The sequence below is a fragment of the Empidonax traillii genome, unplaced genomic scaffold, assembly GCF_003031625.1.
Source record: "Empidonax traillii isolate 1590-97213 ecotype Southwest subspecies unplaced genomic scaffold, ASM303162v1 scaffold13:size3042203, whole genome shotgun sequence".
NCBI classification, from domain to species: Eukaryota; Metazoa; Chordata; class Aves; order Passeriformes; family Tyrannidae; genus Empidonax; species Empidonax traillii.
The window spans coordinates 2,108,090-2,180,178 of NW_020955206.1; the positions used below are offsets into that span (position 1 = coordinate 2,108,090).

General features: G+C 42.2%; 2 protein-coding genes across 3 annotated transcripts; both read left to right on the forward strand.

The window, feature by feature from the left end:
• Positions 1-8,456: 8,456 nt before the first annotated feature.
• On the forward strand, positions 8,457-25,247 carry KCNG4 (potassium voltage-gated channel modifier subfamily G member 4). 2 transcript variants are annotated; one of them, XM_027890852.1, is made up of 3 exons: positions 8,457-8,895; positions 9,765-10,564; positions 23,776-25,247. In XM_027890852.1, the coding sequence occupies exons 2-3, from the start codon at positions 9,815-9,817 to the stop codon at positions 24,559-24,561; spliced, it is 1,536 nt and encodes a 511-aa protein (XP_027746653.1). In that variant the 5' UTR covers positions 8,457-8,895; positions 9,765-9,814; the 3' UTR covers positions 24,562-25,247. The 2 variants fall into 2 exon arrangements, with proteins under 2 accessions (XP_027746653.1, XP_027746662.1); XM_027890861.1 differs by lacking the exon at positions 8,457-8,895 and adding an exon at positions 9,267-9,339.
• A 26,765-nt stretch (positions 25,248-52,012) lies between these two features.
• HSBP1 (heat shock factor binding protein 1) lies at positions 52,013-55,229 on the forward strand. The gene is made up of 4 exons (XM_027890874.1): positions 52,013-52,113; positions 52,803-52,869; positions 52,989-53,108; positions 54,297-55,229. Exons 1-3 carry the CDS (start codon positions 52,069-52,071, stop codon positions 53,105-53,107), a joined length of 231 nt encoding a protein of 76 aa, XP_027746675.1. The 5' UTR covers positions 52,013-52,068; the 3' UTR covers position 53,108; positions 54,297-55,229.
• The last annotated feature ends 16,860 nt before the right edge of the window (positions 55,230-72,089 follow it).

Consider the following 72,089-nt stretch of genomic DNA (forward strand, 5'->3'; position numbering starts at 1 on the left):
AATTGGTCTCCTTCGTTCAGTGAGATGGAGCCATGCCAAGTGCTGCCATTTACTGGAGTCCTTCTACATCACTGTTAAAAAGGAAAGTTCTACACAGTGACATCTTGGAGGCAGAATTTGTTCTGGCCACAGACTGTGAACAAAATGTATGCACTAATGTAAAGTTACCAGGCACTTGGGTTTTCTGCAGCCCATGTCTAAACCAAGGAACTGTTGCTGTGGTTTAAAGCACTTCAGCTAAATAGGATGATAATTTCTGCTTACCTCAAGCAAAGAGGTGCATGGAGACACGTTTATTGTGGATTTTTTTTTTTTTCCATGAGAAATGGTTAAAATGAACTACAGAAATTCTGACTTCGGTACATGAAGAAATATTACAGCCACAATGAGCCTTCCAATTCACTTTCCTCCTTTGCTTTGCTGCCATGCATTTATATGTAATGCAGCTGCCTGGATATTTCCCAAGCAAGCAATAAGATACCAGGTGGTAATTAAGTTATTTCATTCAAGCACCAGGTGTATTTGGAGCCATGGTAATATCTCAGCATCTCCTGTACCCTTCGTGTCCTGTTGTTTACCAGAGGAGCGATGAAAAAGAGCACAGGAATGAGGTGTAGATGGATATGAATTATTAAGAGGGACTAGGAAGAAAGAGCTGCAGAAACAGGAGTATCTGTCATTTAAGCTCCAGGTAAGAGGTTTTAAAGCACAGTTGAGAGCAGTGAATGTGAAAATGCTCTGAGTGGTGTTTGTGCCGCTTAATAGAGAGTAGGGGGTGGTACTTTTAGAGTTTGCAGCATGACCCATTGCATCTTCTCTTTAAAAATCTCTACAAGCATCTTTTGATGAGTTTGGTGGATGGCCTATACAAATGGAGTAATTTTACATTTTGCTTTCTGCTACTCCATCATGTTATGAAACCAAACAGCATTTCTGCTTTCCACGCTCTTGCTTTTCATTTCACTTATCTCTCTTCCTACTTTATGGCTGGTTTGTTTCAGATTAGTTCCCCATAGTGGACACATAGTCATTTCCTCAGGTTCAGCCTGATTTTATGGATGCCTACCGTTTCCTCTAATCCCTTTAGTTCCTCTGTCTATCCTGCCAGACATTTCCCTTGATTTTATCTTTAATTAATGCATCGTTGTAGAGTTTACAACAAAAGCTGGGTTTTAAATGTGACTCACAGAGCCATTCCTTGCCCAACTCCCCCCCCCCCAGTCACAATTTTGCTGACTCGGGATGCTGACAAAATTTAGATTATACTGAACGGAACACTTGCTGATTATTTTTCCCCTCTGGCCTTTCAGCAGTCACAGCTGAGAAGTCCTCCTGACTTTGTAGGACAGGAGGATGTAGGGAACACAGATGGAGAGCAGAGTGACCAGCTCACAGAAGGTAATGGCCCAGAATGTCAGCTCTGGGCAGGGAAGCTCATGAGGAGCACTTGTCCCTCCCTAATCCTTGTGCCATTGCATGCCAAGCCAGCTCTCTAGAGAACCTGGCTGATGAAGCAGCCAGAGATCAGGGAAAAGTGGAAAACACTTCCCTACTGACAGCAGGACAGGAACTTGAACAACCCTTTTGCAGGACTGAAGCTTTTCACTGCTGAAGCCTCACAGCCCTGAACCTGTGAGGGGACCTGTCCCTGGGGGTCAGTGGGACTTTCCAAATAAACAGGTTGTAGGGAGGAAAGAGCAAACCAAGAGCTTGCTTTTGAGAGCAGCTCTGCAGCTCTTTATTCGCTTTTGAAACATGAACCTGCAAAGAGCAGGTGCTGCCAGAGGGATTGAAAGATGGATCTGGTGAAGAGGTCGAGGGAAGGGCTTGGCTTCTCTCCTGATGATGGGTTTTTAAAGAATGTTCAGTATCAGCCTAATAAAGTCACCCCCAAAGCAGATGGTGGAACTCCCAGAACACACACAAGGAGGAAAAGTTCTCTGCTTCCCTCTCAAAGGGAAAAGTAGAACAGTTCCTCAGAGGTCAGTGGGTCTGGATCTCTCACAGGTTTGCAGAGGCTGCACCCCAAGGACATTCCTTACTAACATAATAAAATCATAATATCTTTGTATTTTAGTCTGAACAAGACCAGTGTTTCATGGATTAGAACAGATACAGATCTCAAGGAGAAACCAGCTAAGTTATTAAGAAGAGCTCAAGGGTACTTTTTAAGAAGTGGGTGGTACTACAGCACAACAATGTCTTTTATACATATTGCTTTCAACACAAGGTCACAAGGCTTGGAAAGAAATCTAATTGGAATGATTTTTTTTTCCCTTTTATATTTAATGCATCATAAATGGAGAACTGGATTTGTAGGGGTAATTTGTTTGAACAGTATGGTATTAAGAAAAACAAGATGAAGAAATCAATCTCACCCATAACAAACAAAACTAAATTCTTAGACCTTCCTTCACTAGTTTTAAATGATTTGAGAAATAAATCATAACAGGAGAAGGGGAAAAAAAAATCAACAACATTCAGCATTCAAACCCACCTCACCTGCTTAGCAATTCATGTTTTAATCTGGGAGTTCGTCACAGCAGCTAATGGAATTTTAACACTGTTTCTCTTTCTATTTGAAAACTGAAAGCACTGCTGTATTTTATTCTTGAGCTACACAACTTTAAAGAATCAGTCTTTCTAGTGACTCACCCACCTGCTAAAAAACTGTCTTTTCCAGCACAGTTAGTTGAGTATCAACTTTTTGTCCTTCTCCCTGAACGGGAACTTGTTGTCCTACCTCAGTATTACAAGCACAGTTCCTACAAGACCACTGCAGTTACATTTATTTGATTAATGACTGGGAAACAGAAGCAGAGATACTATGGTATGTCTGGGCAGACAATAAAAGAATTTTTGTCTGTGTGTACAGGTAGACACCCACAACCCTGTGAGCTGGAAAAACAACAATACTTATAACAAACACATCCTCAGCATGCAACATCTGCTGTTACCGACATAGAAATGCAAGAAAATGGTAAAAAACCCACTAATCTTGGCACTCAGTGCAGTCAAATGTCCCTCTAGAGGGTCACCTTCCATAGTAGAAGTTATTATCTGTATGGCTTATCCTGTACTATATATTGGATACTTGTGGTATTTCGATGATCCTGAGGTGGATCACTGAAATGACTCTTTTAATATCAGTCATGAAAGTGGTGTGACTCATAAATGCTTTGGAATTAAAATAAAAAGCACTTGGCAAAAAAAGCATTATTATAGTTTCCAATTTTTATCTCACCAAAGGATTTACATCGTCAAGACGTTTTCAGCTCTAATAGAAACATCAAAATGCACAGTCCAAACGTGCCTGCAGAGTATGAGAGAGAATAGAGGTTTGTGCTCTTAAAGAGAACTTCATTTATCAGCAAGAGCCTCCTACTGATTATCACCAGGGCCTCTCTTTCAAACCCTTCGGTTGCTAAATTCTCAGTGAGGTCAAAGATGCCAACCCAACTTCTTTGCTGATGTGCTCACAATTAAACTGATGTTCCCTCTGGTTTAGGTTCCAGGAACTGAAGGTTGTCTCTAGTTCCCACAAGAAGTGCTGTCACCTCCTAATGCTCAGGGATGGCAGAAAAACTCCTTCCTCAAATGCTCAGCTTGTGTGTGGGGCTCAGGGTGAGACTGATCCCCAGAACTGGAATCAGGAGAGATTTGTTCTCCAGATCTGCTCATGAAAGGCTGGAGGTTGCCTTCCTCTGGAGCAGGACTCTCACATTTCCCAGGCACATCTCTCCTAATCCATCTCTTGCCACGTGGAGAGGCAACAGCTCAGCTCCAGGTCATGGAATTCAGCTGTTTCCATGCCACACATTTTAATGCCCTAAAACCTTTTAAACCTCAGGGATTCAGCCCTTATGCAAAATTCATTGGGATAGACGTAGGAATGATTATCCATTTGAGATTCCTTTCCTTCAGTACTGTCCATTAACAAGTATCATTTTCTAGAAAGTCCAAAGGAAATGAGCACAGAGAACATATCCAAAGGTGATTCAGGGTTCAGTCTTCTTGCATAGAGGGGAGTGAAAGGGCACAGAAATGGTGTGTTAAATATCATGGACCTAATTTTACATTTACATAGCAAAGAAATCCTCTGAATGGTTCATTTGCTTTAGTGGTAATTCACCTAACAAAGAAATGGCCCCTTTTGGTTTCCATCAAACTTGACAGAGAAAAAAAACCCAAAAAACTTTTATAAAGACAAGGATGAAAATAAGGAATAAAACACTGCCAGTGATATGTGACTAAGTCTTCCAAGATAATTTGTGGCACACCAGGACCATGGATCACTACCGGGGTTTCCAAGGGCAGGGATGAACTAGAAATATATTATAAAAGTGCTTAACAAATCAAGGGTACCCATGGCCTGATTTAACACTTATTCCTGGGGATTGCAGCATTATTCTACTGGAATCAATAATGCTGCAACTCGGTAAGACTTGAATAATGAAGAGGTGAATCGAGTTCTTTACTGTCAATTTAATTATTCATACAAACCAGGCATTTGGCAAGAAAGGGTATTTCTATTGCTCCATAAAGATAAATTATGAGGAAATAAACAGGAACATGAAACAAACCTTGCTGGACTGAATAAAATGTTGGAATAAATCCTTAAAGTTTACCTTGCAATGTGTAATGTCATAATTAAATGAAGAAAACAAGGCTAAGCTATTCTTTATGCCCAATGAGTAATAGAGGGATCTGAAAAGATGCTGAATTTTCACGTAACAAGGCTATCTAAATCCAATTAATTCCAGAAATGCCAACTACCTGTGAACACAATGGAAGCATTTAAATGAATTTTTGAGTGTTAAAATGCTCTTTTCAATCCCATGTAATTTCTTCTTTTTTTTCTTTATTTTTTTTTAAATAAATGAAATTTTTTTTATTTATCGTAAGCTCTCACATGGCACAAACATAAAGAACCTGGGAAAAGCCAGGCCTATACACTGGCTGAGGCTTAGAGAAGAATTAGACAGATAACAGGCAGACAACGGGCTGTGCACTCAATTGATAAAAGAAACAACATCCAATAATTTGGTGATGAAAATGCACAGACTGACAATTCAGCACTGGGCTATTTTCTAAACAAATGAATGAAGACAGTGCAGGGGTTTAAAATTAATTTCTTTTCCTTAAATTTTTTTTGGTCCCCTTTTTCGGTTGCATTCATGTTTCCTTAAACAATGATTTTGATTTACGCTTTTGTTTTCTCTCTGACTTTAAAAGCCTGAAGTGCATCTTGTGTTATAGATCCCAGGCAAAGCAATTATCTCTGTATTATGCTTAAGTGTTACAAAAAAACCCAGTTGGGAAGGAAGGAAGGAAGGCTGCCAACAGGGTCTTTTTTTAAATTACATGAAGCACTTTTGAGTGGGCAGCCTCCTTCTCTGTGAGGTTGCCCATTGTATACAGACATTATTAGTCTGGAATATATAAATAAATATATATATACACACAGATATATAATCAGCTAAGTCATCCTCTTTCTGTTGTTCTAACAAAGAAATATTGTCAAGTGAGTAGTACATGATCAACCCATCTGAGTAGAGCCCAGGGTTCCTCAGCATAAGAACATCTCCACAGCGTCACACCAGTACCCACCACATCATCTCTCAAAAATCTTGGGAAAAACAGACCAGGAAAAGAACATGCACTGTGCTAAAATATCTCCCTGCTTCCCAGAAATACGTTTCTGTGCCAGACATTGGATGTCCCTGGTGGACCTTCCTGGCTTAAATTTCTCAGTCCTTTTCTGAGTACTTTACACTTTGGACCATCACAACATCCTGTGCCCATAAATTCCACAGTTTTATTCAGTGCTGTGTGAAAAAAAAAGAAACAAAACAAAATATCTCTGTATTCTGTATTTATCTACTGCCTGATACAGGATTCTGGCATAATTGCAGAGAACAAAACAGAGGAGAAGAAATCACAGGTGAGCAAGTGACAGTGAACACCCCTGCCTTTCCCATCTCCTACAGCATTAACTATTATCAATAACCAAATACCAGTCCTGCAAATGATTTAATTACTGAACCATGTAAGAAAAATCTGCTCACTTCAATAGATGCCTGCACCAGATTCTCCTGTGTGTGTGTCACAGGGAGAGGATTTGAACTGCACCATCACACCCACAAGGTTTCAAGCCAGCTGGGGAAGCATCACCTCCTTCTGCTCAGCTTTCCTCTCAGCAGCACCTCATCCTTGTACAATGGGAATCAGAGGAAGGTCTAAACCAAATTCCAGTAGAATGGCAAAACAACCAAAGGAGGGAAACAACAAGGAGGAGACAGGATTGTCATTCGTGTGAACAAAGAGATGAAGCATATGGAAACTGCGTTTAAGGCAGAAAAGGTATGTAAGGAGTTGATATGACCAGATGGCTAAGGAGCAAGGAGAGAGCAATTCCAGAAACTGTGAGGGAAATGGAGAACAGAGAAACAGATTAAAGATCATGAACCTCATCTTGAAATGAACAAAGGGAATTTAACAGGGAAACTACAGCAGTAGCTAAGAAAAAAAAAAGCGAAAAACACATCAGCAGAGGTTAGAACTGAGAGAGGAATATGCCTTTCCCACCTGAGGGGAGATATCAATTCTGTGGTGTCAGCATTTATAGTTTTAGATACTCCACTGCTGAGGGGGATCTCCCACAGACATGGCAGCAGGTCCAGGGGAGCAGAAGCAGAGAGTGGCCAGAGTGGAAGGACAGTTTTGGGGTGAGTTACACGTTTAAGGTCCTCAGAGCCGGGCTAAGGGCCTGGCTTTCTCAGACACTAAATTAAGGATTTCGATTTCTCTTTTGTGTGCTTTCATCTCCTGTTAATACAATCCAGATAAAAACATTCCTGTCTCATTTATGAAGACAGAAGGCTCTTAAGGACTGTCTGACAGATATTTGTATGATTCCAGCCAGCAGTCAGGTCCTGATCCAGCTACAGACACAGCTGCAGACCCCAGTAAAGCAACTATTAGAGTACTCAGTATTGAAGTCTTAAAAACTAAAATCCACATATTTCTTGATAAATAGGTATAGCACTCAAATCACTCAACTGCATATAATAATTTCTCTTTTTATTTTATTTATTCACCTTCCTGTGAGCTGGTTTCAGAAATATAACCTTTAACAACACCATACAAGGGCTTCACAAGGTAAGAAGGAAATGTTAATTGCTTTTATCCTTTCGTGAAACAATCCATCCAAAGTTAATTAGAATAGGTTTGCTTCTTCTTTGCAAAAACAATCCTTAAGAAAGACTGATAGGCAGAGCAGACTGCCAAAGGTGGTAGGATTTAAGTGATTTTGAGCAACGTTCCCAGAACTCAGTTGCCTTCAGGCATCTATCTGGTCTTTCTCTTGGATGGCATAATTAGGACTTGAGTGAAAACCCCAGTGGTGAAGCCTGATAAGAAGTTAATCTTCTGGGCACCACGTGGACCAAGAGAGATGTGCCAAAAAGTCCAATTAGTAAAGGCTTCCAATCCCAGGCTGTGCCATAGTCTCGCTCAGCACTGCAGCACCCACTGCCGAGGTGAGGCAGCTCAGTGGTGCAAAAACCCCACACGGGTAAGGGGCACCTGCACCTTGTCCCCACCCTGCTGAAAACCAGCTCAGTGATCCCAGCTCATCACACTTCTCCACACAACCTTCACGTTCACTGTAGGGCATGTAAACCCCAGGGATTCACACACCTCTCTAGTAATAGGATTCACCTCAGTGCTTTCAGCCACACTGGGCATGGACACGAGCTAAGGCATCTCTCACTGCATTTGGGAGCACCACAGAGGGTACTTGTCAATCGAACCTCATCCCAGGTTTACTTAACCCTCTGATTGAGGCCAAGCAAGCAGGATATGGGTGAAATTTGTGTCATTCCAGGCAGCTCAGGACCTGCTGGCAGTACAGAGCCCAAAAGTATTACAGCAAGCTCAGCCTCCCTACAGCCATGCAGGAGAAAAGTGAGAAAAGGATAATGTTTGATTTCCCATCATCTCTAAAGAGGAAAGGAGAAAGTACTTGGCAGTTGGAAAAGCACCACAGATCTGGAAAAGGGAGCACTCAGTACCTGTGCTTTACAAGCCAGAGACCCTTTCTTTTATAGGAGGAAAGCACTTCCTTAACAGCCAAAGGAATGCTGAGGCACAGCATCCATGCACCCAACAAACTTCCCTTTCCATCTAGGGATACTGAAGAGCAAAGCCCAGTTTCATGAGGGATGCAGGTCATGGAAACTGCCTCTGAGGATTTTAACTGGTATCTCCGGCCCAAGCAACTGTAGCATGACTATGACAGAAGGAGTTAATGGACACTGAAATTGTTTTATTAAGTAGATTTGCCAGAATTTACTGATTATTAAACCTCATTAGTCGGGGACTTGTACTCCATGTTCTTACCCAGTTTCTGTCTGCTGCCTGCTGGATAGACGGAGGGATGCTGGAGAGATTATTCCTAAGCCCTTCCCCCTTCCCTCTCCCCTCCTCTTCCAGGGCCACACTGACAGTCCTGGGGGAAACAGAGGAGAGACAGGGAGAGGGCAGGATCCACCAGCTCTCACTCAGCACATTTCACCAGGAAGCCCCAGGAGCCCAGGAGAGGAGCTGCCCCTCAGGACACCGTCTCCCTCGCAGAGAATCTATCAGCACAACATATGTTACGTGAACACACACGGCTGTTCTCCCCTTCCAGGAAAGAAGGAAAGCAAGAGGAAGATCAAAGAGACTGCCATCTCCAGAGCGCTGTGGTGATTTTTCGCGTGTAAACAATACCGTGAAACGTCCTCAGGTGTTTGTGCTGGACTGTTCCTCGGGGAGCAGCCGGGCAGTGGGCGGGATGTGCTCTTCACCTGCGGGGCAGGCGGGCACCCGGCAGCAGCACCCGGAGCGCTGGTAAGGAACTTCTCGGAACTTTCCTTGCCATTCTTGCGCTCCACTGACCCGGGGTAAGAAATGCCTTTTAATCATTAGAGCTGATGAACAAAAAGCAGGGGTTTGTTCCTGAGAGAAGGGAAGTTAAGGAAGGGGTGAATGTTTCATCTGCTCCCTCCCTCCAAGCTGATAAAATACTTTCTATCTGTGTAGCCAAGTTTTCTCCACGGTGGGCAAACGGTCCCCTCTGTCTTCTCGGTAATTTGCAGTGACACGAGGTCAGGTCGATAAGAACAGTCATCATTTATGCGGCACTTTTCCACTTAAGGAATTTTATAAACCTCTAGTAGCTAATCCTTGCCATACTCCCGAGAGGCACAGCCGGCGTGCAGGGAGGGGAAGAGGAATCACAATCCGAGCAGTCAAGTTAAAGCAATTAGGAACTTTGCATCCAGCTGATGGCAGGTAATTGACCACTCCATCCCTAATAACTATTAAGCAGCTTAGTTGAGTTAGCGCGTGTTTAAGGGTTTACAGAAACAACAAAGCAAAGCGGCAACCGCGGGAAAACAACGATCTAACCATGCCTGAGATCTGCTCGGGGAAGAGCCCGATCTGTTCCCGGCTGGATCTGCAGGCACCCGACCCTCTGTGATAATTATGAATGAGGCTGTAGCTCCGCTGTGCCTGTGTTGCCAGACAACCAATGAGGCTGCAAAGCAAAGCTCATTCACAGGCTGCAGGTTTCAGGAAGAAGCAGAGAGGTGACTTTTACTTACAAAACAGACGCTCGTTAATTTTGTGGTTTAGGAAAGTAGCTGGAAACACCTTTTGTCTTGCAATAATCTCTGCTATGTTTTCTCCTCCTTCCTGTATCTTCTGGCTGACAGACACCCCTGCTCTGATGCCATTTCGGATGTCCCGGTGAGAACTCTCAGAGATGCCTATTCTCTCCAGAGGCAGTGATCAAGACTATAGTAACATTAGCTACAACTCCTGTAATTCCTTGAGCCACTTCATTCCTATCTGTGTGGAAACCCCTTCTGTCAAAGGGGTCCATTACCAGAGAGCCAGGAGGATTTACCACCCCGACCAAGTCTCTGCAGCTGATCTGAAGACAGGGATCATGATAAATGTTGGAGGCATGAAGTACCTGCTGCCTTGGAGTACTTTGGATGACTTCCCTCTGACCAGACTGAGCAAACTAAAGCTTTGCAGCAGCTACGAAGAAATAATTCAGCTGTGCGACGATTACGACGAAGACACCCATGAGTTCTTCTTCGACAGGAACCCCAATGCTTTTGGGATGATTGTCAGCTTTCTAGCAGCAGGGAAGCTGATGCTCTTAAGAGACACGTGTGCCTTGTCCTTTCAGGAGGAGCTGAGATACTGGGGGATTGAGGAATCCAACCTGGAGAACTGCTGCTTTCGGAAACTGTTTCAGAAACTGCAGGAGTTGGCCGAGATCCGCAAAGAAGAGGAGCTTCGGAGGAGCAAAGAGGCTACGTGTGTCTTGGATGACAAAACCAGGTTTGGACAGTTTATGAACAGACTCAGAGATATGGTAGAGAATCCCCAGTCAGGACTCCCAGGCAAAGTCTTTGCTTGTCTCTCCATTCTCTTTGTGGCCACCACAGCTATAAGCCTTTGTGTCAGCACAATGCCGGACTTAAGAGCTGAAGAAGACAGGGTAAGTAAGTCCTTTTTAACTGATCTAACTGCAGAATGAAAGAGAGTCTGTACCAGAGAACACAACAATGGCTTCAATGAGTTCTATCATTTTCAAAATGATATTATACTGAGAATAATGTGAACAAATATTGTGCTAATCTTTTAACTAAAATACAAGAAAGCTTCTGGACGGAACAGATATTTCAGCTCTACTATAAAACACTGTTTTTCCTTGTTAGGAAGCAGTTGCCAGTGTAAGATTAACTTGTTAGCACTGAGACTCTCAAACTGAAACTGTGGAGTTCTCAAGATGCTTTACTCACTAGTTACAAGAAATGTCTCCTTTGGACACATCAGCTACAGAAATATTTTCCTCTGACATCCTTACTTTTAAAGCAGCTGGGTATCTTCCTTTGTGATAATACAGTCAAATCTTTAAAGAGAAAGAAATATTCACTAACTTATATTGTTACAGTGTTACATTTCAATAGTTGCATAAAGATTAAAGGATGAGAGACAGATTAAGTATTTTTGCAGATAGTGGTACTTAAAAGCTGTGCCTCCAAAAATCATAATTCCATGCTAACTGAATTCTGTATTTGCCCACATACATATGTACATATTTTAGGAGTAATGCCGAACACTAGCTGAAGTGCTAACTGCATTTAAACCATCCTCAGATAAGTCATCCACATTAATTCAGGGCAAATAAATCAAGCCTGTATCATACATTAAAGATCCCTATAACACTGTCGTGAATATTTCAGCATTTAAAAGATTTATTTTTCTAATAATGAAACAGAGGAATGTAACAATCCAAAGTTATTGCAGATGTGGTGATGTCCAAATTCATCAAATAACCTTGACTAATCTCTGTAATGAATCCTGCACTTCATTTGCAAACTGCCCTTTCAAAAGTGCTGAGGAAATCCGTGTGAAATAAACTCCCTGCCCCAACCACTGCTGTAAGATAAGACACCCCTCAGAGTATCATATACCGATGAATAAAGTCATTTTTACATTTATAACACAGCAGAGTGTGCACAATACAAAAATCTGTGTCTATTTTACTGCCCAAGCCATGAGTCGGAGCAGCAGCGTCACGGGGAAGATGTGTCATGATATTTGATGTCTTTGATTAAAATTAAGGGCTGCACAGGAGGCTGAAATCTAAGATCATTCCCTGTTCCATTTTAACCCCTTGAATGTTAACTTACACTTGCATGGGAAGACTGTAAGGAATGAGCCTGGTGCTCTTGCAGCCTTCCACAGCTATTACTTTTTGGCAGGAAAAACTGTTAGCACTGTTCCAATCCTTCTTCCGAGGAAGTACTTTAAATATAGAACATCCTTCTTAGAGATGTACAAACATTACAAACTCTGCTCCAGCAAGTGCTTCCTACTAACTTTGTTAATGGAAGTAGCCCGATGCTTTTTATCCTAATTTCCCAACCACTGCAGAAAAAAGCTTTTATAAATACTTCCCATGCAAAAGAACAAGTACATGATGTTTCAGAGCTCAGCCAGAAGTAATGTGTTTGTGTGTTTTAAAAATAATTAACTGTAAGTTAGAAAGGGAAGCTCGCTGAGGGTTGTGAGTGTCTCTGGTAGCTGCAGTGGAGCTGCTGTTCCTGGATTTCCTATAAAACATGGATGACATGACTACTTAGAGATTTGCATAGATGTCACTACTTTAAAAAACAAGCAAACTGGGATGAAATAGGCTCAAAAGATGGAATGTTTAAAGTGTAGGGGAGAGGATAAAGGATGAACTTGAGCAAAGGACCACATTTGTCCAAATATTTGGAAACATCCCATAGTTTACACTTAGAGCACCAGCACTTTGTCCCTGAGTCCCAGAAGCACAGAACAGAGTATTAAAAGTCCTCCTACTTGAATCATGTGAAATTATGCCACAGAGAACATATACCAGGGGGAATATACCAGACAAAATACTCATGGCTTGAGGAAAGCAGAGAATCTGAACAACTAAGGAGCAGTTTTTGTCATCCTTACTTTTCCATCCCTAAATTCTTATCCTTTAACACCTGAGATTTTCTTACTGGGCTCTCAAAAGAGCATTTTGGCTAGAACTGGACAAATAACTCCATGAATTTCATTGACTAAAATTAGCACTTGGCTGCAGCTGAGTCATACTTAGGCAAATCGTAACTCCAGGTTGATTTGTAACTCAAAGCTGTTCACTGACCTCAGAAAGTGAGTCCAGGATGGGACCACATTTACCAGCAACCAGGTACAGGCATTCAGAATCTGAAATTTTGGCTTTTTGGGATGAATACAAAGATGATTTGATAGCTTTTTGCTTAGTAACAGAAAACAGTCAAATTCCTTCCCAAAGTTTCTGAACAACCTGTAATTTCACATTTGAATTCTATCCTCTGTCCTGAGGTTTATTCATTTCTGAGTTAAAGCTTGGCAAGACCTCTGTGGTAAATGTGCTTACAAGTACTGCAAGACTCTATTTTCCAATGTCACTAACACTGGAAATTTAATTTATCCATTCTGAAAAACAAACAAAAAAGGATTTACCTCTGCTGCGCATGTAACACTCTAGGGTCCTGTTTCTCCTCATCACAGACACATTAAAGAGTGAGAACTGGCTCAAGGAGAAGGATTAGAGTCAAAAACAAAACAAGAAAAAAAAAGGAAAAATAATACAAGGTGACTTCCACTTCAATCACTTTGCTCAGAGGCTGCTGATCCCACCCTGCAGGCACATCAAATCCCTTGTCCTTTTAGCAGCTGCTAAACCAGGTCTGCTCAGCAGGGAGAAAAGCTGTCTGGCCAGGCAGAGGAGCAAACAGGAGTCCTCACTATCCGAGGGAAAGTGAAAACTCCAGTCTCTGGGAGAGGGATGGCGAGGAGCCAAGGAAAGAGCATCTGCATCAGGGAAGCCCAGTCACCCTGGCAACCAGAGGGGAGGGAAGGATCCATCTCCATGGGCAGCAGGGAAGGGAGGGGAGGGTTTGCTTAAAGACAGGAGCCCAGCTGAAAGTAAAATAAAGAAGGGGTTGTTTTAACTGACACCATACCCACGCTGCAGAAATGATATTTAGGAACCTCCTCGTTAGAGATGTGAAAGAAAAGCACAGATTTGGGCAAACAATTCTGTAAGTATGTCTCACATATGCACCTGCCATGAATCCCAACCCAGAGCGAGCAGTCCCAGCAGAAGGAAGCCAAAAGTTCAGGAAAACTGTAGGGCAGCAAATTAATGGCTCTAGGGATGTCAATTTTAAGTCTGACTATGAAATAAATATGTGAAAGATTTTAGCATATGTGAGGCTAAGGAAAGAGGGGTCATCAAGACAAGTTATGCTATCTAAGCACAAAACAACCAAAATGTCCTGTTTTCCAAGAGTAATACATCCTTGTCCATGGTATTTGCATCTATTCTTTATGGAGATCAAACAGCCTTTGGTAAAGAAGCAAATGTAATATCACCAAAATACAGCAGTCAAGGCACATGTGCATGTACAGATAGAAAAAAAGGCGTATTTGGAGATAAAAATGTTACTGATCTGAATGGGCAGTCTGAGAAAAAACTAAAAATCTGAATCAGAGACAAGACACAAAGAGGATAATAAAGATGAAGGGACAAAACACACAAGTATTGCCCTTAAATGAAGGAATTAAGATCTTCCCATTAGAGACAAGGCACAAGTCCCCCCAAAGTCCCCGTCCCACGTAAGAGTTACAACCAGGATCCAAGAGGGGTGACTGAAACAGTCACTGCTCAGGACATCCAACCCCAAGGGAAAAACATCCTTACACCAGGGAACTATGGAATTAAGCCACTGTGGAAGAGCCTGGAGAGGCAGAACACTTTGAAGCACTCTTGGGATTTTCCTCAGGATGAGATATTTCATTTAATGAGTCCCTAAAATTGGCATCCTCTCGAGAAATGACTCAGCAGAAAGGACCCAGCGAGATCTTTGCTTCAGGAAGAAAATTAAGGTCAGGGGGAAGAAGAAGGATAAGAAACCCCAGATATTTCCATTCTCTGACCTTGTTAAGACTAATTTTTGTATTTGCTCTTAACTGACCTTGGAAAGGTCAGTGCTTTAGGTATTGCAAGGAACCCAATGAAAGACAACCCACAGAAACTGCAACCCCTGTTGTCCCAGGTGGAGATTTTACCTTGAAACTCAGAGTATTCATTTTTTAAAGCTTCAGTTCCTGGAGTAATTTCATTATTTGAACATCTAAATCCTTTTCAAAGAGTAAGTTTTTGATCCCTGGTTGCAGTTAGGATCCAGAAAACATGAACAGATATAAAGAACCCAATACTTAATATATTGAAGCACTTTAGAACTATTTGTTTTTTTTTCATTCTACGCCATTATTCTGGAGGCCTTGACTTATGCTTTTCAATGTCTGATGTGGCTGAAGTTGCCTGTATGACACTGAACCCAGAAAATTTGGCTTGTACACTAGAGGAAACTGCCAAGAAACACTTTTTCTTTAAAAGCAGAACAATTTTACTTTACAGGGCTACAAACAATTTATTTGCCTTACTGTGAAGAGAAAGAAAATCTAGTGCTCACTTACAAGTGTAAGACTAAAAAGAATATGTCTACATGTCTATAAATACACTGGTATATACATATGACTTGAAATTACTCAGAACAAAGTAAAGTTGGATGTGTTTTGGGTTTATTGCTTTGGCTCAAGCACATTATTCTGTGTTCTTATCAGGTCACCTTCTGGGGATACTCCCTCTCCCAAATTATCTAGGCATCTTGTACAACTCTGATTTCTCCTAAGCATTTTGATCAGCAAAGGAAGTATTGCAGCATTTTTAAAGGAGGAAAATGTCCTTCACTGAAGCCCCAAACCCTCCCTGGTCTAGGTGTACTCAGCACAGCAGAATCCAGCCAATTTAATTGCTGCATGGACTGAATGAGTTAAATTAATAATGATTGAAGAAAGATGAAATAAGAAGCCATTAAATCAGAGTTTTCAAGTCTAGGACTTTGAGATATGTATGGAGACATATATATATAAATTATTACTTTATGGGATCTGCCTTTTTATTTTGAGGCTTGCATATCACTCAGTAATGTCAAAAGCTTTGACCTTGAAATGGCACTGTTTCATTAAGACTCTGATTTCATAGTTCCACGTTATAAGTAACCATTTTCCAAGCATCTGCAAACAGAATTGCATATTTCAGCATTAAACCTATTATGTACAGTAGAGATAAAGCTCATATTGATCCAACCCTGCTCTCCACAACCAAAGAGAGCCCTGCAGGGGTGGCAACTGCTGACCCTCCGTGTCCCACAAAACAATTTTCTTCAGAAACTCGGGCCACTCCAGCAAGGAAAAGGTCTCTGCAGGACCTTCCAAAGCTGGCTCTGCCAGGCCAAGGCCCCGTGTTCAGAAAGCACAATTAGACATTATCAGTTTGCCTGATGTTCACCCAGTTTTGGCTGTGTCCCAACAGCACTAAGGCTCTCAGCTTTGCACGCCATGCTGGGGGGACACCCAGCTGTTCCAGCTGCTGGGCAGTTTATTATTTAGTAAATCCCTTCTTGGGGAAGGTGGGTATTCCCTCTAAGGGAGGTTCTGTATCTCTAGAAAGCTCAACTTGCAATCAGTGCATCCTCCAAGTTCCCAGCCACAATGCCACAAGTATTAAAAATAAATAACCAACCAAATTTCTATGTGCTGTAGAAATTCCTCTTTCACTATGATGAAAATCTTTGAGGACTCTTCAGTCTGCTGCTGCAGTCGAATTCACAGTCTGGTGTTTGAATTCTGAGCCAAAAAAAAAAAAAAGTCATAGAATCATAGAATGGTTTGGGTTGCAAAGAACCTGAAAGATCATCTAATTTCAACCCCCTGCCACGGGCAGAGATACCTTCCACTAGCCCAGGTTGCTCCAAGCTCCATCCAACCTGGTCTTTAACACTTCCAGGGATGGGGCAACCACAGCTTCTCTGGGCAAGCTGTGCCAGGGCCTAATTTCTAACTATAAAATCTAATTGTGAATTCCATTGCAGCATCAGGGCTTTGAACTGCATATGTTGTGTTCATTCCCATAGTGTCAGCACCTCCTGTTAACATTAGGATTTTCCCTTATAACAGATTCAACCATGCTTGGGAGACACCTTGTAAACCCTGTACTACACAGACAAGGAGTTTCTGCTCTAAAGAACTTACAGTGTAGTGAGAAAAGATGCACAGAAGAAACAGTAACAGGGCAAATTATTTGACCAGCAGCAAAACTGTCAGTTGAAGGTCCTCCTCTCTAGTCCCAGATAAACACCTTGTCATTTTTTTATTGCTATACTGTTCTTCAGAGTTACAAAATTAAGTCTGTTCAATTCCTTACTAGAAAAACAAGAAAAAGATCATTCTTCCACACCTTTCTCCTAACACCAACAGTTTGGAGTCTCCAACCAGCTCAATCAAATTCAAACTCTTCAGATTGATTCTCACAGTATTTGCAGAATAAGGGCCCAAGCTTAAAAGTTAATTGAAATATATTATTTTAGTTACACTTCTGCCCCAGAGGACATAATTACATGTTGGACACAGAGGTAATAATTTCTTTCTATGTTCTAATGTCCACATTAATACAATCCAAATATTAGTTCAGTTTCCTCAAATGTTCTAGTTGTAGTAATTGTTTCCAAGCTTCTTTCCCATAAAGCAGAACGAGTAGGGACTCGCTGTGTGCTCAGAATACGCAGCACTCCTTTAACAAGCTCATCATCCTCTAAATCAGGTTACAGTCTCTTTCTCAGCAGGCTGTAACCTTCTGTTTTTATTGCATCAGTCTGAAACTGTAAATCCAAGCGCTGAGGTGATCCATAACACAAGGTTTCCAAGCTCTCCCTACCCCTGATTTGATTCAGCAGAGCGTGGTTTAATTATTCCAATAATAGCGGCAATGCGGCCGCGGTGATTCAGCAGTACCTGCAGCACTGCAGCTCGATCCCACAGCTCAGGTATGCAGGGAACACACCCTGGCACACCACCTCCTACCACAGTCAGCCCTTATCAGCCAAAACGGGTTTTTCCCCTGTACCTGCTCATTCCCTGCTGCCAGCTGGGATAAGAACAGCCTGGAGCTGGTTGGGTACCTCAGCTCCTTACACCGAGGTCTTGGTTTGCCTCTGCTCCTGCCTAACCACTCTCTAGACTTTGCAGCCTCCCCACTTGGAGCTGTGGGCAGGCAAGAGGAAGAGCCAAAGCTTGTTTTTCACCGTGCCATTAAATTTGTATTTATCCCCACAGAGGGAACTGCTCAGGGAGAAGCTGTAGGTCAGGATGCACCGACCAGGGATAACCATGAGAAGAGCAAAAAGTTGGAAAACAGCCCCCTGCCCAGGAGATGGCAACCCTGGACTTAGAGAGGGAAATTCCTGCTAGTTTTGCTTCTAAATCCTCCACGTAGAGGGTTGAATGTTTTTGGCCCAAGGGCCAGGCTGTGAGAAGAGCAGCCTTGCTGGGATAAGTGCAGGACAGCACAAGCTGGCAGGAGGCAGGTCGAGAGCCACAATACAGGCTGATCCCATCTGCTGCCACTTCAGTGGACACTGGCCTCTGTCCACAAAACACTCTGTGGATCAGAGGAAGGATCTGAGCAGTAACTGCACTTGACTGTGCCAAACAAAATCTGGACCTGCCAGGGTAAATTTAGCAGATGTGAATCGTAACCTTGCACCAGCCATGGAGCCGGGCATGTTTCTGGTGGGAAGGATGATGTTCTGGCAGCCTGAACTTTGACTGTAGAGTGTTAAGAAGGTCCTGTATTTAAGGAAACTCCTTTAGGACTCCACCAGGAGTCAGAATCAAGAACAACAAGCATATTGCTCTTTGAGCTCCTTCCCTGCTTTGTTTTGGGCTGTTTAGTCCAGGTGACTGAGCACCAGAACAGCCTTTACTCGAAGCAATCACTGCTGCATCTCAGGCAGGTCTGGCTGGGAAGAGGATTCAGACCCTTTCAGTCCATTGCTCATCTGTTTTATGATGATGAGCCAGCTGGTTTCCATAAACACACCCTGGGAACAGCAGTGTTTGCATACAGGGGTTCAATCACGGCTTCTGGCTGGGCTCAAGGACTTTTATCAACTTGGCTTCATAAACAACGTGAGGTGCTTTTTTCCTAAGTGTGCTGTGTAAGCAGCATATCTGCATATTGCTGATGTACATGCTGATTTCCATTCTAAAGCTCTGAATATATCAAGTTCAAAAATGTTAAACTATATATATGACATGATTATGAAATAATTCATATACTGATCAAGCAGTGCTTGTTAGCAAAGTGTTCTACAAGCACTGGAGGAACTTTTGCCACTGAACTAGGAAATAAATTATTTGACACAAGAAACACTTGGTATCACTAACACCATCCTGAGCAGTGTTCCCTGGCGAGCACAGAAAGGAGATAATGAGAAATGCTGTCGTTTCCTTGTTTTACATCTCAGACTCCACCCCGTTTATAGATTGTGTGAAATCCCAGATTACACTCCACGGAAAACAGATTCAGATTGTTGTCAATAAACTTCACCTTACAGTCAGTCACAACAAGGGCAGAAACTTGGTACCTGTCCAATTCTGTCCTCATACAGCTGCAGCACTGCATTCCATACAATGGGAATAACAGGATTTCTTTCCTCACTTTGCCTCTAAGTAAGAGGGACTGAAAGATAAACATACCTTGCAAAAATTGCTGGGGTAAATCCTTGGTAGATCAGGTAACAATTCAGAACAAGTTTTCCAGAGCATATTTTAATTATAAAGTGTCTTAGAGTGCAGACGGGTGGGACACAAATAGGCAGCACAGAGCAGACCCTGAAGGTACAAGAATAGTTCCTTGGTGTTGTCATCCAGTTATCTAAAAATAATAAGTTTTTCCTTGTCTAGAAAACATAAAGTGAGCAGCACCTGAAAACCAAGTGGAGAGTCAAGATATATATTACCCAGGGGAAATTCTAATTCAGTCTCTCTGGGCATTACCAAAATTATCGATGCATGTAAAGATATTATTTTCGCTTGATGAGACTTTTATCTCTTGTAGTTTTGGTTAGTGCTGCCTAGCTCTGAGATCTGATTTTATTTAATATCCTCAACATCATTACACTTTAATTAATGCTTTCTGGTAAACTAAGAGGGCACTTGGCCAGGAAATGTATCTTATCCTGTGAGTGGCACATACCTCAAGCCCATTTAGCTTGAATTCACAATTGGGGAATAAATTTCTATTTTGTGAACTCACCCATGCAATTGAGGTCTGAGATTTAGCTGTCACACACTGCTCTGGAGGTGCTGAATTCCTGAACCTCAGATCCTTTCTAGAAAAGGTACTCCAAGAAAGCTGCAGTAATGCTTACCACAGTCACACAGTTTGCCACTATGACAAATAGTACATTAAATGTACAATGTAGAAAAAAAAGAGAAGTTAACAGAAGTATCCCAAAATGAGCTGTCTCACTGTTACACTGTGAACTCCAGCTCGTCAGAGAACACAAAATAAGCCATTGCCTTAAACAGCAGAAGGCAATAATGAAGAGGAAGTTTGAATTGCTTATTATCTCTGCTGGTACAGGAGTTTGAAACAACTCCTTTGCTTCTTTGAGGTGGTTTATAAATTTAAGAAACCACTCAATATTTCAGGCATCAGGGCTCAGTATATATCTTTTTACACACAAAATACTGTTTCCTTCCCTGCTGAGCCAAATGCTCGTTTCACACATAAGATCAATACCAGGCACTCTTTTTATGACATTTATATCATATGAGGCAGAATTTCTGCCAGAGGCAAGTTCCATAACTCCTGATAAATTCTTGTATCGTCGAAAAGTAAATCTGCAGGATGAACCTCTGGTTCTGTGATAACTGTTCTGCCATCAGAGTTTGTGAAGGTTTCAGTACTGATTGATGCTACCACAGAGTAAAACATGCTGAAAATGCCCACCCAAAATATGCTGTGGTCAGTTATAAATAAAACCTCATCTTCCCCTCTTGCTCACAGTCAGCACCATACTGGCTGGGAGCTTTTATAGCTTCCACTACACCCCTGGTGCTTCAGGTGCAAAACTGCAGGCAGGATAAGAAAGTGGTCAGCGAGGAACTTGACTGGAAGATAGAGAAATAAAATTCTGCTCCAGTTAATGGTGAGGAGTTTGCTGTGTTCTGCGTTGGCAGGCACTGAACACTAAAATTTCCCAAATGTGTTTTTTTTTTGTTGAGAAAGAAGAAATTTATGGAAGTTGTTGTGGCAGAGAAATTTCCTTATTGGCCATTTAAGCAAAAAAAAAATGCACCAGAGTATTTGGGCCATAATTTGACAGTTCGCTGAAAGTAACTAATGGGAACGTGGTGTCAACAGCAAATTTGTCATCTCCCACTGGCACAGAGGCATCAGTATTTTGAGAAGACCATAGATTTGAAGTCAGAATGTTATTCTGCCTGTTTTTCAGACAACAGCTGTAAGTGGAACATAACACTGAGTTCTAAAAATCCTCAGAAGTACAGGGAGAAACAGAAATTGGGTTTGGTATTTAATTTCCTCTTCTTCTTCCCCCCCCCCCTCCAATATTTGCTGCTTTTGAACAGGATGTTCAAAAAAACCAAGAAAGTTTAAAGAGAGTGACATTAGAGAGGGATATTCTGTAAATATTACTTAATATACAAAAACGTTCCTAATATATAAAACATTCCCATACAAACTCATTTCATGAAATTTATCTCCCAGTGTGAAGTCAATGAGCACATTCTCATTAAACCCCATAGTCAGACACTGTGATATTTTCATTCTTTTTGTTGCTGCAGCAGAAAATGGGACTTTGGTTTCATAAAACTATATGGAACTATATTCTGAAATGTTTTTGCAAGGTACATAAAAAAGACAAAGTGTGCTAGGAGGGGAGAACTCCCCATCCTTTACATCCACAACTATGCTCAGAGGGAGAACAAAATGCACAACAGCATTCCTGAAAAGTTGGATTTGAAGGATGGGGATCTGAAAAAATGAAATACACATTTAGAAAGCTGTCAGCACAAATTGCTTTCTCTAAATATGTATGACTTTCCAGGGGGAGTACTGAGGCAACTGAGGATGGTAAGGAGAAAAAAAATAATCTCCTAACCAGTTCTTACAATGCTACACCTTGAAACTACACACTCAGTTCAAAAAACACCCTGGATCTTAACGGTTAAAACTTCCAGCAAACAAAATTTCTCTTCCATTTTCCAAGGAAGGAATAGTGAAACGATCTGAGAGCAATGTCACCTGTAAATTTATAATGGGAAATAAATAACAGATGCACTGGAAATTCAGCCCAGTTAACAAAAAATAAAATAAATCTTGATGGGAACAATGAATAATTCACAGGCCACATCAGTAGAGTGACCACGAGCAGGTCTGTGCAGGGTCCAGGCTGCACTGTACAAATAATTCAGAGCTCAGAAAGAGTGAGCGCTGCACAACACAAGTGCTGATTGCAAGCAATCTCCTCCAGCCCAGTCAGCAGCTCTGCAAACATCAATGCACTCCAGCAATGCCACAGCCCTGACTGCAAATGGAGCCGGAACCTGACCCTGCAAGTGGGGCTCTGCCAGGGCCAAGACTTCAGTACCTTTTGTGGTGTTTTAGTTTTAGAGATAAATTGTCAACTTGGCAGTTCACTGTGCAGAAAGGAAAACCCCCCAAATGGTGCTACAGAGCTAAATTGTTCTGAGGGTTAGACAGGGTAAATAAATCCCTAAGGGAAATGTTGCCACTTTACCCAGGGGAACCTCAGGTGGCCAAAGCCATAACCACTGCCTGATCAAAAGGACTTGTTACTCCTCAGCACAGCAGGAATTCTAAGATGAGGTATCCTCTAAACCCCATCCCATTGCACTGCAGAGAGTAACTGAATTAAATTGGTAGTTAATTAGTAGTAGGGGTATGTGTTTCCTGCAGTGCTTTCAATCAATATTGCTCATGAAATTTGGCTGAGAATGGCTGACTCTCTGAGGAATTCTTCCTCTAAACTGCTAAATTCCAGAGACAGACCATCAGGAAAGGTGCAGAAAGAGGCCCTGACTTCATTCTTCAGAGGTCACAAAACAAAGGGGTCTGCAGCTATTCCTGAATAACACACGGCCACTATTTTCTCCCAGAAAGGTTCTTTTTCTGCACAGATCCTCCTTCATCATCCCCAATTCTGCTTGATCTTCTGCAGTTATGAACACATCAGAGATGCAAGTCCCTGGTCAGCAAGAACACAAGAAGACTCCTGAACCTTGTTCAGCCTTCACATACCAAAGTTGCAGCTGAAAAGAGACATTTGCTGAACATTAACTTCCAAGTAGCATCAAAACCTAAACTGAAATTAGCACCTCCTACATTTGGGCTTCCTTAAGCATACAATGACCACCCATATTCTGAGTCCAGCCTGGAATTTCAAAGGGTTGTGATACTGGTCAATCCCTTTCTCTAGTTTCCAGTTACAGCTGAGGTTTCTCATCTTCACCAAAAATCCAAACCCCAGGCCCTTCATACGCTGGTGTTTTCTGATTAACATGCTCAGTAAAGGAAAGCACACAAGGCTGCTTCAAAGTCAGCCAAATTCCATGAAAGACTCCAGTTCACTTGAGTTGGTTTTGGACTGGAACTGTAATCCAAATGTTTGCACTGATGCAAGAACTTAAACAGCAGCACACCACTGTCAGAATATCATAAAATACCTGTTGGGTGGAATTTTTCAATAAACTTTTTCCCAGGTCTTAAAAACAAACAAACAAAAACATCATTAGTCCCACCACAAGACAAGGGTTCTTAACCCTGAATATTTTAATTCTGCATATAAGGACAGGAGTATATTCGTACAGGTTTATAAATCAGTCAAGTTTAAGTTGATTTCTGTTTGAGATCAGAAAGTGGGACTTAGAGGACACATGCCAGGACTTTATACAGAGATGGGTTTTATTCATTTAGACTGGAAGAAGCAGTCTAGTAAAAATAATGATCACTTGATAAGAAAGTTAGCAGGCAGATAGATCTGTTCATTTAAATCTTTCACATGCTCATTATTCTCTTCGAATACCACAACTGAAAGATGGTTTCCATACAACTACCTGCTGCTGGGATTTGTTTATCTCTGATACCAGTGACTCAAGCAGACCCATATTGCTTTTCCCTTGATGTTTTTGGTTGTTGGTTCACAGACTGCTCTTTTGTTTAACTCTCTCTTTGTTTCGTGTCAGGGCGAGTGTTCCCAGAAGTGCTATTACATCTTTGTCATAGAGACCATCTGCGTGGCTTGGTTTTCCCTGGAGTTCTTCCTCCGTTTCATCCAGGCCAGGAGCAAGTGTCAGTTCTTCAAGGGCCCCCTGAACATAATTGACTTCTTGGCTATCTCCCCCTACTACGCTTCCCTCATCTTCTCGGAGGACGACTCCAGCGAGGAGGACGACAGGCCGAGCGGCAGCAGCAACACGTACCTGGAGAAGGTGGGTCTGGTGCTACGGGTTCTACGTGCCTTGCGGATCTTGTACGTCATGCGCCTTGCCCGGCACTCCCTGGGCCTGCAGACCTTGGGCCTCACCGTTCGGAAGTGCACGCGGGAATTCGGGCTGCTCCTGCTCTTCCTGTGTGTGGCCGTCACTCTGTTCTCTCCTTTGGTTTATCTGGCCGAGAACGAATCCGGGAGGGTGCTGGAGTTCACCAGCATTCCCGCCTCTTACTGGTGGGCCATCATCTCCATGACCACCGTGGGCTATGGAGACATGGTCCCACGGAGCGTGCCGGGGCAGATGGTGGCTCTCAGCAGCATCCTCAGCGGGATTCTCATCATGTCCTTTCCTGCAACGTCGATATTCCACACTTTCTCCCACTCCTACTCGGAGCTGAGGAAGGAGCACGAACGGTTGCAGTCTCAGCTGAACAGAGCGAAGAACCGCTCCGGTGAGAGTGACACCTTCAACGAGACAGACAGCCTGATCCTGGAGGAGCAGGCATCTCCCATCAAATACATCTACACAGGGAACTGAGCCCAGCTCTACAGCATTCCCAGGAAAGCGTCAACAGAACACACAAGGCAAAGCATCAACATAGGTTACAGCACTCTCATCTCCTCCGGTGTAGGTATAAGCAGCAATCAGCCCAACACAGCCCAACAAATGCCCACGGAGCTAGAGGTTGGGAGAATGTCAAAAGTCAGTTTATTCAATAATAAACACTCCTTCTCTGTGGGTAACGAGAACAAACTTTGTCTCTACCATCATGTATCTTGCTGAATACCTAGTAACAAACCAGTTTCTGTTGGCACAAACACACTTGTTGTTTTATTTGCCTTCGAGTTTCCAATGTTCTTGCAATCAATATCTTGAGCCAAGCATTAGAACGCAGTCTTTGAGGGCTGGTGTTGTGATACAAAGTTCATCCACCAGGCACACAGATAAAAATCTCAGTTCTGTATCTAAAGCCAGTAATAAGCTTAAAATAAAATCACTGTGTGTGAAAGCTTTCAAAGTTTGCCTGTAGCCAGATGATCAATCTATAACTAACAAACTGCACTGCTATTGTATAAAACAGTGTTTGCAAGAGCATTTGCTTGAAATGCAGTCACAGTCTGCACACTGTAAACATATCATACTAGACAGCAAAAGTCTTCAAATTTCTTTTTCACATACTTATTTAAAATAATAATCAGGAATAAAAAAAGCCCAGGCTTATTGACCACGTTGAAAAGTGTTGGTGTTATCTTTTTTCACTGGATGGTGATGGTTTCTTTGTAAGAAAGATAAAAAATGGACTTATTCAAAATGAGATGATAGCTCAGAAGAAGCCAAAGGTATAAATAGTACAGAATGAGGTGAATGATTGCTAGAGAGAGAGTGATTTTCTAATGCTAATGGAAGATGTCCCTTTTGGGATATTCAAGTATAGCCAGAAGGAAGCAGTATGAGGATGCTGCTTCATGGGACAGTCCGGATGGTCTTGTACAATTTGAGCTTTTGGATGGTGTGAACAAAGTTGGTGAAAACCCGGACTCAAAGGTCAGGTGTGCAGAGACACCTGTGTGTTCAGGCCCACATCAGCTCACAGGGCACAAACAGTGCTATTAACACCCTCAGGACATCGACACGCTGAATTTTGGACATGTATTTAAGCACGGAGATTAATCAAGGCCCAAATTAGTTTTTAATCAGATTTTCAGCTTCCATTTTTCCATTTCTTAAATCTCACCAAGGTCCCCATGACTTTGGGATGGAGCAAAGCTCAGTGAAGTGACTGTCCCCTGGAAGCAGCTTTGGGCAGGCACGGGGCAGTTTGGAGCCCGGGAGGCACCTCCAGCATTGACCCTTCTCCCCCCTGGACACACAAACACAGGCACTTGCAGAGTTCTGCAACTTCCCGCAGGCATTTGGCATTCAGAGACTCTCCTGCCTGAGCTGCACAGCTCAGGTACAGAAAAAGCACAGTTGTTGGCACAATTGGGATGACGTGACTGGGATTAATCCCGTGGGCTTATCTTGCTATTGACCTTATGATTTAAACCAGGGGAACTGTAGCAGATTATAGATGGGATGTTCCAACACAAGTGGAACAAGTTGACATTAGATAACAGGCATTTATATTTGCCACATAAAGGGTGGAATTTCCCCTGGTTTATGCTTAGGTCCATCTGATTATTTTTTTTCCTTACTTTTATTTTTCACAATTAGCATTTATTTTTTGGCCAGCAATTCTCTACCAGGCAAAATCCCCCCCCCCCCCCGATCTGGACACAACCCAGACCTCTCCAGTGTCCTATGCATGGTAATGCCATCTGCATTTCTCGGGAGGGTTTGCATTTCTTTACAATTAAATCCAGTTTCTGAGGCAAACCAATTGCACAGCACCAGCATACCCATACCCTGCTTCTGCCCCTCTGGTCTGGCAGAGCCAAACCAGTACTTGCTCCTGCTGGCTGGGGACTGCTGGGACACATATCCTGCTGCAGAACAGCTGCACCTTTTAACAGACATTTCTCCCCACTGACACACACTTTGGAAATACAATCAGATTGGAAAACTGATCTTTTTTTTCTAATTTTAACAATTGCCTTGTCAGCTCAGGAGTTAGTTCAACATGATCCCACAGAAAATCAGCCCAGCCTGTTGTTCTAAACATGTAGATAGCTGGAAAAATATTGATGATTTTACTGCTCAAGGCCTTCTAACGGCTTCGAGTCCAACAGGTTGTGGACATCACATGCATCCAAAGTCACAGCAATCCAAACCCTGACTCGGCCAAGTGTTTAAGCTTGTGTAAATTCTTCCAAAACACAACCCAAGAATGTGCTGAAACACCGAGGTAAAACAAACAAACAAATCACCACTGTCTGACAGGGAGGTGAGTGTTTGTACTTGCAGCAGAGCAAGGATCATCACACATATTCCTGATTCTAACCTAAAATAATATAGCTGGGTCTGGGCTGCACCAGCTTTCACAGAAAACGTCCTGCATGATTCATTGTGTTACTGGGGAGGCAAAAAATATGTTGGGAGGAACATTTAGTGCCCGTGTAACTCAACTGAGTAACAAATTCAGAACAAGCTGTTACAATTAGCAGATATTGTTGTTGCCAAGATCATATCATTTCATAACCAGATTTAATTAAAAGAGCAGTTTAGATGCCTGGCACCCAGCTTCTCTTAGTTCAAAGCCTTTTCCCCCAAATCTAAATCCCAGAAACATAAGAGGAACAGCACCCATCAGCCAAGGGAGAGCAGGATGTTCAGCCCTCACCAATGTATTACAACTCTTTTTAAGCTTCTAATTGCTACTCTGACATAGCAACAACTCCTGTTGTTGTAGGGAGCTGTAAAAATCCCCCCCAAGACTGCTTTTTGGGGGGAAGTTGATAGATATACCCTGCTCTGCAACCCAGATAGAGACACCAGAGTGTGGCAGAATCACCTGGAAAAAACCACAACAAAGCATCCTTCCAATTGGTCTGACTTGGAACCATAACACAGTGAGTGGGTTTTGATCACAGGCTAAAAGCATGTTTTCTGGGTTGCAGTGAGGGGTGGAGACCTTTGTTCTGACCTAACTCTCATTTCTCCAGGCATTCTGCAGACTGTTTCAGGTTTCCCTGCAGCCCTGGTACCTCCCAGCTCCTCTCCAGCTGTTTCTGCTCTTTGACTTTCATTGGTTCCTCTGGCAGAGAAACATTACATAAGATAGACATATTATTTCAGTAATGAACTCCCATTAGTTTCATAAGTTCAGTATTTTATTATTTCAACGTGCAGTTAGACCCCCTGAAAGTTGTTTTTCACCTGCCTTTGGCAATCTGAAGTTTGCATCCAGTCACTAGCATTCTTAAGACAAAGTTAGCTGCTTCATTATTTGAGTCACATACATTCATTGGAGGGAACATTATTTTAGGAGCAAATTGCAGAAGAATTCACTAAGTGTCCTGCACATTCTATGCATTAATTATAGCACAGCTATTTAAAACTTGCACTGGTCAATAATTTTGTTTCAAACACATCCAAACATTCTGCAGTTATTTTGATCAATTAAGCACATTTGCTGACAGAAGTTACACTCAGCATGACCCTTCTGGTTTTATTCCCAACGTAAGATTCCTCTCTCCTTTTTTCTTTTTTTTCTTTTTTTTTTTTTTTCCAGAAAATTATTTTAATACATTGCAGTAATCTATAAATAATGATGAAAATCTACAAGGTCAGGGAAAGGAAAAGCACAGCACATTCCCTGAAGGAGTATTAGAAAGTTTTAATTTCTCCAAGTAATAAATTACAAGCCACATATTAAAGTTAAAACCGAGAAAAGGCCATGTTTCCTAAATGGAACCTGGTTTCTGCATGGTAAAAAGTGAGATATTCCAGCACATTTTACTTAAGGTATTAAATTCCTCCTTCTGAATTGTTTCTTTTGGTAGCAGTGGGTGAGCTGAGCTGTACAGGGCTTTAACCCCTCCCAAGTCCCAACCACGGCAAAATATCCATCAAAACCCTAAGGAAAAGGCTGCAGATCTGGTGAGGAAGCTCCAGTTGTTACCTTTCACTGTTAGGATGAAACCTAATACTCTGGGTTACTTTATTTTTTGTTTCTGGATGACTAAATTGATACTCACATGAAGGAGATGAAGAGAAAGGACTAAGGTGTTTCCCTTCCCCCTGTGCTCCTGTATTTACCACTTTAATTCTGACAAGAGATAGCTCTCAAAAAACTTGTTTTCCCTAAAGTTTAGTGTTCCTGGCATTCCCTTATGCCAGTGGAAATGCTCACAGAGAAGAAAACACAACCCAAACCTCCTGCACTCTCAGAAAGATCTGCATTCAGAAGGGTACCACAGAAACTCATGTAGAAAATCCGAGCCTGGATTATCAGCACTAAGCAGAAGTGCTTAAGGAGCACCTGAGCAGATTATTGCAGTAGATTCAGCAAGAGGGATAAAAACCCAGCTGGGATTTCCTGATTTCCATGCTTGATTCCTGCCATACCCACAGCAGTTGTAAAAATCAAGCACATATCTAAAAGGGAAGGGCAGTAAAAGGCCCTTGGGGTGTTTCTCTTCTGAAAGTTGTAGCTTGTTATGTCATCAGTAATAAGTAATAAAACATACTCATCCTGAAACAGCACCTCCAATTTTGAATCTTAAATGAGAAGCTCTACTGCTTCAGGCCTGACAATTTTGTTTTAAAAAAAAAATCATTTAGAACTTAATGTATTAGCACAAAACTCCAGCCATGCATATAATAAAGTCATAATATCTTCTGAAATGTCCTGCTTTCCACTTCCAAATATTAGCCATTCCATTCAGCCAAATATTAGCCAGTCAGACAGTAACCACGAGTCAACAGGTTTTGTCTCAGCTTCTTCAAAATAATTTCTTTCCATCAGCTCTCAAGAAACTGTGACTATTCTCAATAAGAACAAATGGAGTGATGCGCAATTTTCCTTCTGCCTGAAGCCCAAGCAGATGAGGTACAATTTATATTGACCTTGCAGGGCAGTGAAGCCTCTGTGAGGATCCAGGAATGTTTCACTTGATTTCAGACAAACAACATGAGCATTTGCTGACATTCCAACCACGTGCCTTTAACTCCACATCCAGGCCCACATCACTCCCCAGACAGGCAGGACACAGAGCAAGTCCTTTCCTGGTTCCACAGGTTTTGTTTTCACCTGCCTGCTTGGGACCCCCATGTCAGGAGTTGTTCCTTTGCTGTACAAAAAGCCATCTCATTAAAGGCATTTCTTATTAAAATTCATAACCTTAAAGGTACTGTGTGAGAAATGCTAAAGATAATTGGATTGCACTCATGAATAGAGAATACTAATAAAACAAAGAAAGTGCTTTTATGTCCTTCAATCAACAGCTCCTGTACTGTCCTTTAAGTGTCTTACACAGTCTTTCAAGAAAATATCCATTAAAATTTTCTAATTAAAATTTCACCTGCAAATCACTGTTCTTGAAATGTCTTCACCAGGACAACAAAAGCAGGTAACACTCGCAAGACTTTATGCCTTGAGGATCTGCTTCTCCACATGATGTAAGTTTTCATTAGGCTGATGTTTTACTTTTGCCTGGCTACCCTGAACTTTTCTGAGCTGCCGAGTTCCACACCAAATTAGTCAGAGCTCTTCTACCTCTGAGAGACTTTTCTACGAGTATTTCACAAAAACCAGCTCAAAGACAAACTTGAGATTTCAAAGTTTCAGAGAGACAAAAAGCTATGAGCTACTCATGATTAAAGGAAAAAAAAAATATTACACAGTAAAACTAAGATTCATGAACAGACTCCTGCAGCAGAATTGCTGTTTTTCACTGGATATTTTTAAGAAAGAGAGAGTGAAACCACACAGGCTGAAACAACTCCTATCTGTAATTCTTTGTCCATCCCTTGACTGGTGCTTGCAGGATTTAGAACACTCATTTCCAGACTGGTCAAGATAACACTATCAGCTCATTAGGGTGTGAGTATGCATGCTTAAATAAATTAAACTAATTTCATGCTGATACAAAGATACCTAAGGGAAATTGAAGGTCAAATAGATTTATGCCTTAAGTGATTTAGAGATTGTGAAATGTTCCAACAGAATTTAGAACTCCATTTTTTCCACAGAATCATGTATTTCTGAATAAATCTGTAACCAAGGATCCATTCCTCTGAGTTGTTACATGAGCACCATTAAAACAAACAAACAAACAAATACAGCAACCAAAATACACATAAATACATTTCAAGAGCAAGGATATTGGAGGGAACACTACACAGAACAGAAGATAAATCAGTTTCAAATTATCTCCCAGAAGAACAAAATATGGCAATAGCATAGGTTTGCTGGTCTGTAACCACTGTTTATTAAAAGAACAGCAAATTAAGGGCCCTGATTCTGTATCTCAGCTTGGGATACCAAAGATAGAAAGAAAAGCAGCCCAGGTGTGGTGTAAATCAGTGTCACTCTTAAAATCCACAGGTTTAATCCAATTTACCACAGTTGGACACTGCAGCAGCATGTTCACCATCATCCCCTTCCTGCATCAAATGATCCTGACATGTGAAAGTCAGTGAGGAGGCTGAAGAGAAAAGTCAACCTTCCTTCTACCACCGAGATCAGCACTTCAGGCTTCACAAGTTTTGTTGCCCTGTGAGCCCTGCAATCTGCTGACAAGACCTGCAAACCCAGGCACAACTTCAAATCTTTATATTTCCATTCTTATCTATATTTTCCTACGTTGTAGTTTTACATCTGTGCTGACTACATGTTTGTAATGACTACATCAAACACTCCCAAGCACTTGTATTTCCACAAGGAAGGGAGTTTCATAGCGTCTTTAGAAATTTCCAGGATGGCTGATTCTGGTGGGAAACAGGAATAAAAAGGATTCAGTTCTTGATTTATTCTCTTTCCAGCAAAGAGATAAAGGTCCACCAACAGCAAGGAACATCCCAGCATGTAAACTCTTAGGCCATAGTTGTGTCCCTGTGCATGAGAGAGAATATATTTCAATTATAACTACAAGGAGGTGCTGAACTTACTCATGAAGGGCACATTTGAGAGAGAAGCTGGCACAGTCAGAGCTGTTTGCTTGCTCAGCTCTGGCTAAAAAGCCAAGGACTGCCAATATTTATGTGATTCTCTTGTTTTATTCAGAGAGCAAGAACAACCAGCCAAGAAGTCCTGGAGCAGCACCCTGAACACAACAAGGCAGATATAGCACTCATTTATCATCACTGTTTTTCTGCTGAGTAATCAAGCTTATATTAGTTTTGGAAGTTTTTTTCTTCTGGGAGGTGGTGGGTAATTCAAGTGGCTTCTAAGCTGAACATTCTGCACAGGCCTTAACCCTGCCAAAATCTGCCCACGGGAATTGCCCCAAGGTGCTGTATTTGCATGATTGGGTCTCATGAGATGTCAGGGAAGAGGGTCTAGAGGAACGAGTACTGTTGGGGGTTTTCCCTCAGGAAATCTATGGGTTTGCCCATAAGAAATGACTCCAATTTCTCCAGCTCACATGTTGCCACAGGTATAGTTTCCTCCTTTTTTCCTTTCTATTCAGGTGCTGCACAGGGACAGGATCAGTAGTTCCACTGTGCCATAGCAGGCACTTTTTAAGTGAGCATCCTCCCAGCTGTGACCTGCAGCTGCACTTCTGAGGAGTGAACTGTGTCTGTGTGACCTTGCATTGGCCTCCCTCCAGCACAGTCACTCTGACTTTTACTGACTGAAGGAAATTACTGAAGAAGCATCTTATCAACATATGCTCCAAATGCCCAAGTGAGAGCAGCTGAATCTGCAGGAACACCGCTCTGGGGCTCAGCCAATATTAAGACATCAGTGTTCAGGATTTTCTCCCACTCTTCCAGTCTATCAAGGAAGTGAAGCACACACAGACAGATGATGTGCTCACTCTTCAGGGTTTGTGTTCCAGCTCTGTTACAGACAGATCTGAGCCCAAGACTACGGGCCAGACAGGACCCCCACAGTGCCGGTCCCCTTCTTATTTAACATCCTCTTTATTTTGTTAACATTTGAACTATTTGAGCTCACTTAACCTGACACCAGAGGCTCAAAGACTTCTCCAGCCCATGAAACCCCATAGCAGACCACAAGCACCCTGCTTCTGAATCACAGGAGGTTTGGGTTGGAAGGTTAAAGCACATCTCATTCCACGCCCTGCCATGGGCAGGGACATCTTCCACCATCCCAGGTTGCTCCAAGCCCCGTCCAACCCGGCCTTGGACACTTCCAGGGATGGGGCAGCCACAGCTTCTCTGGCTGTGTCAGTGCTTCACCCCTCTCATGGTGAAGAATTTATTCCTCATATCCCATCTAAATCTACCCTCTTTATGTTTAAAGCCATTACTCCTTGTTCCATCCTTACACATTGCTTTCCAAGCCAAGCTCAGCAGACCATTGCACTCATTCCTAACTACAGACATCGTTCACTGGGCTTGAGACTTTACGAGGGCTGCGCTGCCTTGAGGTTCTGAGAGCTGTGAAATTAATAATAAAATGTCTTGGGTAGCTTAGCATGAAGGCAAGAAGATTGCAAATTAGCATTAAGTTTTATTCAGGTTTGCCCAGAGGGCAGGAGCGTATCCCAGTGTTAAGGGAAGAAAAAAAACCTGAAAATATCCCCAAGATTTAAAGAGTCAGGACGAGTATTCAGAGCCAGGTATGGTTACTCAATATATTACAACCAGCTCACAAAAAACCATCTGCCCCCAGTGTTTGCCTTGAGCTGTACATGCAGAGGTTAATTCACAGTACAAAGATTTACACAGTTCAGGGGAACAACTCGCTGCCCAAAGCATGATTTGACCCCAGACCACAAGACTTAGTCCAGCCTGAGTGCCAGCAGGCAGATTACTCAACCAGGGCTCCTGCTGGAAACAAAAGCTGTAAAGAGGATTTGAAAGACCACCACTTCTAAAGGTGAGGATGCTGGGGAGCTCTCAGCACACCACACTTCAGGTCTGCTCTTCCCTTGCACTTAGAACATTCAAGCTCTAAGTTAACTAAACCCCTCAGCTTCTCACAGAAGAGACAACTTGCAGGCAATGTTTTCCTCCAGCACTCAGAAGGGGCAAGTGAAAACTCCAACCAACAAATAACACAAAAGATACAAGTTCTTACTTAAATATTAACAGGTAAAACCCACCTCATTTCCTCCAGCCTGAATTCTCCTCAGAAAAGAAGGTGCTTTTCCTTGTGGCAGCCAGCATGCTGACCACCCAGCTCAGGTGGCAGAATTCCCCAGGAAGCCCAGGCTCCTCCTGATCCTCACAATTTATAATGATCCCACCTGGGACCATTAATGGTCCCTCATCCCCAGCCTGATTAATTAACCCAAAGGTGTTTTTTCACTTGTTGGGGCTCTGTGTCTCTTTGCAAGGAAACAAAGGGAAGAAGAGAAAGGGAAAAGCTCAAGCTGGCACTCAGCCAAACATATATCTTTATGTGGAAGATAATATCCTTGGGAAAGAAAAAGGACACAGTAAGCTTTCCAGGACATTGTGCAGCAAAAGAATGCTGTGTTATGCACTTTTTTGGGCTTTTTTGCCCCTCTTAAAAAAGTCAGCAGTTTTTTTCAGACACTTTATACTGGCTCCTTTCACAGTTCAGAGGCATCAATCACAGAGGAAGCTCAGGACGAGCCCTCCTTCCCAATGGAGGCAGCAAATAGACTTGGTTACTGATGTGCACCTTTCCAGACTGGAAGCTCCAACCAATGCCTCCAAAGCTTCCTGGGAACTGCTGGTGAAGCCAATTACTTCTTTTTTAATGTAAGAGAACAAATGGACCAAATTACAGAAGTATGAAAAATCAGGCGAGTATTTCATCACCTACAAATGCAAATACAATGTGTGCAAGTTTACAGAAAACCCAGCAAATGACTCCCTAGCCCTCTGAAAAGGTGGGTGGGAAGAAACAACAAAGTGAATTGATCTTCAGACCTCAGCTTTTTCTCTGCAGATAAATCTCCGTTGAAATCAAACATGAGTAAACTGAATTAAAAAATCTAAACCAATGTCGTGGTTTTGCTTTGGGTTAATTTGGGACAGGCTTAAGAAGGCAAGTCCCTGCACAGGGAACTGGGCTGGAACACGGACAGTGTGGGAGAGCTCTCTCACTGCCATAAAGGCACAGTTTGAAATGTGGTTTTTGCTGTAGGCCTGGAGCTTGTCATCAGCAGATGATGCCAGACCTGCACTGACTCCTCTGTGCAGGACTGGCAAGCTGCAGTTTGTGTGGCCTGACCTCCAACAGCACAAATGGGACCATTTACCCCCAGGGACAGCAGGAAATGCAGCAAAGGCAACAGTGGAAGCAGATGTTCATTAGGACCGTTTAACAAGCAGGTGTTCCCTCCTTCAACAACAGCACAAAATCAATAATTCCATTATTGACAACACCTGAAGATTCAGTTTCTGGAAGAATTCCACATTAGGTTTTCACAAATCCTGTCTGAAAACCAAAGCTGACACCTGGTTTAAAGTTACAAAGCTCAGCCCTGACCCAGCTCCCAATTTCTCTGCCCCTCACATACCCATGGACTGAAAAAGCCCCTCAGCTGTTCCAGTGTCACACACTGACCATGAACCAGCACAGCAGGGCCATGAATTTCCATGAATTTCCATGAATTTCCATGAATTTAAACTGTGAACCTCAGTCTGTTGGCCTGGCAGCTTTGAAACTTATTTTTTTGCCAGCTTCTATGATTGCTACTGTGGAACGTGGAGTTTTACAACGTCAGTTTTAGTGGTTTTCTTAATGCAGAAAATGAGAAAAAGGTGGTAAGTTGGGAATTCAAACCTTTTAAATGAGCATAAAGCTGCTGAAATGTCTTTAAGAGAAATTGTTGATATGGCATTTTTATCTGAACTAAAAAAAATTCCCTCCTATCAACAGAAAATACTGACATTTTGCAGACTTCTATCTATAGAATTTTTTTCTTTGTTTTCTACAAAACAGCTGTTTTTCTTCCCAAGACAACTAAAGCTGTAGATTTACGTGAAGTGAGATCAGAATTGCTGATATAAATACCACCTGTAATTAAGAGGTTTTCTTTTCTTATTTGTTCACTGATGGAGTGGAAGGTTGGACCTTTGATCTGCTCTAAGAGAATACAAAATAAACCTAGTAAGAACTGGCCATTGATGATGAAGATGCCTGAAATAACTGGGAATACCATGATTCACTGGGGGGGTGGGACAAGAGGAAAAAATCCCCATATTTCATTTTTTTTTTTCTATAAAAACAGAAAGTTTAACACTGGCAGTTTTAGCTGGCAGCTAAAAGTAAAACACAAATTGTTTCTTAGGCTGAATTATCAGTACATGCTTCATAAGGATTAACTACTATGTTGTTATTAGAGTAATCAGTGATTCAGGATGCCAGAAGATTGGAAGATTAAACAAAAGCTAATCTCTGGAAAAGTAGGACAAAATGCTTCATTTCTTTTTCAGGAGAAACAATTCCCAAGGTTCTCAAAAGCTGTTTCCTCTTTGCTTCACCTCTTGGTAAGATGACTTTTTCTCAACAGCAATATTTTACCTCTTACACACTTACCTCTCCCAAAACAATGCATTTTCCAAAAGCTGTAGGTACAAAATACTAGGGATCAGGAAAAACAATGTTGTTACTTTTTTGACAGCTTAGCACTAATAATAACGTATTTTTCTATAAATCAGGCAATTCTCCTGTTGCACTGGTGGGTCAGAGTCTGCCACACCTGGAAATGCTGGCACATCACATTGCTGTGGAGTTTGAAGAGGCATCAGCAAACCACTGATAAAATGATGGGAAAAGGGATACACTTTCATTTAGCAAGACATTTAAATAATATTATTTTTTTTTTAATATGAGGAAGGTGGTGAGTTTAGAACCAACCTCCTAATACAAATCTATCTCAGGTTTTCCTTTTATGTTTAAGTATTACATTTTCAGCAGCACCTCTCACCAAGTTCTTTACTGGAATATCAGTGGCATTCAGGACTCGTAAACAGGTAAAGGCAACAATGATAAATATAGTTCTTGGTAGGACACAAACAGAGAAACTCCTACACAGTGCAAAGATTCTGAAAAGTGGCTTAGGTTTTGGACATTGCAAAGAGATTTTGGTATTTAAGGGTCCTTTGACAGCTATCAACAAAAAAGATTCAGGAGTTTAGTACTCAACTCATGCAGAAAATTCTGAAAGTGGTCCAAAATAGCTTTTGGACTGTACAAATACTTCCAGTAGCTCTGTGAAACGTTTAGTATCATGCTGTAGGACAAAGAGATGCCACCTATTAAATAGATCTCCTGTACACTTCTACTAAAAATTCTCCTGCACAGGAAGAAACTTCCCACCCAAATGCAGGAGGTTGGCCAGGAACGGCAGAAGCTGCTCCTGGGAGGATTTATCCAGGAGAGAGCAAAGCTTTAAAACATTTGCAATTCATACCTGAGTGATCTCTTCTTTTCCCCCAGGCTCCTCTGCAGTCATGTTCTGCTGAGAGTCTCAATTAAACAGATGTAGCTGCTAAAATTAGTTATTTTAGCCAGGATGCCTCGGTTCAAGCCCCTCGTTGGGATCAAAGGCACATCAGTGGGAATGGCTCTGACAGCTGGGAAGGTCACTGAGGAGTTCCTGCTCAGTCTGCTCTGGATCAGACCTTTCCCCTGGCAATGTCTGGACCCAGCAGTTGGTAGTGGGTGCTTTTTGCCTCCAGGAAGCTCTGCCATGGGTGCAGTGATCTGCTAACAGCTGGAAGCAGCAGCACTGGGGTCTTAGGTCTGCACAGCACATCCCCTTCAGCTGGACTATGCAGGAAAATGTAAGCACCAACTCTGACTTCCTGAATTGATTAATTTTACTGTTTCATGTCAGTCTCTCAGCACACAACTGTCCATCCCTTGAGGCTGGAACTCAGCAGACACTGAGAAGCCCTTCAGAGTGGTAATCTGCAGGAGAAGAATGTTAAGACTACTTATCAGAAATAAAGTACATGAAACCTTTTCCTCAACAGGATTAGGCAAATTACAACAAGCTTAAAAGTCCTTGTTCCTTTTATCTCTGCTTTGCTTTGCTCTCCATCTCCCTCATATCCCCCTTATGGTGCCTGACTTGACGTTGCCTTGCACTTCTCGGTGAGAAACACGAACCAAATCAGTGTTCAGTGAACCCGTGGGAGGCCTCTTTGATTTGTGATTTCATTGAGGTCCATGTTGAAGCATCACTGCATAAACAAGTGAGAGTGTGAGCCAGCTTTAACCTCAGGATATTCCAGGCTAAGGGCTGGTATGGATTTTTTATCAGTCAGCTCATATATTCATTGCTAACTTGTGCTGGTCTCCTAAATTCCTATCCAGTCCCTTAAAATGAGAGTACCCATTCCTTAGTAATGACTAAGGTTTCTGGAGTTCCAGATCTCACAGCAGAAAACTGTTATCAGTGTTACACTATTTAACATCTGCTGCGAGTCACTCACAGCTAATTATGAGCTCTGCTATGGCTCCCTAGTGAATTTCTTAGGGAAAGAGAGGCAAGGACAAAGTACATTTGACCTCCAGTGGGATGATACAGCTCATGCTGGCAGGAAAATGTGGAAAATGCTTCTCTTGAGCGACGTTTTTGATGGCCATCGTGGCAGTGACACTTGCCAGAGCAGCATCTGTAGAGGAGTAAGGGATGAGCACATCAGTACCCCTGTTCTGTGCAGGCAGCTGAGAAAAGCTGTGAGGAAGAATTTAGCACATGAACAGCCATTTTGGAAGATTAATAGCTCCTGGAGCCTGAATAAAATGGCAGAAATGGATTTGTTTGTTTGTTTGTTTTTCCCTAATGGAAAATAATTTTGCTGACAGACCCCAAAATCAGAAGGTAGAAGATCTGTTCAATTTGTAAAATTTCAGCAAATCCTCTACTTTGAAATCAAAGGTATGAACAGCATCATTTCCAGGGTGTTTTGGCCAAAATGCACCTGCATGTATTTGGTAGGCAGGTCCTAGAGTCCTTCCACACACAGCACGTCTCAAACCCCACAATTTTCATTCCCATTCACAGGTATGTATTGCTGTATTTACAGGAATTTGTTGAAAACCCAAGGAAACAGCCACCAGATCCTCAGCTGATGTAAACCAGCATCACTCCACTGAATAAGCAAAACCAACTTCTTACAGATTCAGCAAATAACTTCTGAAAGGAACTCTCTGAGATTTCCTCTGTGCAGCTCATTTCTAAGGGGCAAGAACAATGACACAGACCCATCTCGGTTTTTGACAGGCTACAGAATGAACCACAAGAACCTAAAGAAATTATTAAACAGGAATGATTTACATCTCAGCATCTGACCTCATTCTGTGATTCAGGTATGTTGTACCTGCTCAGTTGCTTAAATTTTCATGGTCAACACCAATTCCATCATATTTTATTATTCTGGGCTCACCATTCACTTGAATAAAGAGGCTGAAAAATTGACTGTTAATGTCAAGACTTCTGGAGTGATGTGACAAGGTGTTTTGTTAACTAAGCACACACCACGAGTTGGAGTGATGGTGGCAGTTCTGAGTCTTCTCCAGACTGCTGGAAATTAAAAGAATGCAGAACAGGGAGAATTTTATGCTATTTTTACTGAACGTAAATTAGACATGAAAAATAATTTTCTACATACTGATTTAGCTGAAAATTCAGACTTGAAAATAGGGCTAATTCTTTCACAGACATATCGATTGTTCTTTCTCAAATGAGCTTGTTGCCCCACACATTAAGAGCTCCTTGGTGGGCAGTTTTTTTGCCCTGAAGGCATTGCTGATTTGTAGTCCACTTTTTTCTCTACTTACAATTAAATACTTCACAAGTAATTAAATACTTCACAAGAAGTTTTTCTGTTTACCAAAAGTTGTAGCAACTGCTTGGGATCGTTCATAAGGCTTGGACTGAAAGGGCATTAGAAATCAAGTCTGAATTTTATTCTTAGCATCTGTCAGAGTTCCCAATAACATGGTTATTCTGTGCTCAGTCTGCTAAATGGACATGGAAGGAATTACAGTTCTCTGTTTGTGAATGAATGATTACTCTCCTTGGTTTCTAATTTTGCCTCAGTAAATATTTCAGGTTCTGATCTTGATGTTGTGAAATAAATCATAATATAATTATACCTTGCCAGTGTTTCAGAAGAAAAAAAGTGCAAGAATTTATTATTTCTGATAAGGAGTCTTATAATAAGAGAAGCCTGAGCAAGACAAACAAATTAATTTCTTCTGTCCATGCATTTCACTCCGGATTAAAACAGCCAAACTCAGAATTTCAACCTGACCTACTTCCTTGTGGAGGCTGAGCAGGCTGGTGCTCACAGACACAAGGATCATGCAGTAGAACAAGCACTTGTTCCTTTGGGAGGCAGCTGGATTCAAGCTATCAAATCCACCCAGCCCAACAGTGTGCACTGGAGCGTTTTATCTACTGTCAATGGTTATAAATTGCTTTATTTTACATAATGAAAGTGCAATTTGTAAAGCCACTGTTCGGAACTCAAGACACTGAATTTATGTTGTAAGCTGCCTGATTTTTTTGTCTGTCAAGCTAAAAAACCTCTCTGGAGAGGCTGGGAGTCAAAGGCTGAGACTCACTCAAATTCCAGAGCAAGATTGGCATGACAGGTTGGACACAAACAGTGAGACAGAAGAGAAAAACACTTAATGGTGTGTGATAATGCTGCATGCTTGGAGTGGGGAGTGCAATGTCCTTGCAACCTCATCACTGTGTAGCTCCAGACATGCCTGCTTCTCCCTTCCTTCCCTTAGGACACAGGGAATCTCTCTCCTCCAGGGCATAAATAGGAGTTGGCCTCAGGCAGCAGCAGAAGGAAAAAAGTGCAGTTTGGAATGGCTGAAAGAGCTCAGATTTTTTAATTTACCCAAACAAAAGCATGAAGAACTTGATCCTGAATTCATCCTCAGATTCAAGAGGCAGACACTTCCCTTGGACACTTTGCTACCCACCCAATAGCTGGGAAATCTGGGCCTTATTCACCAGCCTTGATGGATAATAATCCAGCTCTTGGAGTTAATGCATCCTCATTCAGCCTGGCAGCAATCACGGCCCAGACCTGGAACAGCACTTAATGCCACCAGTCATCTAAATTTACTGTGATAAATGGAATTTCTCAGTGGATCCCTAATGATTTCTATTATGAGAGTATAGAAGGCAGAGACCTGAAACACCTAAATCACCCCCCTTTTGCTGTTTGAATGACAATGGCTGTGCTGCTTGTTTGCCTGGGTGAGCTGCACAGAGCAGAACAGGACAAGCTCTCACTGCGTTTCTTCTCTCTAACATGAGAGATTCCATTTTTTATTGAGCAGCACCAGATCTGGGAGACATTCATGCCACATCTGGCATATTCTCAGGAAGCAAAGGCAACTGCAGCTTGAAGAAGCTGGAGCCCATGCTGGCTCTGGACAGCAGATAGACTCTCAAGACGGATTGCTTTCAGCCTTCCAGTCTTTTAAATCATTTTATCTTCTGAGAAGTTCTGAATTATCTACCGATATTTTTCTTTATAGCAATGTAAAAACTCATTTTAACTAATCTGCTTCCTAATCTCATTACAATTGTAGCATTCAAGAATGAAAGGGTCTCAAACTACATTAAACTCATCAGGAGACACTTGGGAAATGCTGATTTAAACACCAGATAGCAACCTGAGCCATAAACTCTGAACAATGGACTGTACTAACTAGACATGGAAAAGAGAGTTCATTTCAAATTACCTGATTTAAAAAAGACACTTCCCATAATCACCAGACTAATTCTTCAGAGTCTCAGCTCAGTTAAAGCATATCATCTACCACCTGTGATTCCTGCTGTACTTTATTTCTGGCTCGTTTCAGAGATATGGATTGCTAGACCAGCTCTGTGAAACTATAATTACCTACCAGTGATGCTTCAAGAGGTGAAGGTTTTGACCAAAACTGCCAATTTCAATGCAACAACAACACTGTTGGGATTGCCATCATCTAAACCCTAAACAGAATTGCTCTGCTGGTGGTCAGATTGATTTAAACTCAGATTTAAAGCCAACTGGTGATTGCCCTTTGAATGGGTTAAACATTACATGAAAACCAAAAGGTAGATGACATGGAATTTGAATAGGCAGTAATGCCAAGAAGGAAAAGTTTACTGTGAGGAAAAGGAATTTTAGAAGAAAATCTTGTCTTGGAAAGCTACTGACTCTTCAAGGATGGTATAAAAAGATTTGATACAAGCCACTGCTAAGCAATTTAATTTTGTAGAAAAGCCACAGTGAATTGCAAGAGTTCATATAATGGTCAATGGAAGATTAAAATAATGAAATTTTGACCCCGCAAGATATTTTAAATCATCTGGTTGGGATAGGGCAATCCCATTATCTGGTTCAAAATCTGATATTACTGAGGAAAGTAGCCAAGAACACTAAAAAGAGTGGATCAGATGCTGGCAATAAGGACCTTGTTAGCTGTGTAAAACAGGCCAGAGACAGAAATCCATCCCTTAGGCTTTGCAACAATCAAAATGATGAATGTAAAATAGTTGGGGAACACTGAAACTCTTACTTGCATGGAAGGGTGGGAAATAGATGGAGATCCCTAATGATTCCTGTAATGATATCCTGGGAACTTGATGTTCTATAAAAGCACTGGAACCAGTGAGGGTGAGGATATCTCTTTAGCAACAACCATCAACAAAAACATGTAGAATAAATAATAAATGCCACAACCTATAAAGCAATCAGACATTCAGAAGTCTCATTTTCCCTTATGGGAAGTATTAACATAATAAAAAATTCAAAATGGCATTACACAAACAGAATTTTGCAGACATGTCTGCCACAGACACCAACCCTGCTGACTGTGGAGGATTCCTAAGCTGAAACACAAGGGTATTCCTGTCTGGATCAGTATTCAGGGACGCTGTGGTGACCAAAAGGCTTCATAGCAGATGAATCTGAGGCACTTGATACTCAGCACAGTTTTTCCTATTGAGTGAAAGCTCCTTCTACAAAATATCCCATTGAAAAGAAAATCTTTGTCCTAAACATGAAATGACTTCATTTCCATGGAAAGTAGACTTGTAATAACAAGTAAGAGTTTTTATGACATCAGGTTTGTGGTTCACACCCAGGTTACCCAAGTGCTAGAGGAAAGGGACTTATTTGCAAATTCCTTCTTTGCACTCGATGAGAGAAAACAGAATCATGGTTCAAATATTGAGAAAAGGGAATTTCATGACCAGCATTATAACTATCTGTGCTTTCTTGAAAGAGAAAGTTTGGGACATCATCTCATCCTTCTTATTTTTCTTATTTATCTTTCTTTGCTAGTAAAGCCCCAGCGTTAACTCCACAATACTAATGACTTCCATTTAGCTTTGTATTTCAGATAAAACATCACTTCACTTACACATCTGTGGCTAACACTGACAAAGTATCTTCCTTTGCAATGCGCACACAAAGTCTGCAGCATTGATCATTCTATTATCACTCTGTTGTGCCTAATTTCCTCTTTCATCTTTCCAGTCAAACTCCATCTCAGACAACATCAATAGTGGTGGTGACACACTGATGGATCACCCTTGCTTTGGTGTGCTGCAGGAACAGCGGGAAATTGTTTTTCTGTTTGTAAAATTGTTTTCTGAGCATTCTTAACTATTCAAAGCATCAAATGAACAAGTGCATTGTGATCTTTAAGCACTCTGATATGACTTTGTAGCAAGCAGTTAAGTGATGAGCATCTCTTTGGTTTCTGCCTTTTCTTTGTTGGCCTGTCTCCACACAAGTTAAGAAAACATTTGAGAAAATTAATTAACAAGAGAACTTTTGGTCCATTTTTTTCTGGCAAGGTCACTTCAGTCCTCTGCAGTAATAATTACAAATGCCCTGAGTTTACTCCTGTTTGTGTTCCCTGGACACTGCTGGTGCAGATCTGAAGAGAAGTGATAACTGAAGGAGCAGCACGAGGTTCATTTCAACATGATTATGATTATGGTTATGATTATAGAAAGGGCAGGGAAATAACCAGCAGCTTGAGATGGAGTTTTACTCATGGCTGACTGAATAATGAAATTTCAACATGCACAAATAACACGTTGACAAGCATCGACTCACAAGTATTTATCACAATGTTTCGAGGATTGGTTTCCAGCTCCAATTTATTTTCAAAATGCGACTCCTCTCGGTTTCCACCATTCTCTGACTTCTATGACTGTGTTGCTGACCCTGCTCAAGTTATGAGTTTAGACATCTGACAGCAGGAAACTTATAGTATATAACATTAACTCCTCCCTTGGCACTCGTGCATGCACATACAATTTGTAAAACAATACACTGCTTGACATTTTTCAGCCTCAGAGCAGGGGAATAAAAGATGATCTCAATGTCCCTTTCAGGTTATGCTTCTAATGGATTTGTTCTACAGCTTCAGATACACTAAAAGCATTTCTAAGGCAGTCTAACCAGAATTGTAAGAGTTGAATTTTACTGCCTTGCAATTAGGGTTATAGTTTAATTTCATTTCTTCTTAAACTTGCTGGTTGTTTTATCCCAGTGGGATATTACTCTGTGATCCTTTCAATGCCCTGCTTGGCACAGGCTTCACCTTTTTGCATGGAGCTGGAAAATATTTTATTCATGCAAGGAGACTGTAGCAGACTCCTGCACAGACTTTTATAGCTTGATATTGTACATTGCTGTGCATTTTACTGCATAAATAAGCACTCCCTACTGAATATCAAAGGAAATGCATGGAAATGTATGGCATCCAGGAACTGAAAATAATCATGTACAGTCTGAAAACAGGCAGTGTTTTAAGACCCAAGAACAGTTATGTTCTGCCACATGCACACAAGTGTAACTCATTTATCACAGGCTCTAAACATCTTTTTTACAGTTTATAAGAATGCAAATAAATAACTGGTTCTTTTCAATAGTAGCCGCTCATGTTACTGGTATCAAAGAGACCAGGCTGATAAAACCAGTTCTCCATCTTATCTGGCAAGGGAACAACCCTACAGCACATTCAGTATAGCAGATATGTCCCAGATATAACAACACACTGAATCCAGCATGAGGAACTGGAGATGCAGCTTCCCATGGGAAATGCTTACTCGAAACAGGAACAGAAGAAATTTGGATCAGGGAGCATTTTTTCCCAGCCATTCATTAACTGATTTCCCTGCACTGAGAGCCTTGTTTATCTTAGAGAAAAACATCATTCCAATGTTAGGATTGATTTGCTGTTAAATTCACATGAGGAGACCTTGCTGGATGATGGGTGGAGACAGGGCAGCACTGACACAACCTGAAACTAAGATTAAAACTGAGTAGTGAGGTGTGGTGGCATAAAAATGTAACAGGGTCTCTAAGTGCCTAACAGGTAGAAGTAAGAAAGGTGTTTTCCAGCACAGCTGAGGCAGGGACTGGAATACTGTGCAGTTCTGGTGGCCACCTTGGAAAAGGATGCTGAAACCCCCTGGAATGATGGATGAGCTGTGTCTGGTACCCGGGGTTCTGGCTGGCTGTTGCGTGGCAACACCAGGGGCACACTTTGGGCCCAGCTCCTGCTCTTAAAGCAGTTCCTGGAAAGGGAACAAATCTCCCTGCTGGGATCTTTCCTCAAACCCTCCTCCAGTGTCCAACCTGGTACGTGGATTGTCCCACCAAGGCTCAGAAAAACGGGGAGAAGTTTTCCTTCCTCCCGCAGATAAAGAGAAGGGGCTCAAAAAAGAGACAATCCAGGGATGTTATGCTGATATGAGATATGTCTATAATTAAGGTAGGGGGTTTTTTTTCTTCTTTAAAGCACCTCATATTGCCAGTTCTGATGTGCTTAAGGAAGTACTGAGTTTTCACGAGTGGCCTTTCTAATCTGTCTGTGATAACAATTTTCAGTATTTTTTCTACTGAAGACACTTAAAAATTTTCCTGAGAAAAAGAAGGGACTAAAACAAATGATGCTTTTCCCCAGGATTAGCAGAAGAAAACGTCCAATCTCCCTTGCACTCTCAGTTTCTGCTGTGTGGTAAAACAAATGTGTGGCTTCCACACCATATTTACAACTTGAGATCAAAATCTCAAGGCTTAAATTTTACAGTGTCATTTTGCCACTGTTTACACACACAATCTTCCCTTCCTGGACAGGTCTACAGGAGTAGAACAGGAGCACACAGCAGGAGGCTTTTACACTCCATCTCATTCCTTAACCCCTTACTGTGAGCCAAAAACCATCAATCTCCCCCACTGAGGCAAATGATATGTTTATAGACGTGGTTAGGGTGGGTTGGAGATGCAAAAATCAAAAGTCAGACTGAAGAACCTATGGAGTCACCCCAAACAAGACTGAAATAGATGCACCGTGTCTTCCTGCCCTACTGTCTGTTAAAAAAGGATCCATGTGAACCCCAAATCCCACCAGACATTATGGAGAGACTCTTTTCACTTCAGTAGTGTCTGGTGTGGACTCTTGGGAGCAAAAACACTTTCTCCTTTCCTGATTTCTACTTATTTTCACCCCAGCCTGAAACAGGCTGCCCTAAGGGTAAAGAGTGCCCTAAATGAAGAGGATTTTGCCTTCACTCTATTAATGCCTCCATTGGGAGTGCCAGGGACAGACTGGGAGGAGATGATCACATTATCAAAAGTTTTCTTCCTCAAAGAGACAAGTCTTGAGAGTTTGTTTACACTGGACCATTGGACGTAGCAATTGGATTTCACTTGCCATGTCACAAGCCCCCAGCCTGCTGGGCCCAGGAAAAATGATAGGAATAATTTAGCAGGGAACAGCTCTGTGCCAAGCAAACAGGTTGTAAAGCAGTTCTGCATGAAATCTGGGGAACCAGCTGCCCAGATCCGAGGCACAAAAGAGTATTTATTGCTTATGCATCATGCTGGATTGCTAAAAGCATGGCTCAAAACCAGGGAAAGGATGATGAACAGGGAGGATTTTTATTTTCTGTTGTCCACCGTCAAAAACTCTTTAAGCACATGGAAAACTACAGGGAGCTGCAGGCATCACTTTTAAGGCTGCTAAGATTCAAAAGAAGTCTAGACTAGAGCAGACAGGGGAATATCACAGTCTACCCACAACAGATGAGACAACTGCAGATTTGCCTGTGCTGAGAGCGCCGGAGCACAGTTTGGGCAGAAAATGAAGAAGTCGTTCTAATGAGTAATTTGGGAGGCTGAATGCACACCCAGATCAGCCTGGATGCTGCAGTTAGAAACCTTTCCTATCCTGTCATGGTACTGAGCAAACAAACGCTGGTTTTGTTCATTCCTCGGTGGGCGGATTTTGCAAAAGAGCTCAGCGTTGATCTAATTGTGATCAGGGGAATTCAACCCCAGCTTCAGCCAGAGCAGGAATTGGCTTTCGCTGCTCCAGTGTTACAAATTTACACATTCTGCAAAGCCTTTAGAATTCTCCATTATCCAGAGTGGCTGCACAGCCAGGTAATTGCCCCCTTTTCTGGCCTGGCTTCCACCGTTGTCCATTTGTTTTCCAGGTGGCACCTCTGTCCGTTTACAAATGATCCTTCTCTCCTGGTTGGAGAGTTTTATAGAGCTGGAATTGGAAGGAAAAGTTTCAAACCTCAATGAGGAAAAATTTCAACTGTCCTTAATTTCAGTCTAAAAGATGCGGTTGTGAATTCATGATTGATTGGCCAAACTTCTTTTAACTCAATAACAGAGGGAAAGAAGACATCTTAGTGGAGCAGACACTGAGAATAATTACCTATTCTCCTCCACACATGAAGTATTTATAATCAAATCATCCAGCTTTGTCTATTCAAAGCAGCACAAATGCCAATGTATTCCGTAAGAAATACTCAAGGAAATGTCATCCTTTAAATTTTCAGCTAATTCTGGTAGACTTTTAATATTCAAAAGGTAAGACATCCTTAAACTGCTCATCCACAAGAAGGCAAGCAATAAAATAAAGGAATATTTCATTATTGTGTATTAAAAAAATAAAATGGGAAATAAATCATTATTTTATCTTTGTGGAAAGAAATGAAGGCTTCAGCAAACAAGTTGTACATGGAGATATATTAAACAGAGACAACAGCTGTAATTCAAATATAAATGTATAATCCTTAGAGCAGAGAACTCTTTAAATAGAATGACTGATGAGTGGAGTTAGGAAAGAGGAGAGTAACAGAATTGGTGTCTCTCAGAAAACTCTTACAATTATAAAAATTAATGCTTATTCAGGAGGGAAAAAAAAGGTGAAATAATCTTACTTAGTTAAGATTAAGTAATCTTACAATGACTTTGCTACAGTCATTGTTTGGCTGCAGTTTACAGCACTCAAGGATCAACAATCATTGGATGGAAATTCCCCTTTGCCCACTGCAGTATTCCCATTCCCCACACAGGATTTTTACACAAGAGTGAACCAATATAATTCATGCCCTTTACTGAGGTTGCTGTTTTTAACGTTGTGTGGAATTTATTTTTTGCTCTTTCCAGCTTCCCAGCTGAGATTAAATACTATCACCTCATTTGGAGCCCAAAACATCTCCGACAGCACTTTTTGTATTTCACCCAGACATTCTAACCTTGGGTGTCTTCCTCAAGGAAACGCCTGGAGTTTGGCAGGCTGTGTTTTTGTCCCCTTTTGAGGGGACCTCGGCCTGCAGAACAAGCGTGGCTCGATCCTGAGGTGCTCAGCACCTGCAGTTCCATATGGCAGCTGCTTGATAATCAGCAACTTGCAGGATCAGGCTCTCAGTGCACGTTCCTTTTTGGGTAAAGAAGAAGACAGGGCTAATTAACAAGTTAGAACTGTAAAGACAGGCTTATCTCTCCATGAGTCAAACCATAAAATAACTTTGTTGCGCTAAACCCTTCTGAACCTTCAAGTAATTCCTTGGCTTGATTGATTAGCCCGGAAATTCAAAGGCTGCAAAACCAGCACTCAGGTCTTCTATTTGTTATGATTGTATGTGAGAAGAAAAATATCTCATTTTGGTGCATGGTTCACACTGCATGAAGCTATGCATGCAAAACCAAGTTGTTTTAGCTGCTGAAGAATAATCTAAAAAAGAAGCCCAGTGAATTGTTTTTGCTTTAATACAAATCACTCTCACATTTATTCCTGACCTGGGTTTGCCGTTTCCATAATTTGTGTTTTATCAGTTAAATATCCACAAGTCATGGTACTGAACATTTACTTTCCCCCTGACAGTTGTTTCCTAAGAACAGCTCTTTTTTTAATATGTTCTGGCCTCGTGTATATTTAACAGCCTCTAAGGAGTGTCATTGCTTTGGAAGTAATAAATAAATTCTCTGTGCCCTATTTTTTCTATTTTCCCAAGAATTTCTGCCATGAGCAACTCAGGTTGTAACTGAGATATTAAAATTTAATCTCAAGATTTCATTGTAAATCTTGGGCTTGAATAAAAAAGAATAAAACCTGTGATTTTATGTGCTAAGTATCTTAAGATCCATAAACTCAGCACTCTGAAATGAAGGAACAGAGGAGCTGTAACAGTTTGAGAGCACAATCTCTGTATGAAAACAACCACAATTATCTGAAAGTCATCAGGGAGCCCAAATAAGATCTGATAGTCAAAGCAATTAAAGTATAGTTGCTATTTATTGCCTCACACAACACACAGATATAATAATTTCATCTTTTCTAGCTGTTACTACTGAGCTAATGCACTAGAATTCCACCAGGAATGAGGTCCTCTGGCAGAACTGCTGTTAAAAAAAGACATAAATACAGGACCACAGATCTCTGAGGCCAGTACAGAATCAAGAGAAGTGGTTTTGCTAAGAATGGGCTCTTTGCAAAAACAACTGTCTTGGCAAAACTCACCTTTGGGAAATGTTACTGTGCCTTTTTGAATTTAGATTTCACTGGATGTCTCCCAGTCCCTGGGTCATGATTACTGGAAGGAAGGCCTGACAACAAACGTAGAATTAATTCTACAGCAATAACTATTTCAAGTGATTTGGGCATTAACTGGCACAAAAAGTAAGCTGTTAAATTAATAGTCTTTTTTTTTTTTTCTTTTCAAGTTGTTGAGCTCTAATCCTACTTCACCAAAGGACACAGGAACTGGATTAGACCTAAAGACACCAGTACCAGAAATCCCTACCATGGCTCCACAAAGGCAAAGTTCATTCTGAGTTCTCTGGAATACTGAAAATGTGCTGCTTTTGTCCAAAGCCTGCCACAACCTACTGCTGTAGGAGGTCCAGCTGTTCTGCATTGGAACTGCATATCCCTGTATTTTAAAGGAGTTTCATTAACTGTGTTTAAATTTATCTTTGTACATTCCCTCGATTTTAAGGAAAACAACAGGCTCTTTGTAAATTGTAAAGTTCCTCATCCCCTATATACTTTAAATTAAGACTTTGTCAGTAAAAAGCCAGCAAGAGAATTTAGCCTTCTGCAGCTCCATTCATCTGAGTAATCTCCCACCACGACTGTGAAAGGGTCATTAATCCCACCAGTCCTCCTTGCATAGCATTTTCTTTCAGTGCAGCCTCAAAAAGGAGACAAGACCCTGCAAAATGTCCCTCATTGTTTATCTATACCATTCCAGAAAGCAAACAAATGACAAAAATATTTTATCCTAACCTGAAAAAAGATTTTCAGTGGTGAGAACAAGTGTGAAGCCGTTTGACACGTGTTAAAAACCTTCGTGGCCTGAGGAATCATTGCATCAGTCAGATCTGACTCCTGCATAACAAGGACTGGTTAATGGATTTCTGTTTAAGTTATACGTCAAAACCATCTACGGCTTGTCCAGACCCTAAAATGGAACATGGAATTGGGATGTTTGAGCTGAAAGAGGGATCAGATGTATCCAAACCTGCCACAGTTGGTGACAGGTTGGAACAAAGGGGTGAGGTCACATCACAGCACCAAGGGACCAGATCTGGGTCTGTTCGAAGGGGCTTTTTACAACAGTTTATCTGATTCCAAACAGCAGTTCTGAAAACAATCACCTTTCCTAAGCACATCAACCAAATGAAGGGGAGAAAATTTCTCAGCATTTTTCAGTACCAGAAGCCATATTTACTTTTAAAAAGACAACAAAATCCCCCCAAACTGGCACTAAATAGTTTTTTTTAATGATTCCTGCAGTGCTCCAAATGGCACATTAATAATGCAAAGAGCCTGCAGCTCAGGTTTGTTCCTGGCCGTGGGATGAGGTGGAGCGTGTCAGCACATCGTGTCACCTTCCAGGGGGAAGCAGACATTTGAGAACCACCTGCTGTGAGTGGGAAACACTCCTCATTTACAGGCTGGTATTCAATGGGATTGTTAAACGTTCTCCATTTACAGATTCATATGCAATGTGGTTCTTAAGTTCAGATCTTGTCTGGGTACACAATAACCAGAGTGTGTGAACATGTGCTTGTTTCACAACCAAAATCTAAATATGAGCAGTTTGGGTTTAAAAAGCTATAAAATGACACTTAGGTAATGTGTGTCCATCCCCAAATCCATCCCGTGGAGCTTTATGGTATCTTAAAGAGTATGTCACTAATCTGGGGTGGGCATGGATTTAATCTGAATCACAGAGTAGTTGGGGTTGGAAGGGACCTCTGGAGATCACCCAGTCCAACAACCCTGCCAAGGCAGGGTCACCTGGAGCAAGTGACACAGGAACGTGTCCAGGTGGGTTTGGAATGTCTCCAGAGAGGGAGACTCCACACTCTCCCTGGGCAGCTGTTCCAGGGATCTGCCACCCTCATTATAAACAAGTTCTTCCTCATGTTGAGGAAGGAAATTCTTGCCTTTTAGTTTATGGCCATTGCTCCTCATCCTGTCATTGAGCACCACCAAAAAGAGTCTGGCACCACCATCTAGGCTTTCAAGCATAATCAACAAGAAGGGAGATTTAATCAGTGAAACGGGCAGATCCAAAAAGCACTGGGTGATGTCCAGGTGTTAAAAAGACAAATTACTTGTTGGTAGAACATGTTGAGGTTTAGGGCTGGGCATTCTCCAGTGATCTCAGACCTGGGGGGTGGGGGGTTAACATCCCCAGGTTGGGGATGTTAACCTTGGGGACAAGGATGCAACACTGATGGCGGGCACAGAGGATGCAGAATTGAATGGGCCACAAGGATGTTTGGCAGAACTCTCAAGATAAGGAAGAAGCTGATAAAGATAATTGAGTGACTATGATGAATCAGCTCCGAACTGGGCAACAGGCGACTCTATGAAGGGAAGATGGTGACCACAGACCCGAGAAACCCAAGAAAGAGGAGGAAGACTCGGCTCTAATCAGCACGGGAGGAGAGAACCATTAACCAACAGAGGATAGAATTCTAATTAACGAGAGAAATACGTAACTCGTAGGCAATGAACACCAACGCCTTTGTGTTCTGAAACTTATAAAGAGCGAAAAATCTTTGGGATGCCGGCCGGGTGGGACACCTGAGGGCGAGGACTACAACTCCCACAGTGCCCCGCGGCTCTCGCGAGAGGCGGCGGAAGAGGCGGGCGCGGCCCGGAAGAGGCGCAGGCGGAGCGGAGCGACCATGGCCGAGACCGACCCCAAGAGCGTGCAGGACCTGACGGCCGTGGTGAGGGACAGGGGGACGGGGAGGGCTCCGGGGAGGGCAGCGGGGCGGCAGGGGCCGGTCGGACGGGGCTCGGAGCAGCCGGGTCCGGGGAAGGCGCCCGTCCCCGTGGCATCGGGTTGGGGCGGGATGGGCTGTAAAGGTCCCCTCATCCCCCAGCCGTTCCGGGGGTTCTGTGGTACCGAGAAGCAAAAGGGCCCCGGTGGGGGTTTAACAGGATGCGGAAACAGCCCTTGTGGGGTTTAGCCCCGGCTGTGAAAACACGGGCGTTTTTTTAGGTCTTACAAGTCATAGGATATTCAGAGTTGGAAGGGACCCACAAGGATCATCGAGGCCAACTCCTGGCCCTGCACTGGACACCCCAGAAATCTGTGCCTCAGAGCGCTGTCCAGATGCTGCTTGAACTCACAGGCTTGGTGCTGTTGGGGAGCCTGTTCAGTGCTCAACCAATGTTTACTCTAATGTTTACTGTAAGCCTCAGTTGTCCTCTATGTATACATATATATATATATTTATGTAAATATATATATATATTTAAGTACCATTTTTACATACATATATAATTACATGCAGAGTTTGGGCACGCTTGTGCTCAGCAAAGAAAGAAAATTGTAGCTACATCGTTATATTAGATTAGGTAATGCAACAGCCTCTAATGAAAGCAAAACATTTCTTTTCTCCCTTTCTATCAGGTGCAGACACTGCTGCAGCAAATGCAGGACAAATTTCAGACCATGTCTGACCAAATCATCGGAAGAAATATCCTTTTTTTTTTTTTTTTTTAAGCTCGGGTGCTGTGCAATAAATATCATAAGGTCTGTTTGCCAGTGGGATTTGTGAGGTAAATCTGTGGTGTGGTTTCCTTGACCCCTGTGCCCTCGATGACATGAGCTGTCGCATCGATGACCTGGAGAAGAACATCGCTGACCTCATGACGCAGGCGGGGGTGGAGGAGCTGGAGGGGGAGAACAAGACCCCGGCCCCCAACAAGAGCTAAAGTGAGACAGGCCCTGGTTGTCCTTGAAACAAACCCTTGAAATTACTGGCTTTGACAGGTGGAACTCTTTTCTTTGGCTTGTGAGGTGGGATTTGTGCAGAGCAGAAGTGGGGAATTGTGCTGTGTGCAGAGAGCGTGTCCAGGGAAGGGCAGTGGAGCTGGAGGAGTGTCTGGAGAGCAACTGAGGAAGCTGAGGGGGCTCAGCCTGGAGAAAAGGAGGCTCAGGGGGGACCTTCTCACTCTCTGCAAACTCCCTGACAGGAGGGGGGAGCCGGGGGAGGTTGGGCTCTGCTCCCAGGGAACAAGGGACGGGAGGAGAGGAAACGGCCTCAAGCTGTGCCAGGGGAAGTTCAGGTTGGACATCAGCAAGAATTTCTTCATGGAAAGGGTGGTCAGGCTTTGGAAGGGGCTGCCCAGGGAGGTGGTGGAGTCACAGGGGCTGTAAATTCCTCCTGTGTGTAAGTGAGGAGCTTGCAGGGAGTAGTGACTCACACAGGGCATTGCAGGGATGAGGCAAGACGTGTCCTAGGGCAACATTCCTTGGAGAAAAAAATTTCTTACTGAAAGGAAAATGTGATATCATATATTATTATGTAATTTCTTCATTGATAACCTGCCCCTGTGTTACAGAAACATTGGAGGAATAGATGCTTCATCCTCTTGGCAGCTCAAAATCCAGTCCAAAAACACGTAGATACGTTCAGGTGACAGGGCAGCACAAGACAGCATTTAAAATTGCTGGAGGCATTTGAGGGAAATGGAGCAATGCAGGTGCCAGGACTGTTACAGCATAAACAAGGGGAGGGTGGTGCTTAACTATGGTGTCTGGGCACTGAGATTTCACTTCAATTTGTGGACAACTTGATTTTTGTAATCCATGTAAGGCAACTGGTAAATAAAATACTACATGTTTCATGTTAGATTTAAAGAGTGACTAAGACAGACATGTCTCAACCTCTCTTAGGCTTGAGATTTTGAGGTCATGTCTTGCATTCTATGCAGCCTGTATAGTGTTTGGGACAGATATTTTTTGGCTTGTTAAGATACTTATTTTTACTTTTACAAAAAACCCAAACTCTTACAGGCTTCATTGCCCTCTGTCATTTCCCTTGGCCTGAATTCCCCAGATGAAAATTTCTGAGGAACATGATTCTCTTTAATCTGTTTTCTTATTATTTTTCCCCAACAGGTTGCCAATAACTCCAGATGAATCTTGGAAGTTGATTTTTTCTTTTTTCTACAAATCCTTGGAATTACAGAATGGCTTTTTGCAACTCCTGTGTGTAAAAGCATTTTTATATTGTTACAGAGCTTGCATTCCTAATGTACATTGTATAGTTGGGGTAGGGTAGTTTATATTTTGATTTGTGTACTGTAATTTCACTTTTTTTAATTCTTGTTAACGAGGATCAATTGGTTGTGTTATTAAAACACAGATCTTATGGATCTCAACTACTGGGTGCATTTTTTTCGTGAAGTCACTTTTTTCTCTTCCCTGTACTTTTCTAAATGTTTCATGTTTGATAGCTCAGCATTTAGTGACTCCCACTAAATGGGAACCTTGCCTTGTCCTGTGTGACTTTGTGGAGTGAAGCACAAGATTGAAACTTAGCATTAGTCTTTAGTTCTAAGCATCAGGCACTCACTAGTTGGGGTTTATGTGTTGGTTTTTCATACCTGTAATAAGGTGGATTTGGAAACATGAGACACTGGACATCGAAACCATCCCTCCTGCTCCAGGTATTACCTGAGCTGTGTGTTCCTGGAACACAGACCAGAAATAAAGATCTACCATCTGTGCACAGCTGAGCAACCACTGCCACTCACGTCTGGGACATCTGGGCAGGCAAGGAACTCTTAACTATGAACAGTCTCACTATGGGATTGAAGTTTTTTAACACTCCGCTTTGAAACTGTCCACGTGTCCTTTGGCATCACCTTTGAACAGGAATTGTGGTCGAAGTGGTGATGCTGGACAGAACAGGGATGGTGTTTTTAGAGTGCATGTGGGCTTTCAGTTTAAATCACTGGCTCCTTGGACAAAACAGTTTAGTAGCAAAGCAGTGGTATATTGAACAAAAATGACAGAATCCAGTTAGATTTTTAAAGCCTTGCTTCTCTTGGAATAGCAGCTATCTGCACCTCTTCACAATGCTTGGTTTAGAGGAGTGTTTGCTTTTCTAATCATATCCACCTTTATGGGCCTGCAGTTTCATGGGTTACATTATAGAGTATTTTGGCAGTGAAAACTGTGTTTGGGAGAGTCTGTACTGTGTCACTTGTGAAGAAAAATGACCCTTGTCAGCTATCCCTGACAATCCTTGCATTGCTCCTCCAGCTTCAACCCCAAATTTCGGCGGGCACTGGTGGCACTCCGCAGTTGCATGAGGGCCACACTTAAATGGCTCTTTAGAATCATAGAATAGACTGGGTTGGAAAAGACCTCCAAGATCATCAAGTCCAACCCCTGATCCAACTCCAATTACTATATCATGGAACTAAGGGCCACATCCAATCTCTTTTTAAAAACCCCCAGGGATGAATGCCACCAAATCAGCATCTCTGTGCTGTGAGGGCAAAATGACAGGTCATTTTTCCAAACCGAGGGACAATTGTAATAAAAGCTCATAATAACAGGGGAATTTTGTGAACATAAGAAATGTATCAATATACCTTGTAATACCAGCCATAGGTTCTTTGTAATGTCATTGAAAAATCTAATAAACTGTTATGTGGTAACCAATAGTCAGGTCATGTATATTAAAGCATTATCTAGTTTAAGTATATAATTCCATGTGAAATTATGTTTAGTTCTAAGTTACAGAAAGGTTTTTAACACAGCTGCTGCTCAGAGAATATAGTTTAGAATTACAGGTGTGCTCTGTGTAATAAATGGGTGATGATTCATGCCCTGTCAGACCTGCATTTCAGCAGGTAATTAGAACATTGGACCAAAAGTGTATTAAATTGGGGGACCATTTTGTGTGATGTTTATAGAGCTATAAATTCTCATGTGCCCGTGTTCTTCCTGGGGCAGAAATGGTGAGTCCTGAATTTGCCTGCAGTGTCTCCTGTGCAGCAACAGCAGCTCTGCTTTTCTCAAGTTTACTGTGTCAGAAAAACTTACTGAAAACTTTATTTCAGCTTTAAGAGGAGGCTGGGTTCTCCCAGCCACTGGAAAGATTCTACCTGTGTTTCACTAGGGATTTTTTTCCCTCATAAATTTAACATTTCACTGGTTTTAACTGCTCTCACCTCCACCTACCCTCGATTTCCATCACCACCATCCTCCAGCCCCTGCTTCTCTTCCCCTCTGACTCTCCAGAGCTCCATTTCAGCTCTTCCCAAGGAAAGAGCCATTGTTTCCAAACCCTCTTCAGGTAACTACAAAGGGCAGCTGCTTTTTCACAAAAGATCTACATTAGGGAACAGCAAATAAAATCAGTGTTTTTCTATGACAGGAATTACAAGGGACACCATACAGGTCTTCAGCCACAGATTTCACAGCCAGTCTTTAGTAGCAGTTTTGTTTTTGAATTAAGACCAGAGAACCCAGAAATAAGTTGAAGATCACAGGAGATATGTGGGCTGTGTATTTTACTCTGGGCAACACCAATAAATTCGAAACTGCTCTTTCATCCCTTCTGGTGTTTTAGTTCCTGCCTTTACAGCAGGAATGATCCTCTGTCAGTAGAGGAATGGTGTTACAATAAATGAATGTTTTCAAACAGACCCACTGATAAATGATCCAGAATTATGATATCCTTAAGAGGATTTTTCATTTAATCTCTGCCCTAAAGACAATGTACAGTAAATCACTGGCTCTTCCTCCAGACTTGAGAGCTCGTGGAATTCAGTCCTTCATACTGTAAAAACAAATTTGCACTGCCTTCCAAAGGAAAACAATGTTGATTCCATATGCTTTGGGTGTGAAACACCTGTAGGCACAGCCAGAGACACTGTCCAGCCAATTTAATGCTACACCTGGAGACATTCACATGGAATTATTTAAGGAAGCTCTTCCCTTTTCCTCATGATTACAACTTTCTAGCAGATGGTGCCTTCTAGTGGGCACACACTGAGAGGAGCAGCCCTGCTCAGATTAATGATCCAGGGACCTTTAATGTAGGGGTTCAGATGTTAGGGCTCTAATGAGCCTCATGCTGCTGGAAATGTGGTTATTGCACAAGACACTGAGGCTTTGTTTACAAGTTAGAAAATTAATAGGATACACAAATCACTTCCTGAGCTTTAAGCCTCGCTGTGTCTTGAAAGGGCTAAAGCTCACTGAGATTTTTTTCTCCAGCTCTAATGTCGAGTTAATGAAATCAGGTAATTAGGAAAATAAAGAGTGGAAGTAGAAATTTTACCTCTTATGAGCACTCTGAAATCAGAAAGGTTAAACAGGATTTTTCTGTCTAAAAAATGTGCATGTATTAGTAGAAACTGCTCTTTTATGTTGTTTTGCTAAGGATCTGACATTTTATTTATGCAGTTCTTGTAGTCAGCTACAGATGTAAAAATGTCTCCAGTTTACAAAGCTGCACAATATGCAATCCTTGCCCAAGAGATTCAGTGCTGTTTGAAATCACAGCTGGAGGGCGTGATGGAGTTCAGTGTCTCTCCAGTCTCAGAACTGTAGCTGTTCATATGAGAAGTGTGGTTGGAAGATCCATGACCCTTTGGTGTCCAAAGGAAGGATCTCATCCTTCACACCTGAATTCCCTGAGGAGTTTAGAGCAGACAGACCCACGTGCTGCACAGTCTGGTTGTGCTCAGCAAATGGTCCAAACTCCTCAGCCAAATTCTCATGGCATGAGGAGCATCCTCAGCTCAGGTGGGTTGGTGACAAACACCTGTCTGGTGTCCTGCCAGCTGACATGTCCAGCTGCTTGGGCTCAAAATAATCCACCTGCAGGACACACATCTGATTTTGCTTATCACATTCCTCCTCAGTCCAATCTCTCCTTCTCTGAGAATAAGAATTTCCCAATGAATAAAAGTTTCTGATTTCACTTATTTCTGTTGCAGAAGTGTTTGCTTTTGAGGACCAGATCCCTGTGTCTGTCCTTAAAGCATAGTAGGGAAGCTTTTTGTATTTGAACCCCAACAGTGGAGGAAATCATTGACCTCAGCTGCTCTCTATCCACTGGGGTAGAAACAGGAAGGTTTCCAGGAAGCTTTTATTTCTTTGATTATTTTTGCATGCACTTTGAGAAGTCAGGAGGCCAAGAATATCCAGGAGAGACACTGGGTAGTTTTGGAAAATTAAAACATGGAGGAAAAAGAGCCCAACTTTAAGACCTGAGGCTTGCTGCTGGTTTCCAGGCATCCACACCCCACGTGTGAATCCTTGTGTGTGCTGAAGTGTCCCCATGGTCTGAGCTCTGATGTGACACATCCCAGTGACAATAACCAAGGACCATTCATTTGCTCCCCAAGAGGCTGCTCAGCAGCAGAACAGCAATTCCTTTAGTTTGCCAATTGCTCTAAACAAGAAATTTTTTCATACAACAGGTACCTGATTCGGTTCTGCTGTAAGAGGATGAACCTCAGTCAAATTCTCTCTTCAAAACATGTTCACTTGAAAAAGTGTTCTGTAGAGCCAGCAGGAAATTACAAAAACTCAGAGAGCACTGCCTTTAACAGGCCTAAAAGTGCGAATGTCGTTAATCTTTGCAAACAGATTAATTTCTGCAAGGATTTTGTTTGCTCCTGAAGAATCAGAAAGACACTTCAAGGCTCATCAGCTGATCTTTCAGGAAAAATGATGTGAATTCCTTCCTGGCTCTAGAGAACAGTACATTTTTAATGCAAATGACTGGTCATCAAAGATAAAACAACCTGAGGGCTTGCTTGCCTAAATTCATGCTGAGGAACACAGGGACAGGCCCTCAGTCATGCTGTTATCTTTTTAAAAAATACCTACTTCCAGCAGCAGAGAAAGTGACTGTTAATGAATGTTAATGTGATATAAGGGGGGGAAAACCAACCCCCCAAAAAGGACACCAGACCTTGTGCTATTGGCACACAGAGCACATTATAAATGAGACCAAACGTTCTTAAAAAATTGATGGAACTGTAAATGCTGACATTAATGATAAATGGAGTCAACTCTTATTAGAAGGAACAACATTGGGATCACCAACAAGTGAGGCAAAAAATTTAATCAGGTTCTCATTGGAGGGTTCCAAATAGATGTGTCATTTTAATAAATTCAGCAAATGGACCATGCAGCTGAGAACTGGGGACATCTTAAAACACAATTAACCATAGATCCTTGAACAGGGTTCATTGCTCTGGGAATTCTTTCCAAGTCTTTTTCCAAATTATTAGTCATATGAGAAGGTACAGATTTGTGTTCTTCTTTATGAGTAGCCCCAGCTTTCACAGTTTTAACTGATCATTTTAATAAATACTGTATTCAGAGTGAAAACAGAATCCATCAGCAAGAGATCTTCATTTCTTTGACAGTAGCAGGTGGCACTGGAGGAGACGACTGTGATACCTTTGATAATCTGGTTGTAAACATTCTTAATTGCATTTTTATACAAGATCTTCACATTAACACTGTTTTTCTTTCAGATCAGAACGACTTTTAAACAAAAATCAAGGCAGGAGTTTAAGACTTTACTACTGAGCAACTGTGCAAGTGAATGTGACCATGAAGTCTGAATCGCTTCACAGAGATCCCAGACATGATCAAGGCTTTCCTCCTGCATCCCCACTGAAGACACTCTTTGAGATTCAAGGGGATTGATGAGTTTGATAATTAGTGTTGCTCATTAGCAAGACATGCAGTAAACTGAAGTCCTTGCACAACAAATCTCCTGTTAGATTTCATTCTGAGCACTTCTAAAGCAACAGGCAGACAATATCTAGCAGAACGACACCATCTGCTATTTATTATTTTTTAATCATCTTTCCAGTGTTTTAAACAAGAATTTGGTTATAAATTCTGACAACTGGCACTATAAAATATGATTTTCTGCTCTCTTCTTCTCACTATCCTCTGGACAGTGAGGAGCACAAACAAATAAAGTGCAGGTTTAAATCTCAGTTTTCACACATTATTGACATTGTAAGATGTGTTTCCAGATTAACCTGCTCCTTCCTTGTGTTCATGGGAGGGGATGTGGTGTGGACATTCCCTGAGGTTCTGCATTTGGTTGGGTCACCTGGAGCTGGGGACAGAGTTCTACTTCATGGAGATGACACTGAGACAATTGGCTGAAGGAGTGGAACAAGACAAACCACCTTCACATCTTTATGTTCTAGAGCTGTTCCTCCTGAGGCTCAGACTGGCAGAAGTGCCACAGAGTCACAGAAACACAGAAGGGTTTGGGTTGGAAGGGACCTTAAAGCTCATCTTGTTCAACCCCTTTCCATGGGCAGGGACACCTCCCACTAGACCAGGTTGCTCCAATCCCTGTCCAACCTGGCCTTGGAAAGTCCTGTTCCTCCAAACACTGGGAAATTCACAGGAGCTCTGTGTTCTTCCAGTGTTCCAAAACAACAGACAGAATGATAATTTCTACCGTCTTTACATATTTGTAGCCTCATTGATCCAGGGTGTTTTAGAAAATCCTGCTCCACCCCCCTGAACGCACTGAACAAAATCAGCGTTTCACACATCACACAAAATTAAAAACAAATTTATTGAACCTCGGGCGTATTTAAAAATCGGGAGGCTTTTCATGCCATAAGTTATTTTAAAACATCTTTGAAATTACTCCATAGACTGAAGTTAAACAATTAAAATGCATAATCACATTTAAAAGCAGCACCAAAAATGTAAGTCATTTTGTCACAGAGGCTGCTCCAGCATGGTTTGATTATTTAACGTTATGCTCCAAAAGCAATTTATCCCCTATACCCTTGATCTCTATTTCAATTTCAGGATGTTAATGCATGCACCATTGCTGTATTAGCTGATAGGGCAGAACAAATACTTCAGAAAAAGTCATGATTAGAATTTGAAGTCCCTCTCAGCCATGTTGAATCCCCAAATGTACTCACCTCGCTGACTTTTCCTGCTGGCTTTCCCCTCTGGAGGCCTATGTTTTATACCTGCAAAGAATTATTGTTTAACATCAGGAACAGATGAATGTGGAGGGAGTGTGCAGTGCAGCCACTCCTGCCACGAATGCTAAAGTTGTCAGGCACCAACTAAATCTTGTCAAACTGAACTGTTACAAATACTCTTCCTGTCATCATATTCCATGCGACAGAAATCTCTGGATCCAGACAGCCAAGTCTGAAGTTGCTGGAGATGTTTGCTCATTTTCCTCTTTGCATTACCTGCAAACTCTCCACTGTTCCTTGTCCTGGCTTCATTTGGCATAGCCCCAGGACGAGCAGGAATTAAGGGTTTGGGTCACAGCTCAGGGTTTGAGGCCTCCAGCACTCCCTGAGTTCCATCCATTCACCACCAAAGCAAACAACACACTGGATGGACAGGATGGACACAGACACAGGATCACTCCTGCAGGAGAAATGATTTTGTATACTGAGTATTGGTAAGGAAAAGAGTGGAATTTGAGGAGAAGCTTGTTTGTAGGAATCCAGGGGCTGCCACCCCCTGTGTCATCAGTGCTTCGTTACTGGCACGTGCAGAGCCCATAAAGTGATCCATCAACCTTTTCCCATTCAGGACATATTGTGGATAAATGCAGTCTACTGTTGGAATATGCATTCCCAAACATCTCAAAACTAACCACTTGCCCAACAGAAGGATGGAACACACACACTTGTGCTCTTTGGGGGGCAACTGTTCACATCCTGCCCAAATCCTTCCCTGAAAGGAGGGATATTTCTCGTAGGGCACAGGGAGATGGGGGCAGTGGAGCAGGTGTATCCATGTCTCAAAACCCAGTTGGCATAGATACAAGCCTTTCCCCTTCCAATGAAGATGTAGACAGGATTCAGTGCCAGTCAAGGGCAGGGCAATGACCATTTCAGGCATCAGGGGGATTTGCACTAGAACTGGGATTTGCAAGGTGGGTCCTGGCCTTGGAGAAGGCAGAAGTCTGATATAATGCTTCATAGGGGCACAACAAAGACTGTGACAACCTTTTCTATGCCTCAAAAACCCTGCTTAATAGGCCTGATTCTGATAAAAACCTGCAGATAATTTGGAAACAGCTTTGTCAGGAACTAAGGGAACAGTTACTTTCGCTGTGAACTCCAGATTCACTCTTAAAGATCTGCTGGGTGTTTATATGATGAATCTTCACTCCTGGGACAGAAAGCTTTAATTTTTGCTATCAGTTAGTCTTTTTCTTACTGTTTTACAGCTTGTCTCAGAAAAGGATGGAAATATCTCCCTCCAGCAACCTCTTAAAACCCACAGAAACAAGTGGCTCGTCCTTGATAGCAACACCCATATATTTTTCAAGGAAGATTTACTAAACAAAGGGACTTTGCAAAGTTCTGCAGTTTTCTGGTGTACAAGATAGGAAGGGATGGTAAAAGTAGTGAATTGTCCTTCAAGTGGCCTTGCCTAAACAAACAGAACAGCCTGAGTGCCTATCATTAGCAGGCAGAACACCTCTGCAGGGGACACACAGCTTGAAACCCGGAGAATTCGGCATGATTACAGCTAAGAAACTCCACAGAAATCAAGCAGAAAGTTTTCCTGAGGGAGTTTATCTACGAGAAAAAAAAAATTAAAAAATGTTTACACTAAGGTTAGCGTGTATTAACCGAGTCTGAGTGGAAAAATTGTAATTTGGAGATAAACAGAGAGTTTCAGCTCTCCGAGGGAGGAAGGGTCGAGGGCAGGTGCCCTCTCTGCAAGGACACGGATGATACAGGCTCCACCTCAGGGTGTGTAAACATTATCTCCAACTCCAAGGTGATGGGTGAACAGGCACTCACAGCATTGCATAAATATATAATTACTGGAAATTTTCTTTAAAGATGGGGAAGGCCGTGGCCACACAGTGCAAGTCTGGTTGAAAACTGTTCGTGTCTGCCTCGTGGGGAATTGGAACTGTTAACCAACAAAAAGCCACAGCAAGGCTTTTCTGGTTGTGTTTTCTGTGATCTTGTGTTTCTGTGATTCTGCCTTTACAACCATAGAAAAAAACTAGAAAATGCCTCAAGAAGTCAGCTCTCCCTCAGTGTGCTCCAAAGCACAACTGTGCCATGAAGTCAGACAGATTTAGTTGAACTCATCTTACAGATGTTCAGTGAGAGAAATTTCAATGAGGTTTGTGATGCTGGAACACTCTCTCCTGACCACCCTTCAGATGAGGCTCAAGGATGATGCTCAGCCTTTAACTCTTTGGGCTTTGGTGGTGGATGCCAAGGTCAATGACCAGAAACAGGGAGAAGCTGAGCAGGTCAACTTGTTTATGATAAATGAGGCTCTTGTACTTCATAGGAGATCCTACAGGTTAAGCTTTATCACAAACTAAGTACACACAGTGTAATTCCTCAGAATTATTGCACAAATGTCACTGGAAATTTTATTTAACTAAGGAATTTAACTAAATATCATCTAATCTTCACCCAAATATCTGTTGCTATTTCAACATCAGTCCATCTTACTCGTCACAATGTTAAATCCTGCTCCTTTGGAAGTGATCTGATCAGATTCCCACTGTTCTCTACTGCACACAACTGAATTGTCAACTGAGTGGCAAAGGTCTTGCTAACAAAGGAGATACTTCTATAGGTTCAGTAGCAAAATTTTTTTTTTCCCTGAGCAGACTTATGGTACATTTCTATTACAGGATCTTGTTACATCTGAAGTTTTGATTCAGAGTGAAATTAGTCCAGGTTTTTGAGAGTCCCTGTAAGCTGGCTTGCATGGAAAATGCACCAATCCACTCCTCTAGCCATTCCTCTGATTTTACCACTTTTCAGGGATAGTTTCTGCAAGTGAATGGGATCACACCAGTGATCCCATAGGCCAGACCCAACCTCCCCCTCAGTTCTGATAAGGCTCAAAACAAAACTTCCCCACCTCTACAGCCTTTACCAAGACAGTTCAACAAACGTGCAGTTGTTACACTGCAATTGCAATCAGAGCCTCCTGGGGGCAGCAAGAACAATCCCTTGATTTTTCCTGTTCCAAAGAGCAGAGACAGATTTATTGCCTGGAGGGAAGAAGTGAAGCAGCACTAAAGCACTTAGAACTATCAGTGCCAGAGCCCGTGGGACAACAAAGCTCCCAGGTCACACAGCAGAGCAAATCCCATCCGTTTTCCCCTTGATATGACAGGTGCAGCCCATAAAAGCTCCCAGGACAGTACTATTTAATTAATTAACTAGAGAAAACCTCAGTGTTTGTTTAAGAGTCAATCTCCATTTACTGCAGGATTTTGGCCCAATAAGCAGATTCCAGATTCCTTTCCTCTCTCTGATCATCCATGTTTGTCAGTGTAAGTGGAAGCTTTCGAGTAAGAGACATCTACAATAATAAAAAGTTCAAGAGATATACACCTGCAAAGATGGCCAAAACCTGATGGAAATCTGTGTGATTTGGATAAAGATTAGACATTTTCTCTGAAACCTGTCAAATAGTCCTCAGAACAACACAAAAGCTCATGGGACAGTGGTTGGAATAATGTGATTTCAAAATTGCTTTTGTGACTGCTGTGGTGTTATCCATTACTTATTGTTAGAGCATTCAGCTCCAGACAGAACACACAGGAGGGCTCAGGGGGAACAGGAGGAGCACAGATTGCTGTTTTTAATGAATTGGCAGCAGAGAGAACGAGGATAAATAGATAAATGCACCAGATCATCTCCCATTTTTGAGGCAGGCAGCAAACCCCGCTGCCAGGCTGATTCATGGCTGTAGGTGGCACTGTCCCCTCTGCAATGAAGGCAGCACAGCGCTGCGAGAGGAATCCGGTTCTGGATGAGGAGCACAGCTGACATCCCCACTCCTTGTAGTCATTAGATGCTCGGGTACCGTGGCAGAAAGTGCCACAGAGAGACCTGAGCAGATGGCAGGATCCAGGGTGCTCCTCAACGCCAGGCTCGACAGCCCGAGGACCCAGTTGTAGATTGGGTATTGACAATCTGCCTCCCAAAATTCCCATGAAGTGGAAATTGGGCATAATGGCATCGTTCATTTCCTGTCTTGAACTCCCTGGTCATTCCAGTGCCACTTCCCAGCCCAGCAGTGAATTGTGCTCCAGGCTGTGCTGGATGATTTCAGGATGTGAAGCTTTAACACGTGGCCATCCACGGGGATGGAGAGACATCTCACACAGTAAAGATAATTTGCTCAGGCTTCAGGGATGCACTTTATAAGTTTACAAGTTACATGATTAAGCAAAGAAAGAAACGGTGTGCTTCTGCTTTTTCAGCTCTTTCTTTCCTAAGGGAAGTTGTTCTTGGACCTCAGACTAAAAATGTGTCAGAGAGACACATTGCAGTGACAGCAGCCCTGTGAATGTGCCCTGGTGTGGGGTCAGACTGCAGCCAAATTCATCCCCACGGTGTGAAAACTGGGCCCTTTGGAGCAACACTCCAACCCAGTGCATGAGCTGCTTATCAACGATGGATAAAACCATGTGAGTGTACATGTACAGCATTTTAGGGGAGTGGAAAGGTACTGCAGAACTTAACACAACATTTACAACAATCAGAAGGTGTTTTACTTACCATAAATTTGGTGAGTCAAATAATAAATCAGTCAGAAGCTTTGCAGTGAGATTGTGTTGGTGACCAAGGAAGCAGCATTTCTGGCCCTCTTTATGCTACAAAAATGGACAAAGAAGAGTTCAAATTTCTTCACAAGCAAATCGAGAATCTGTAGCACCTTTGTGTTCCTCTGGGAAAAAAAAAATAAAATTCTATTCTCCTAACCCAGAACAAATCAGAAACAACTCACTTCAATGAGGCAGAATCAGAATGGTGTGAGGGAATAAATCTTTTGTTCCAGAGGGCTGGCACCGTGAGTGAAGTGGGATGGATGGGTGCAGTGTTGATATCTTCCTCCTCCCCCAAGCCCAGATGAGAGTTTGGCATATTAAAATCCCATAACTCCAGGGATGGTGAGGCAGGGTATCGACAGCAGAAAGCCACAGATCACACTGTTATCTCTCTTTTGGATGAAAATAACAACCTTCTCCCTTCCCATATTCACTTGAATTTCAAACTTCATCTTGACAAACACGGGATAAGGACAAGTTCTGATTACAGTGGAAGTCAAATTTATGTTGTACTTCTCTACCTGTACTGTGCCAGTCTCACAACAGAATATGTGCTCAAGAGAGATGATATTCCACCCATCATGCTACTCCCATTTTTCCAAGCAAAAAGCAGAAAGAATGGCAGGTTCAACATTCTTCTGCTGAGAATTCATTCCCATCCCTCAGTGTTTTGGTATGTCAGATAAAAAAACAAATTAAAAAAAAAAAAGAAAGGAAGCCTCCACTTCAGCTTTGAGTAGGGATTTTTCAAAGTGAGCTCAGTCTGCCATGATTCTTCTCATGACACTTCCCCTCTTTTTTTTTCCACATCAGCAACTTTCTAATAGCAGCAGAGAAGAAAAGAAGAGCTCCATAAAGCAGTATTAAACAAGGAGGCTCATTGGTAATTAAAGTGGGAATGGAGATAAAGGAACAGTGGGTGAAGCCTGCTGGAATGCCTCTTTGGGATATTTCAAACAGTTTTTTGAAATAACATTTCTGTCTTTCTGGAGCTAATTATGCATTTGCTGCACACTAAGCAGAAGGCTAAATTAATTGGAAGAACAAAGGTAATTTGTTGTGGGTTGGAATGAGGCCACGGATGCTTGTTTCCCTCATGGGAGAAGAACTGATGACCTATTCCAAGTTTGTCATCTCCAAAAGATGGGATGCAGGACCAGACCGTGTATCCCACCCAGCCCATCGTGGAACAGCCCTTCCCTCCAGCCTCCTCTCCATCCCTCCCTGTGACAACTCACTGGGTATCAGCAGGTGGAAAGTCCCTCTGCCTTTCCTTCCAGGCTCCCTTCATTCTTCCACCATCTGGCAGGAGATTGCTTCAGGAAGAGCTGCCAAATTCCACATGTCAATATTAATCACCAAAGTCACAGCGGAGCGTTTGCGAGGCCCGCGCTCACGTTCCGCCTGTCAAATAGATCATCTCCTTTGAGCTGGCTCTTCAGAAACAGCTGGACATTTTTAAACACCTTATTAAAGTAGAATAGATCATCAGCAGCTGGAGCATTTCAAAGATGAATGGGCTTTATGCCAGTAAATATAGTACTTGCCAAAAAACAGGTGGCAACTATAACTGCAATTCTCTACAAGACCGCTGCCCTTCCTGTTGTATTTATTGATTTGGACAGGCAATACTGTGTGGGACAGGTATTGAATAACTATTTCCTTTTCCCAGGTTGTCAAAAGTTGTAAATCTAAAACATATTCTCAGGCTTCCAGAACGTGTCCTTAGATACGAAGCAAATTAGTAATTCCTTTTTCTGATGGGGGGAGAGGGGGAAGCATAATTAAAAAAATCTGCTGAACATTTGAAGAAAATCAGTTTCTCTCAGGGACAAGAGAGCCTATAGTGCCAAACCTGGAAGCCTTTCAAAAATATACATTTCAGCTTGAGGTGTTAATGCTTCCATGGCAAAATATACACATGCAGTTGGTGTCTTTAAACTCAGTTTTATTCCCCTGTGAGAAGGATTTAATTGGCCTCAAATAAGAAATCACTGTTTTACATAGCACAGTCTTCCACTTAATACCCAGGAACCCATGTCATGTATTTAAATTACAAGTAAAATACTTACTAATGAGCTAATGTTTTGCAAACACCCACAGAAATGTTTGAACTTAACCACTTTCCTTTCAAACAGGACAGGGTGTAGAGGGAGGCAGCTTTCTTGGGGAACCACAGTGTGGGTGAGAGAACAGGCACATCAGACAGAGTTGTGGCCCTTCATTTTACTCCCAGCATTTCCCTCTAATTTGCTGTTTAACTTCAGGAAAGACACTTAACCTCTACGTGCCTCAGTTCACCCGTCTGTAAAATAGTAGATAAGTCACCTAATTCACAGGGATGTTATGGAGATTAATTAACTAACGTCTGGAAAATGTCTCAGGATCCTTCTGTGAAAGGCATTATAAGGGCAAACGAGAGCAGTGTAACCATGTGCAAAAGGTTTTATCACTTGGTACGAGACAGTTTGGTTTTATCCCCCTCCCTCTGCAACATCACCGAGGGTTTTTAGGGGGACCACGGACCAGGAGCAGGTTCTGGAGGCTTTGCAAAGCACCATTATCTTAAGTCAAAGGACAACGTTGTTTCAACCTCGGTAAAATTGTATTTAGTTAGTTCCTGCTACTGTTTCAAGATCCCCAATGAGATCAGAGCCCTGGCACGCTGTACACACAGTCCTTGAAAACAGTCCTTGAACACGCAGGAAAGCTGCATCTATTTAACATAAGAGATCTTTCTGAGCTGATGTAATTGAGCTGACAAATGCGCTGTGATGCCTCTACCAGGGGTCCTTTCTCATGGTCAGCTCTGGGTAGAGGCAGAGCAGGAGGTTGATTGCCCTGAGCTGCACATTGGGGGTAACAAACTGGCCAAAATCTGCCAGGCTTACTGACAACAGGAGGGTTGAGATGGGCTGAGGCGTTAGTTGGTGGCCCCTTCTACCCCAAAAATCAGGGGCAGCAGGGCTCCCACCTCTGCTCTTGATTTTTAGTTGCCATCGCAGCTCCCTGACGTGAGTTTGAGTCAATCCATTGATTTGAAGGCAGAGCTCACATTAATCCAACTTTGCAGTGCTCACACTCACCACTCTTTGGCACTTACCACATAAATAGGAAAAAGAAAAAGGTGGAGCAGAGGAGGGACAAAGTGGGGAAATGCTCTACCCTTCAACTGCACAGTCAGAAATAATTCCCGGAGTCCTTCCTGCCTTGTGTCCTAACTCCCAGTTCCAGCTGCTTCCTAGCACGCTTTACTGATTTTCCTTGGTCTACCTGCTTTTCCATCAACACTTTCTTGTATCATCTGATAGAGCTTTGACCCAGGAAACTGAATTCCACGATGTGTTCTTCTCCCCCGGGCTCTGCATGCAGCTTGACATGCTTCACTGCCCTCCACTTGTAACCTGCTCCAAAAGCCAATTTAAAATAGAAAAGTATCTGTCACAACCATCTTGCTTTCATCTGCAGCACAGCACGCTGCAGTGTATTTTTGCATTAGGGAGAGATCTGGATAACTTTGTTTTAAAGCAGTTGGTTATCTTCCTGAACTGTTCTGATTCGGTTTCCTCGTCGAGCAGCAGACCTGGAAGGGCAAAGGAATGGGGAGAAAGAAAGATCTGGTCACAATTTAGAGTCATTTGTTCCTGTCAGAATTTATATGAGCTAAATCTTAAGGCTGGACAAGCCTTAATAACTATCATATTTAAAGTTCAGCTTTCCAGGGGAAGACTGCACAGCCCAAGGGGATAAGCAATAGAATACAGAATAGTTCACCTTTCATATGCCCATCCATACCCAATCCAGCAAGGACAGGCTGGTGCTGGCCTTTCAGAGGCACACATGACATGAATTTAACAGTCTGCAGCTAATCCCATCGGACCAAACTACTGCTAATTGGGGTCCAGGCTGGATAAAGTCACTCAGTAGGTCACTGCCAAAGTCAGAAGATCTGGCTTCACTTCCAGCCCTGTGTCAGAGGGATGGGAAACCTTTACCTTCTCATGATAAACTGACCCACCCAAACAAATGTTCCTGTTCCTGCCTGCTTTATTTTTGCAATCACAGAAGGTTTCTTTCAAGAAAATGTACACTACTGAGAGAGGAAGCTAAAAATGAGAAAAAGCAACGTGTGGGCAGACAGGTTTTCTGTGGAGTGAAGACAAGAAGTAGCAAAGTCTGAGGTTTGCAGATCACTGGAACTTGTCAGAGGGCATCAGTCAGACAAACATTTGCCTGTTTTATTACTCTGCTAATTGGAACCTTTACTTGAGGAGACTCCCTTTGTATCTCCCCATTTATCCTTCAGGTGGAAGCTGAGACCTTTGTGAGGAGCTTCAATCTACAACGTGCTCACCATTAGTGGGAGTCCACAATGCAGAATATGTGTGCATGAAAGACAGCAGAGAGGAAAGGAATAATTCCTTATTTATTAAAAAAAAAATCAATTTCATGCTGTTCTAAATTCTGTAAGTTGAAGCTGAAGCCAGCTTACAATTGGTAACACCAGGTTTGCAGAGAAGAGAGAAAGAAACAGCTTTAAAATTAGAAGACTAAATAATCTCGGGTTTTAAAGCATCACAAATGCTGGTCTTGTAAACACTCTCATCAAGAGAAACACAAGAACGTTTGCCACATAATTGCACATTCAAAACTAATATGGAGAAAACATTTTGTAAAGGAATGCAAATGTAGCTCTCGGGAAAGGTCCTGTCTGGCCAGGCAAGGGAATGAAGCTGCTCTGCTGATTCACCGAGCTGATGTGGCACAGTCTGCCTTCGGTTCTGCTCACAATGGAACAAATCAGTGCAAACAGCCCCTCATTTATCCTCGGCATTGCTGCAGTTCCCTCCTCCTGCCCCAGAGCTTTCCAGCCGTTCCTGACCCCATCACAGACAACAGATCTTTAAGGACACCAGTTCACCCATGGTCCTTCATGGTTCTGCCTCAAGGAGTAATGGATTGTCAAAAGACAGACACAAAACCACTTAATGTCATAGCTTCATTTCCTTAGACCTCCAGGCTACATGACATTCAGACAAAATCCTTGCTATTCCCCTCTTTTAATGGTAACTCCATATTTCTCCAAATCCTTTTCACCCTGAAGAAAAATGAATAGGGAAATATATTTCAAGATGAGAGAACAAAAGGGGTTAAAATAACCTCAGTTTTCAAACACTTCAGGGATCTGGTGTGGGCTAAATTTATCTCCAAATATCTCTAGGGCTTCTGGGATGTTTAGGATCCAAATAGGAACTTAAGTGACATCACTCTTGTCTCTTTAAATTGAAATATATTCTAACAATTATGAAACTGAGGGGTTGTTCTTCCAGTGATCTAAGCCCAGACACTCAACCTGCACACAAATGTTGCAAAATCTGAATTATCTTCCTTTTTTTTTTTTTTTCACACTTACACGTAATGTTGAGTAGGGGATGGATCTGCAGAGCTGCTGCTCAGCACTGAACAGAGGCATGTTAGGAGGTTTCTCAGAAAATTTCACCCTGCAGCTTCAATGTCTCAAAGGGGCATTTGCTAAAATAAACCGAAACATCACCATTTTAAACCTCTGCTCATGTCTTTCACACAGGTCTAGGATGAGCACAGAGCTACCAGATGGTGTCACACTGAGCTGCAGCTCAGGGGCCAGACCGAATTGCTTTCAGAAGCAACAAAGAAAAGCCCTGTATCTGGTGTAAATAATAGATTTGCAACTCGTGCAGCACATTCACACGGGGACACGTTCCTCAAATAAACCCTGAGTCTCTGCTATAATCAAAGGATATTGAGCAGCACATTATGCAGCTTAAAAATAGACCCAGAAACCGGTTGTACCAGTTGCTGTAACTTTAATCTGAGGAAACTTTTTTTACAGAGGCATAAATAGTGCCTGTCAAGAGCATAATACAAATCCTGTCTGGTAAACCTGAGCATTTAGATCCCCTTTGAATATCTGACCTCATTTACAACCCAAAGCGAGTTCTGCTGAACAATGTTTTCCATGTTAAACTCGAGCACTATTCTTCTAGACTCATGTTAGTGAAATGCTGGTTTATCAAGGAAAACTACAAAAAAAAAAAAAAAAAAGATGGATGCATTGCATTCTCATTGGTTTTATTCAGATACATGGTGGATGCATTTTTAGCAGGATGGAAGCGGGGTGTGCTTTGAAACAAACTCTTTGAAAACCCTTCAGTGGGCATTTTCTAATGAGATTCCTGCGATAAGATCTGGTCATTCTGCCTCTGAAGCTGTGTCAGTCACAGCGATAGGGGCTGATAACTGCAGCAATGGAGGCCTCCAAGTGTTTC

Coding starts and splice junctions, on each gene's coding strand:
- HSBP1 (XM_027890874.1), top strand. CDS start 52,069: ATGGCCGAGACCGACCCCAAGAGCGTGCAGGACCTGACGGCCGTG. Junction 52,114..52,802: donor TGCAGGACCTGACGGCCGTG/GTGAGGGACAGG, acceptor CCTTTCTATCAG/GTGCAGACACTGCTGCAGCA. Junction 52,870..52,988: donor TGACCAAATCATCGGAAGAA/ATATCCTTTTTT, acceptor ACCCCTGTGCCC/TCGATGACATGAGCTGTCGC.
- KCNG4 (XM_027890852.1), top strand. CDS start 9,815: ATGCCTATTCTCTCCAGAGGCAGTGATCAAGACTATAGTAACATTAGC. Junction 10,565..23,775: donor TAAGAGCTGAAGAAGACAGG/GTAAGTAAGTCC, acceptor GTTTCGTGTCAG/GGCGAGTGTTCCCAGAAGTG.